Raw genomic sequence first — 61,737 nt, 5'->3', positions numbered from 1 at the left:
GCGGACTGAGGGATGTGAAACGTGGCCAGTGGGAGCTACGATTGGCCGAACCTGCAGACGCAGCAAGTAAACAAACTGGCCTGGCCCGCCAGGGTGCTTACCCTGGCAGGCTGCGTGCCAAAGGTTGCCAATCCCTGCAATAGATCATACTGAGGCCAAGTCCAGACTAGGAATTAAAATCGATTTTAGATACGCAACTTCAGCTACGTGAATAACGTAGCTGAAGTCGAATTTCTAAAATCGAGGTACTCACCCGTCTGGACGGCGCGGCATCGATGTCCGCGGCTCTCCGCGTCGATTCCGGAACTCCGTTCGGATTGATGGAGTTCCGGAATCGATGTAAGCGCGCTCGGGGATTGATACACCGCGTCCAGACTAGACGCGATATATCGATCCCCGAGCAATCGATTTTAACCCGCCGATGCCGCGGGTTAGTCTGGACGAGGGCTGAGAGTCAATTCTTGTCTTCCCAACATTTTGAACTGGTGCCTATATGAATAGTTTGTTGATATCCTGCATGGTGTGGGAAGCGCAGTCACCTTTGCAACAGACAACCACTGTATTGGACACTGCTTCCTTTCTGCGCTGGGCCATCACAAGAGGGAGGTAATACTACAGACTTTCAAAAGGTGTGATAGCTCCCATTCTGGCACCTCCTCCCTCAGCGCTCCCAGCAGCTTCCAATCTGCTTCCATACACTCCACCCTATAACAAGACTGCTGGCTGTAAAAATGAGAAGAGAGCTCTAGATTTAAGTATCAGAAGGGTAGCCGTGTTAGTCTGGATCTGTAAAAGCAGCAAAGAATCCTGTGGCACCTTATAGACTAACAGACGTTTCGGAGCATGAGCTTTCGTGGGTGAATACCCACTTCGTCAGATGCATGTCATGCTCCAAAACGTCTGTTGGTCTATAAGGTGCCACAGGACTCTTTGTTGCTTCTCTAGATTTAAGTTTGTATTGGAAATGACATCCCCACATACATCTGGGAGTTCAGTTCCAATTCATCTCACCTCCAGTAGTGGGAGTTACTCTGTGATCCTTCTTTCAAGCACTGGAATTGAGCCTTGGCACAACTCTGACAAACAATCACAGCAGAATATAGCAAATCTAACAGGGGACATCTGTGAGTGGCTTAACTAGCACCAGCAACGCCAGTTATATGGCAGATTCCTTACATCGTTCTTTCTATTCACTTCACTATTAATTTTTATTCTGTATTCCTTGGTAAGCATTTAAAGGGCTGAGGCCTTTTTGATACGATACAAGTTATCGGCAGCCAATTCTACTCATTCAGGATCTATGGTACGGCAGCCCAAGATTTTCTTAGCATTGTCAAAGTTAGGCAAAGTATATTTAGAAAAGTTATAAATAACTCATTTTGGCAGACTGTAAATTTGCATCCTCAGCATTTCTTGAGCAAAAGTCTGGTTTTAATTTAGCTACAGCCTCAGATGTCTAATTCACATACCCTGAGCAACAACAGGAATGGTAGATATATTTTTATCCAAAGAGGTTGTTTGTGAAGGTGGGTTTTTAAAATCTAGCCACAAACTAAACTATCATATTCAAAAGTTTTAGAAAAATCCATTAATTCTGTGGGTACAAATGCTGATTTTGTTGTTGCTGTTTTAGACTTTTGGACTCTGTCTGGTGTAGTTAGAAAGTGGGAGGGGAATGATGTTGGTATGACAAATCAAAATTTTAATCAAGTGACAGATCCTATCATTTTTTGCGATCATCTTTTTGTACATCATCTAATAACGCAATACAGTATGATTAAATGGCATATCCCACTTTCTTTCTCAAGATTTCAACATTCCCAGTTTCCCAGTCAGGCATTCTCCTTAACCAGGACTGTGTATATAGCACTATAGCCATTCATTTCCCTGTTCCTCATTGATAGATGTTTCCATGGCCTTATATTTTTCTTCCACAGAAAATGATTCCTTCTCCACTACAAGCAGCTCAGTTGTAAATACATCCAATTTTTCCTGTTGATCCAACTGTCATGTTCTAGCAAAGCATTTAAGCATGTGCTTAACTTTAAGCATATGAGGAATCCCAGTGAAGTCAATGAGACTTCTCATGTACTCAAAGCTACATCCATGAGTAAGTGCTTTGCTGGACTGGGGCCTTTTGCTTGCCTGAAATCCTCCATTCCTGTTGTTAGGTGTTGCTCCTGCTAGGAAAGGATTACGATAGTTTTGCTCAACCACTGATGCAGGTGATTTGTTTTTTTCTCCCACCTTGGGGACAAGAGTTGCTCTTTAGAGACTGAAGATCTAGGGTTTGGGCTAAACAGTCCTGGTGTATGAACCTTAGCAGCAGCCATGTGTGGGAGAAGACTGCACTTGGAGGATTGATTAAGGTTTCCCAATTTTACAGGTTATAGCAAATAGCAGGATCTTGTCAAGTTCTGAATGCATCGCTTATAAATCAGAGTAAGAGAAGGAGCTGTCCAGCAGTCTGAACAAAGGTTCATCACTCAAACTATCGCTCCTTTGAGATACCAAAAACAGCTTCACTAATGTTAGGGTGGTTCCAGTTCAAAGCCTAAATGCAGCCTGTTCTGGGGCTTGTCATCGACAATTTCAACTCTCTGAAAGGAAGAGATAAAGCTGGTATCTTGTGTGCCACTTCCATGATGGCTAGAAACTTCAGCAATGCTCTGAAGACACCTCTTTCACTCTCTCAGGTAAAGAATGATACTGGTGAAGCATATGCAATAGACAGGAACTCCTTGGTGGAGACAACCCATTTTTTTGTCTTCGGTCTACCTACCTACTGAGACACAACTCGTTCCTTCTAAATCCTCTTGCCCTTATTCCCTGCTGTCTATGGCCTGACTCCTGTAAAAGTTGGGAAGGGATCCTCTCTGTAAGGCAGGCAAGCCGCAAGAGGAAGCCAGATGGCAGTTGTGAGCTGTTAGAGAGGCCACGGAATGGATGAGAAAGGCCCAGAAAAGAAAATTATTTGGGAGGCAGTGAATACAAGAGCTGATTTATATTTTAATGATTAAAGAGGAGAATAAAGCCAACAGCATCATAATTTTGACTAAGCAGCTGGCAGATTTCTTTGTCTTTTGGTCAATGACGCTGAATTACAAGACTGGGGGAACTTCAAAAGTGTTAAAAGATGTTATAATAATAAGGGAGCTCTGTAATTATAGAGAGATTATTGTATATAACAACTAAAAGGATTGCATTTAAACAGCCTCATCAAACTAATTTGCACTATGACTCATTGATTCCACAGATTAGGACTTCAGGTGAGAGAATGAGTACCAGGAATGGATGAGCACTTAAGAAACAAAGTCCTTGTTTTCATGCTAATATCCTTGTGTAGTAGAGAGGAATGAAAGAGAAATATTAAAATGTTGTAGCGATACCATAGCTGCAGTTGAGAAGGCACTTCCACTGGTGTAGAGCTGAATTGTTTCTCAAGTGAATGTTTAACAAAGTTGTTCATGAGACAGCCACAGCTGTAGAGCTACTGCAATCCCAGCACATTTTATGATAAAAAAAAATAAATTCTTGTCTGCTCTTATCAGCATTACAGACATTCATCTAACATGAGGGAATTTAAGTGTTAATATATTTCATCCTTCTTGCATTAGACAGCAGGAACAAGTTTTACTCTCCTGGGACTGTTCGAAAAGGCTGATCTTTCCCTACCAGGGCATCTAGTGGTGCTCCCAGTAATATTAAAAAAAAGTATCGATTTAAAAAAAAAGTGTACATAATATTAAAACAACACACATTTACTGTGCCTTCCAGGCAATCCCATACTTTCGCTCTGTGCATTCCTCCCCCCTTCTCTGTCATCATCATCAGCTCATCCTTGCTGTAACCAGTTTAGATTGCAAGCACTTCAAGGCAGGGACAGAGTCTTTGTTCAGGGCGTAAAGTGCTGTGCACACCTATGGCACTATGTAGAGACTGTCCTTAGGTTCATGTTTGTACAGTACCTAACACAAAGGGGTCCTGGTTCAGGACTAGGACTCCTTAGTGCTACAATACTACAAATAATGAACAATCATTATTATAGTAATCACATGCCATTCTTTGTACATAAGAACGGCCGTACCGGGTCAGACCAAAGGTCCATCTAGCCCAGTATCTGTCTACCGACAGTGGCAAATGCCAGGTGCCCCACAGGGGGTGAACCTAACAGGTAATGATCAAGTGATCTCTCTCCTGCCATACATCCCCACCCTCTGACAAACTGAGGCTAGGGACGCTATTCCTTACTCATCCTGGCTAATAGCCATTAATGGCGTTAACCACCATGAATTTGTCTAGTTCTCTTTTAAACGCTGTTATAGTGCTAGCCTTCACAACCTCCTCAGGTAAGGAGTTCCACAAGTTGACTGTGCGCTGCGTGAAGAAGAACTTCCTTTTATTTGTTTTAAACCTGCTACTCATTAATTTCATTTGGTGACCCCTAGTTCTTGTATTATGGGAATAAGTAAATAACTTTTCCTTATCCACTTTCTCCACATCACTCATGATTTTATATACCTCTATCATATCCCCCCTTAGTCTCCTCTTTTCCATGTTGTATTGTACTGCAATATATCTGATTGCACTTGGAAGGTTTGACCCAATGCCCATTACAGTCAATAAAAGGAATCTTATTTCTTTCATTCTCCCCACCCCCCATCATTACAGATTCCTGTATTTTTGTACCCTGTTCTGCTGCGCATATTCATTGCTTCAGACAAACACTGAATACTAATTTATTGCTGGTTTTCAGCATTATGTACACATTTTTGTTAGTCTTTTGTTTTTATGGCATACTTGCATATGGACTGGTTACGGGGTAGGCCCTGGGTGGGTGGGTGGGGTTGTAGTGAGATTGTGAAAAAGCTCCTTCCTACTCCACCGCTCACTAAGGCATGTGTATGCTCTTTGGGGACATTGGCTCTCATTTGTTGTGTGTCTCTACAGCACCTCACACAATGAGGCCTAATGTAATTATGGCATTTAGGCTCTACCACGGTAAGGTTATGAAGTAATAATTTGGATTAGGGCTGTCAAGCGATAAAAAAATTAATCGCAATTCATTGCATGGTTAAACAATAGGATACCATTTATTTTAATAGTTTTGGATGTTTTCTACATTTTCAAATATATTGATTTCACTTACAACACAGAATACAAAGTGTATAGCGCTCACTTTATATTTATTTTTATTACAAATATTTGCACTGTAAAAAGAATAGTATTTTTCAATTCACCTAATACAAGTATTGTAGTGTAATATCTTTATCATGAAAGTGAAACTTACAAATGTAGATTTTGTTTGTTACATAACTACACTAAAAAACAAAACAATACAAAGCTTTAGAGCCTACAAGTCCACTCAGTCTTACTTCTTGTGCAGCCAATTGCTAAGACAAACAAGTTTGTTTACATTTAGGGAGATAATGCTGCCCACTTCTTGTTTGAGATTGCATTACAGTACTTTATGAGGTGAATTGAAAAATACTATTTCTTTTGTTTGCCATTGTGACCAGGGTCCTAGTGGGGAGCCAGATATGGTACCTTAATTAGGGTGATCTGCAAAGAATGGGCAGGCAATTTCCAAAAAGCTACTTAGATTTACCAAGCCAGCACAAAACAGCTTCTTTATTCCTTACTGGTTACTCAGAAGTTCAGACAGAGTTCCCTTAAAGTGATCCAGCCTCAAGCCTCCATCCAGGCACTCACATCAAATATGGTGAAAATTTCTGTAAATTTTATTTCATCATATAAAAGAAAAGGTTCTACCAATCCTAAAGGATCAGACACATTGCCTCCCAGGTTAATGAATATTCCAGACCTTACCCAAACATGCACTACAGCCAATTTTTATTAACTAAACTAAATTTTATTAAAAAACAAAAGAAAGTATGGTTAAAAGATCAACATACATACAGACATGAGTTCAATTAATTGAGGTGCAAATTCATAGCAGAGATGGTGAGCTTTGTAGTTGTAAAGAGTTCTTTTAGAAACAGTTCATTGGACTATAACCTATGTCCAAATATCATATTCATGGCATGCCAGCATAACTGGGACCTCAGTCTTGTGACTCAAACTTCCCCTGATGTAGCCTAAGCAGATTTGAGATGAGAGAGGCAGGACCCAGGGATCTTTTATACAATTTCATGTCTTTTGACAAGTTGAAGTAAAAGGTAATTAGCATGACTTTGAAAGAGATTCATCACCGGTACTTAGCTATATGAATTAACATAAGTCCATTTGCTTGTTCCTCCACAATTCACAGTACATTTCAAAGAGAGATGAATACTGAGGTACCCCATGTTTACAATTCATTTAAATGGTAGGATGTTCTTTTGACCTCTGGATTATCAGAATACAGCATGGACAGATATTGTTGATTACATTGTCGACCCTATCCATACATATGTAAATACACAAAAACATAAACATTATCCTTTCACATGTCTTTTGAGGGTTTTTTATTTTTGCTGGAAGTTTAACCCTTTCTGGCCAGGCATCACAGCCATTTTTACAGTGTGAGTATTTATGATAAAAAACAACAATATCAAGTGAGCATTGTTTACTTTGTATATTTTGTTGTAATTGAAATCAATATATTTGAAAATGTAGAAAAAACATCCAAAAATATTTAATACATTTCAACTAGTATTCTATTGTTTAACAGTGCAATTAAAACTGTGATTAATCACAATTAATTTTTAATCACGATTAATTTGAGTTAGTTGTGTGAGTTTACTGCGATTAGTTGACAGCCCTAATTTGGATAGCATGATTTTTTTATGGTAAAAAAAAAACATAACACATTTTTAATTGTAATGGTTTCATATCCAAAGATCCTTGGAAATATAAAATGTCCCTAATCTATCAGCCCACCATGCAAAGAGATGGGATATCAGTCTTCCTATTTTATGTGAGAGGATGGGAACAAATATTCTTGAAAGAGCAAAGCGGTTTGTTACCATCTTTTTTTCTAGTTACTGCAGATAGAATGTGTGACAGGCCTGGAAAGAAAAGTCACTTCAAATAGCAAAAGCCTGACAGTGATGAGCAGGCTTATGATGCGCAGCCTCAGACAATCCTGTTCCTTTCTTGCACCATTCTTCCCAGCCATCTCATCTGGGTCACAATAGCCTGGATAAAGGAAGAATGTCCACTATCAACCAGCTCAGGTTTAGTTTTAGATATTTTATTACTATAGGCTGCTTTTACAGCCTCTCTTTTATTTCATTGCTTCTTCTATTTAAAAGTGTCACTTCAAACTCAGAGGAAAAAAAAATTCCCTTCTGTAAGCTGGAAAAGTACCTCACCCACTGTCTTCTAACAGCCCTGATGAGCACTTTCTGTCATATTGGCCATTCATTTCAGTTTTACAGCAGCAGTTTTCACTTAGGCCCTTATCCTACAAATATGTACTCATGTGCTTAACTTTCTGCACATTAGTAGCTCCATTGAGTTCACATTGGCATTATTCACATTTGCAAAATGAAGCACCTGCTGAAATGTTTGTAGGATCGAGGCCTTTGGGCCAGATTTTTAAGGTATTTAGGTGTCTAAATACCTTCCAAAATCTGGCTCATCCCTTTTTCAGCCACACTCAGATGGATTCAATTCTGTATACACTGTGCAAAATGTAATGTAGCCTTTAATCTCAGGAAAAAGATGTGAGGCTTTAGAAAAGTAAAGCTTCTTGGCTAGCAGGTGCCTTTGTGTGTTAAACAAAAGCAAAGCTTAATTGAGGTATAGAAGGGTAAGATCTGCAATGTCTCATTTGACAGGGTTACTGGCGTATCACCAATCAAAGGCACCAATATCACTGGTTTAATCAGCAGATTTCCAACCTGGAAGAATAACTCATTAAAGAGGAGCACAAAAGAGAAAGCAGTTCAATGGGTTTTTTTTCCAGTAACAGATAAATAAAGCTCCCTTGTCATGGTACTTTCTATGCAGCTGGGAGAAAAGTATAAAAAACAGACATTGATTTAGAAGCCTGATACTTCAGGCTTTATAAAAAGAGGAGAGTGGGGGTGGGAAGCCCTTCAATCACTGACACAAACTCTTCCAGAAGCTGATAAGAGGCTTGTGCTGGTATCGGTGACCCATGAGGTCACCCTAAGTCAGAGTGGAGAAGCCCTCTACCTCGATGGAACATGCCTGAGTGACATAGATAATGAAGAAGGTTTGATGGGAAATTGGAAGGGCCGCTCAACAAGATCTAATCTGCATTGAGAGGCAAAACATTCATTCCCTACTCACTATATCTTTCCTGGCAGCTGCAGTCCAGTCTCTGGCTGGAATTATGGTCTTCTAAAAGATGTTATTTGGAGACCTTATTTGTTGAGAAAAAGCTCTTTACCAACAGTAAATCATTTCATTATAGTATTTACTGAACATTCAGGTAGCTTCCCCTCACTCCAGAGCCCAATAAAACCTTAAAGGCAGAGAGGTTTGGACATATTGCCATTCCAACTGACTTCCTTCCTACCCCTAGCCCCTCCCATTTTAAACAAAACTGACTGACTAGTTAAGGAAACAGGTTTTATTGGTGCTTGGGAGACCCCATGGGGCTCTGGGGTGGGGGGAAGCTTCCTGAATGTTCAGTAAATACTATAATGAAATGATTTACTGCTGGCAAAGAGCTCTTTCTCAGCAAATAAGGTCTGCAAAGAACATTTTTAGAAGACCATTTTACTATTAAGGGTATTTAAAAAAATTATAGAAATTTAATTTGTATCCTTAACCCTAAAGAGGTCTATAGCCACAGAACCACGGACTTGCAGCCATCTCCAAGGTATGGAGAGGTGGCTGGGCATAGAACTAGGTCATTTTGCAAACAATAGTACAAGAAAGGGAAGAAATTTTGTAGTATAAGGTTCCTGGAGCAAATTTACACTTCAAGAAGTGCCATGGAATCTTTAGCATGTGCAGAGCATCTTTTAAAGTCTCATCCAAAACACCGCTGCCCGGCCAAGTGCATTGTATTAGATTGGTCTTCAGTACCTCAGAACAATGATCAAGTCTACTCAGATGTGCCAACAGAGTGCCCTGCTGTCTCAAATGCAGAGGTAAGGCTGCTGCTCCAACTCCTGAGTAGCTCAGATTGAGCACTAGTGCTAAATTAAACAAACCTCTGAACTCAATCATATGGTCACTTGTGTATGTTCACAGCTATATAAGAGCATTTACAGTACAGGGAGAGCCCAGGAGCTGTAGGAAAGGCTGTACAGTAATATTGAAAACATTTCAGTTTATATATCTTTTAAAAGAATTTAATTATTTTAACAGCAACTTTCTGCAGAGCTCAATGTTGTAAAATTCCAGGGCTCTATGCATCATGTAAGGTCCATGCTCAAGGTTTAAATGGGAATTACAGGGTGCACAGAGGCTTGTACATGCTCTTTGCAGAGAGGTAAACTTCACCCTAAAGTCTGAATCCTGCAAACAGGTAGGCGCAAGTTTAACGTTATGCATGGGACTAGCGGTATCAGGTTTAGTACATATATACATGTTTACAGGAACTAAGCCTCAGCTCTGAAAGCTCCGTGGTCTGGTTTTCAATCAAACAGTGATATTTAAATTAATGTCTACGTGAAATGAAGATGGCATTTTCCTATTTTAAAAGATAAAAGAATTGGAGAATTTAGCATTACAAAACATAGAACAACAACAACTGGGCGGAGGGCTAGGATTTGTGCATTGGGATCTATGGTTGGGGCAATTCCACCCTCCCCACCCCCTCTTTTCTTGACTTAGAAGAGGCCTCTACATTTATTTTGGTTTGTGTTATTAGCTTGAATTGTTAATACGTGGCAGAGGTCCTGGATAAATGCTTTTTAAATAGTACATATAAATGTAAATAAGTTACCAAATAATTGATGACTAATGTAAACTCATTACTGAGTTGACATTTACTGGCAGCTGACTTCTCTGTTTTCATTTATTTTTTCAAGTTGGCTCCTTTAAACAAAAAAGAGTAAAGGACAAATAGGAATAAAATTGCTTGCTCTTCTTAAAGACATTTCAGTTGATTATTTTCATTATGTATTATCCTGGATTCATTAAATGTCTGGCCGTATATCAATCTCTGCTGAGGTCTGCCTGAGCCTGATTTGCTCTTTGGCATTACCTAAATTCCCAGGGTTTCTAATAACAAAAGCCAGAACGCTGTATATAAGGAAAAAATGACAGCCTAAAGATTAACCTGCTTGTTGATATTCATGTTCCAGCACATCCCCAGATGAACAGAATACTCAAGGGGTCAGGCTTCACCCTAATCAGAAAAGAGAGAATACAGATTGTTTTGATCAGCACTACATGTGTCTGGAAGGCTAATCCAAAATTAATTAGATTTGGGCTGCTCAGAATTCATTTGGATTTGTAAACATGGGGACAGGGGTAGGAGGATTATGCAGATAGAGAATGGATAAAGGTAACTAATTTGTACATTGATGATGCTTTAATAATGTCACAAATGTGCTCCTTTGTCTTAATAATTGCCAAAACCAGGGAATATTTTACTGTAAATTAGTGTGTGTGTAGACAGTATTTCATGCAAAAATGAAAATATTTTACTAGCAAGAATGAGAAACAGATGGAAAACCATTTAGTAACCATTGTTTAAACAACATTCAAATGAAGATTTCTATTCTGAGAAGCTAAAGTCAATTAAAACAAGTGCAACTCTCCTTTAAAAAAAGACCCACCATTTGGTCTCAGGAACGAAATCTGTGGATCATTTTGAAATAACTATTACTTTGGTAATGTGTAAAAACTACGGGCCAGGTTTTCAGCTATTGTCAATTAGCATTGCTCTAGTGATTTAAATGACACCAAGCCAAGCTACACCAGAGGAGGATCTGGTCCCATATACCAGCACTAAAGAAAACACCACAAGGCTATAGTATTATTTTTGTAGTACACCTCTACCTCGATATAACGCTGTCCTCCGGAGCCAAAAAATCTTACTGTGTTATAGGTGAAACCACATTATATTGAACTAGCTTTGATCCGCCAGAGTGCACAGCCTTGCCCCCCCCTCCCCAGAGCACTGCTTTATCGCGTTATAGCCAAATTCGTGTTATATCAGGTTCCATTATATCGGGATAGAGGTGTACTTAAATCCCACGATTCCTAACAATTTCAGCACTACTGAGTTATTGCCCATATCAAGAAGAGTTGTGTGTCTAACTTCTCATATAATGGAAAATTTGCCCGCTAGAGGGCACCAGAAGATACAAAGGGCAGATATTGCAGTGAAGATCAAGTTCTGCAAGCCAATTGATAAGAGGGGGATGATCAATTCATAGAGGCAGGGAGAGGAATGGGAAAACACGTTAAAAGAAGCTATGAGCATTTACAAATGTTAGCAAAATTGCCTTCGTGTTGAGGGCGATAATCTTTATTAATCTGCTAGATTACATATTCCTTCCATCCTTTATATATGGAAGCCAAGGCAGATAAGAAGATAGCTATCTTAGGAAGTGTAATGTGACTGTCATACAACTGGGCTGTTTCTCATTCTAGTCTCACAAATGAATTAGCACCATGTGATTTTATGTCCTCCTTTCACCTACTGTTGTAAGAGTGAAGATTTACAAAAAATATTAATACTAAGATTTAATCACATTTTGCTCATAATAAAACTCACAGGTTCTGCATATAAAATTATATTAGAGGCTGAAAGGGTAATATGAAGATTTTACATAGCAATGACAGGCAACTAGTATGGAGTATACTGGGTCTGACTAAATGTTAGGCCAATAGTCCAAAAATAAAAAAGGGAGACAAAAAAAATGCTTGATTAATTAGGAAGCTTTATATTAATTAGTAAGCTCTTATGAGAAGGGATTGTCTTTTTGTTCTGTGTTTGTGCAGTGTTTAGCAAAATAGGTTCTAATCCCTGACTAGGGCTTGTAGGTGCTACCACATTAGAAATAGTAAATTACTACTACAACTTTGGAGAAAATGGATTTTTTCTACTCCCTCAGTTTTCTGGTGTAAAAAGTTTTACACTAATAAAATTAGATTTATATCAGATCAAGAGAGAAAAGGGGAGTACTTGAGTATAACCTGAGGGGTTTCCCTCACAAAGAAGAGCATTGAGAAGTATGGTTTAGAAAGCACTTCCTTCCTCTGAACCACAAAAGTGGCTGTTATGTCTGAAGGTTAATGAGGTCCCATAGTCCACCTTTGGAACTTGCTGGTGGTTGGACACCTGGTTCAGGGTTTTCATTCTGATTGTCACAGGAATGAATGAGAAAGGCCTCCAGTGACGGGGCAGCACCACCCCGCACCAGCCCCAGCAGCATCGGGCTGGTAGCACTGATGACAGAAGTCCCTCTCCATCCATACTGGGCATGCTCCAAGTGTTCTGGGAATATAAAAGGAGGGAGGCCAGCTCAGACTGGGCTGGCAGCCGCAGAGGAAGGACCTGCCATTGGCCATGGAGGCACTAGGGACTGAAGCCTCTCCAGGCTGGCTCGAAGCCCTACTACCAGAGGAACCCAGGGAGGCAACTGACCCAGAGGCCCTCAGGGAACCTAGGGACTCATGGGAGACCTCAACTCTCAAGCCAGTAGGAAGCAAGCCGGGAATGGGGGGCGATGGACTGGTACCTTGCCCCCAGCAAGACTCAGCGTGTTTCAGTGGGAACCTCCTTCTGAGTCAGGGGTAAGGTCCTATGCCATGTTAGGGCCTGATGCTGGGACTTGGTGGAGTGGGAGAACATCTGGCTGCTAGGCCATACTGCCCTGCAACCCAGGGCAGCTCTATGGACTCTCACCAATAGGACGTACTGCCCTGCAACCTGGTAACCAGAGGTGCAAGCCCTCACACCTCCCTTCCTGTTCATTAATTCATTTCCTTCAGCTTTTACTACCTTTGTAACTTGTCACAAATCTATAGCAGATCAGCCAACTGTTTTCATTTGGTTCTGGATGGAAAACAGGAAAAAAATCTAGGCAGGCACATTAAAAGAAAAATAACCCCAGAAATAACGAAAACATTTTAAAACCTAAAACAAATGTTGTCAAGGTTCCTTCCCCACTCTGAACTTTAGGATACAGATGTGGGGGACCTGCATGAGAAGCTCTAAGCTTAACTACCAGCTTAGATCTGGTCTTGCTGCCACCATCCAGATTTCTCATGAGAAATTAACCATCCCTCCTCCTTTCTCCCACCAACTCCTGGTGGATCCAGATCCAACCCCCTTGGATCTAAAAACAAGGGAAAAAAATCAATTAGGTATTAAGAAAAAGGCTTTTAATTAAAGAAAAGAAAGGTAAAAGAAAACCCTGTGGGAGAGATTAGCATATCAGCTACTCTCACAGATAACAGATTCCAAACACAGAGGATGTTCCCCTGGCAAAAATCTTAATACATACAAGAATACTCAAATTTGATAATTTCCTTAATGGTACCAAGACAAGTTACAAAGAAAATAAACATAAAACTATTTATTCCTTTCTAAAATGTACTACTCTGATAAGAGGCTGAAACTGAAAACTGACTAAACAAAGGAAAACTTCCCTCCTTCCTTTTGAAACATTTTTTTCCCCCATTGGTTCCTCTGGTCAGGTGTCAGCTAGGCTAGGTGAACTTCTTAACCCTTTACAGGTAAAGGAAGCATTAACTCTTAACTATCTGTTTATGACAAATGTTTTTTAACTGAAGCAAAATCACAACAGTAAGTGTTGCTACTCAGGGCCGTCCTTAGGATTTATGGGGCCCTACGCAGTATTATTAAACTGGTGCCCCTATGCCGGATGGCAGCCCAAGCTCACAGCCTGGTGGGGGAGGGGGAGGAGGGACTTGACAGCAAAGGATAATGAGATGCCCGGCCTGCCTCATGGTGGCGGAGAGTCACAGTTCCCCGCAGAGACTTCCATGCCCTCTCCCTCATGCAGAATGGACATGAAGAAAGTACCTAATTAAAAGCACTAAAATTTGGGAATAAAAAATGTCAGTCACAGGTTTTTTGATATGCCCTGAAGTTTGTCAGAGATTTATTTGCAAAAACTTCATAGTAAGGGTGAGTCAGCTGTCCTGCTGAATACAACATTACATATAATGGAATACATGATGCAGCTCTTCTCTGTTTTACATTTTCTTCATCAGTATTTCTAAACTGAATTTATATTTTAAATGTACTCAAATCTTAAGCCAGCATTCCAGATTACTACATATTTAACTCACTGAAACAAAGACATTCTTTTAAATTAAACAGAGAGGTTTAGTGTGTTCATAACAATGTTCATTGCTTTTAGAAAAAGGGAACAGTAATTTACTTTGTGTGATCTCCATAACAAGAGACATGGTTATGAAATTTCACTAACTTTAAAAAAATATGTTTCCAAAGATTTTAGGTATAACAAGGATTTTGTCTTACTAAGGTATTGATTTTGCTGGAGAGTTCTTTTAAAACTAGTTCGTCGGATAGTCAGAAGTAAAGAAAGGGAAACTCTTTGTCCAGCTATCTGGAAGGGAAGGACTGTTGTCCCTTTAAGGGCTCTCTTCAGTGGGGAGTGAGGGGAGAGGTGGTGAAGGGATGGACAGAAAGGACACAGGAAGACTTGGAAGCACTTTTTTTTTTAACTATAGTAATTAAAATGTGTATTTTAGATAAGGGAGGTCTTTTGAAGGATTTATTTAAAAAACTGTATGTCTGAAGATCCACACATTTAAAGCTAAAGATGATTGTGCATCTAAAACTCTATGCAAGCATTTTTTAGAAATGTGATTTTATAATCTTTACCAGCTCACTAATGAAATATTTTTAAAGCAAATTTTAAACTAAGGTCCTGTAGACTGACATGTTCTGTGTAAATATTACATTAATGCACAACTGTTTTTGTCAGTAAAGTCAGAAACTGACAGTATAAAAATTTATTTGGGCATAAGCTTTCGTGGACATCTGATGAAATGGGTTCTAGTCCACAAAAGCTTATGCCCAAATAATGTGTTAGTCTTTGAGGTGACACAAGGACTCATCCTTGTTTTTACTGATACAGACTAACAGGACTACCACTCTGAAACCTGTCAGTATATACCTTGGGGTTGGCAAATGCCTGTTAAATGGCTTTATTACCCCTTGAATGTCTCTTTAACAGTTTCAATGTTGCGCTAATAGGTCTGGCAGGCTGGAGGTTTTTTCACTTTTAACTACTAGATTCCCTCCCAAGGAAGACTCACCAGGCTAGAGCAGCCATCTGTAGGAGCCTGCAGGAAGGGTCAGAACAGGCATAGGAAAACAAGAGGGTGGACACTAAGACCCAGTGGTGCCCCAAATTTTCAGGTGCCCTACGCAGCTGCCTATGTTGCCTATGCCTAAGGATGGCCCTGTTGCTACTACTCTTTCTGCTGCTGTTGCACAACATCAAAGGAGTATTGTCTTACAGAAACCAGCAGCTACTCAAGGTGTACTGATTGCTACCCAGAAACAATCACATTTAAGAATACCCCCACAGGCTTGATCTCTCTCTCTCTCTTTCATCTCCTCCATTTAACATACTGTAAAAATTAAGACAAACTGGTGAAACAAGACAACACAAGTGTTCACTGCAAGTATTCTGGGTAGTGCCAATGAATATTTTAGTCCTTGTTTACACCTGGGTATTTTACACCAAAGAAGCTAACATAGATGCAAACCCTTAGTTTGGGCATGCTCTACCTGTGTAAAAGATAATTTGCATCAGTACTTCTTATCCTGGTTTGAAACTAAAAAAAAAATTCCAGTGTAAATAAGGCTTTTGTACTAGTGGTGGCTCAATGTCAAAGGTTTGGACAAGATTGTCAAAGCTCACCTGAAATAGCCAAACCTCTGGGGCCAAAATGCATTAGAAATAGTTAAAAAAAAATAAAATGAAAATTATTTTGCCTGAAAGCATAGATTAAAATCACCAACCCAGAGTCAAACAAGACAAAGGTGCATGTCTGGGGGGGTGGGGAGGGGAGGAACGGGGACAGAAAATTATAACTCTTTCTGAATCTGAAATTCTAACCTAGTAGTCAAAAATGGTTAGGTGATGCCGCCATTTTCAAAATACAGTCCTGCATTTGGGTTTTTACAATATCATGCTGCGGTCACTTTTACATAGTTCTGGTTTGAACACTAACTTCTGTGGGAAAATGGCAGGCTTTAGGGGGTTAGTTGTCAGATGGACAGGCAGCTCTATGAGCTTGGAAGGGAGAAGTAGGTGTCACCAAATAGTGTTCAGGCAGATTCAAACCTATTACTGAACCTTTCACCCTATGCTTTTAGTGATGTGACAAAAATCACACGATGCTGACACCATCTTGAAGTGTAACAGATACAGGTTGTCCTTCTAAGAGGTATTCGTGGTATTTTTATACATATTACTGTAAGCATGTGACTCCTACACCCTAATCCAGACAAAACTATATACGCATAGAATCTAAACAAATCATCCCTCCTGGGCTCTGATTTATTAACAAGAAAAATACTTTCAAAGTAATAAAACTGCAGGCTTGACTGCATTTAAGGCCTCCTTCCTTGTTTCAAACCCTACCAGTCTCTCTGCATGATGACTACTCCTATTTCACTTATACCCAAATGGATTAACAAACCAGCCACACCGGTGAGTCAGCAAATGGTCTCTAGTGGAATCACCACCTGCTAAATGGTGTGGTTTTCAAGACAACACTGACAGCCAGTTTTATTAATAGATACACAAGGTTGCCACTTGACCTTATGCACTTGTTTGCAAGCATTTTGTTAGCACACCATGCCCAGTATTCCCTATGTTATGAGTGTGAAACACTGACAATGGTCATTAGGCTGTCATAAACAGATAGCTAAGGGTTAATGTCTCTTACACCTGGAAAGAAGTAATCTGAAACACTGACCAAAGGACCAATCAGGAAACAAGACTTTTTCAGATTTGGGTGGAGGGAAGTTTGTGTGTAAGTCCTTTGTCCTTGGGTCTTCTGCCTGCACTCTTTCGGCTATAAGAAGTGATTTCTGTTTCCTGCTTTCTAATCTTCTATTTCCAAGTTGTAAGTACCTTATAGTAAGGCAGTAAGGTTTCTATTGTTTTCTTTTGTATTTACATGGATATAGTTGCTGAAGTGCTTGTGTTTCCAGGACTGGAAATAAAGAGGGTGGAATCCCTCTGTTTAAATTCACGGAGTTTGCTTCTGTGTCTCTCTCCAGGAACACCTGGAGGGGGGAAGGGAAAAGGTATATTTCCCTTTGTTGTGAGACTCAAGGGATTTGGGTCTTGGGGTCCCCAGGGAAGGTTTTTGGGGGGACCAGAGTGCCCCAAAACACTCTAATTTTTTGGGTGGTGGCAGCTTTACCAGATCCAAGCTGGTAACTAATCTTGGAGGTTTTCATGCTAACCCCCATATTTTGGATGCTAAGGTCCAAATCTGGGACTAGGTTTATGATATAGGCAAAAGGCAAAATTGTAAAGAGTTTAATGGTGAGTGCTATGCACATGTACAGTCATGTATAATTTATATTTAGGGTTTCTGATTTTCGGTTTTAACTGACAAACTGATAAAACACTGGAAATCACAAATCATTGTTTATACAATAAACACTCAAAATGGTTGTGTATCTACAGGTTTGTCTACACAGATCAGTAATGCACACAACAGAGGTGTGATATCTACAGCGTACTGACATGTTGCACATTAATTGGTCTTTGTAGACCCTGCTAGTGTGCACTAAAGGTCCCCCAGTACACTTTAATGTAGTGCTGATCGAAATGCTACTATGTTAAAGCACACTGGGGAACATTAAAGAGATTACTCATTACCGTATATACTACTATAATGAATAGCGTATGTAATATACATTAGTTATTACAGTATATACACAAAGTCCCATAACTGCCCAATTTTTGGACATCTACATGAAATATATAAAAATAACTCCCCCCATATGACATTAATAAACCCCTAAAAACAGAAGCACTAAATGTACATATCTGCTGTCCCTTTGGGGCTACAGAAACACTGTTTTGTGCACATGTACATCAGGTGTAAATAGGGTAACAAATGCACACAAGTTTACAACTGACATTTTTCAGAGCCTCAGCCTTATGAAGTCCCCAGCAGTTCAATGCAGATATGAAACAATCTTATAGAGTATCTCGATTCATTGTCTTGGGGATGTGCAAGGCATCTTTGTATACTATTGCTTTGACTGGGAATGAATGGCTGAAGGCCAACAAACAATTCTGATACCAGAGGCTTCCTCATAGTAAATAACTAGCTAAAATATACATGGGAAGTTCAAACCTGACTTTAAATACTGAGGACCAGACTGGGATTCTACAGGGAGGCAGTGTCAAAGGTTAGTGATGAGGACTCAAGCCTGGGTAGCACACAGTTTTTGTACCCATTTCACTAGTTCAGTTAGGATGTGATTTTATAGTTAAATTGCTACAGCCCCTCCTGTCGATGCAGGTATATTGGCATCACGGTATTTATGCCGGTACAGGGTCTTCCTGTAAATTTACAGGAACAAGCTACACCAGCATAAACATTTTTATACTAGTATAACTGGACCACACTAGGCAGGTCTACTGCTTTCTCTATCTCTGTTTCTAAACCGATATAACAACAGCAGAACAAAAAACTGTGTGTAGACCAGTCGAAGTCAGTCTTCCTGGATTCTGATCCCCCACCTGTCACAGATTTGGGCTACTCACTTTAACCTCTCTTTGTCTCAGCCTCTCTGTCTGTAAAGAAGACTGTCATGGGGCGCATCACTCATTGTTAGTCTGGCACCTCCTCCTGGCCTCTCTGGGGATTATCTTAAGGCAGATGCCCCCTGTTTATGGTCTGCATATTGTTTCTGCATCTGCCTGCAGCCCCCCTTGCAGCCTCAGGAACCATAGTGCCCTCTTTGTGACTAAGCTCTCTGGCTGTGTCACCATCTGTGTTCTCCCCTTTGGGGGGTTAGAGTCTCAGTTCAATAATCATGCCACATCCCCCATGGCAAGTCGGAGGGACCTAGGCCTGCTCACTACTCCGGGTCCCAGATAGCAGCCTCCTGCTATGCCTCTAGTTCTTCTCACTGCTACTATGATCCCTTGGGCCACTTCCCCATGGCCCCAGCACCTTCTTCATCCTTGCCTCAGGGCATTCAGCTGATCAGTCCCTGCAGCCCACCAGAAATGCTCTTTGGCTCCCCTGGTCCCTGCCAGCAACTGCCCTGTCTATGGTGCTGGCTTTCTTTTAGCCTGCTAGGGACACAGTCCTCACCCCTTGGGGTTCCAACAGCAAGTGACCTCAACTCTGCCCTGCAGCTCTTTTTATGTGAGCCTGCTGGACTGTGACTGACGGCTCCTTGCAGTCTCTTTCCTATTGGCTGAGCGTTATGCAGCCTCTCTGGGCCACTCAGAGGGCTTACCTCCGCTGTTCCTGCTGAAGTTAACTCTTTCTACACCTGTGTGGGGCCAGTGCCCCATCATAGAGACCTAATAATACTTTCAGTCCCCAGTATTATAAAACACTTTGAAAATCTCATCAAGTTACTATACAAGTTATGGGCAGCACTGATAGCTTTTTCTATTAAGGTTATCCAACACTTTCCATTACAAAACTCAGTTTGACAAAATTATAAGCAACCAAAATCAAAGTGTTTGGGAGTCAAGTTTCCATGCTGGGTGTTTGCCTCAGGCTAAACCTTTATGAAAAATTTCAGCTGAAATGGTTTCCAAAACGGTCAGAGAAAGACACATTGTTTTGCAATATTAAAAAAACCTTATACATACTACGTTTTTTGAGAAGCCTGAGCACCCATGCTGTACATCAGAGACTTTAAATTTTGCAGGCTGGTGGCCTTTTTGTCAGGGGTGTTCCTTTTTATATTCCTGTGAAAATCTGCCCAAATTTGGCCAAGATATGTCTTTGAAAAATTGTGAGTTGCACAGACTCAGTAGAAATGTCTTAGCAGCTAAAAAGAGCCAGAGATTCTGTCATCATTGGACATGTTCTAGCCTTTCACAGCTCCAAATGCTGACTTAGACTGTGCATGCACCATCCCCATGTAACAACTGATCATGCTCAATCCTAGGGCTCCAGAGGCCAAATTGGACTTTCCCTGTAATTGCAGCTACTGTCTGTTCCAGGCCAGGCACTGGAACTGAGAGCTGGCAGCCTGTCTCCCCTGTGCTCTCAGGGCTCCCCCGTCTGCCACATTGGCAGCACGGAGGATATTGTCTGATTTGAGTGCAGAGGGGACAACAGCCAGACCAAAGTAGATTGGACAAGGAGCCTGGTGAGAATGGGATAGATATCTGTGTGAGTGTGTGCGGGGGTGTATGAGAGAAACCAGGACTAGGAGTTATAAGAGGAACTGGGTGCTGTGGGGAGTCTAAGTCTTCTTGGGCAGGAGATTGGGAGCTGGGGGATGGAGGCAGAGCTGAGGGGGAAATTGGAAGTGGGGACTGGAAACCAGTTGGTGGTGGTGGTGGTGGTGGTAGAGAGAACACAGAGCTCAGATGAGGGGCTGTTGTGGGGGAGCTTCAGACTGGCAATCGGATTGGTGGAGGGGAAATAACTGCAGAGTCATCATGGTGTATTAATTAGACACACCAGCAAAGATGGGTCCCATTGAGTTAAGCACTGGACCAATGCAGTATGAGATTGCTTAATCCTGATGGGTTTATACCAGTCACATGGGAGCTCCACCACTCTGGGAATGGGACCAGGGAAGGAGTAACTTGGTGTGGCAAGTTCCTCTTAGGTCCAGGGAGATTCCCTATTGGAGATCCACTGAAGCTATTGCTAGTCAGACCATTAACACCTCTGCAGCTGTGAACCCAGTCTGAGGATGAGCTCTGGAATAACCTTCTCCACTAGATAAAATGTTTACGATGAAATTCTGCTAGGGCAAAATCAGAGTTTTCCAGCCTCCATGCAAGAGTGTCCATGTACCATTAGCACGTTACCAACATTAGACTCTTTATAATAATTCCATGTTTTTTTGTTTGTTTTTAAATAGTGGACCTCTCCCATAGTGAGACCATATGGGATTTTTAAAAAAATCTAAAATGTATGTTAAAAATCAGATGCATATTAGTGCTTGTGGCCCCAGGTTAGATGTATCAATCATAAGTAGGATGACCAGATGTCCTGATTTCATAGGGACAGTCCTGATTTTTGGGTCTTTTTCTTATATAGGCTCCTATTATCCCCCACCCCCGTCACAATTTTTCACACTTGCTGTCTGGTCACCCTAATCATAAGTATTATGGTTATTGCCAGGACCGGTGCTAGGGGTTTGAGTGCCCTAGGCGCACGGCAACTTCGCCGCCCCGCGCACTGGTGCGGCGGCTCCAGTGGAGCTGCCGCTGTCCTGCCTGTGGACAGTCGGCTGCTCCAGCGGCTCTGGTGGAGCTGCCGCAGTCATGACTGCGGGAGGTCCACTGGAGCCGCGCGAGCAGCCGACTGTCTGCAGGCACCACTGTGGCAGCTCCACCGGAGCCGCCTGCCTTCCCCTCCAGCAAAATGCCGCCCACCAATAATTCTGGTGCCCTAGGTGATTGCCTAGCCCGCCTAAATGCAAGCGCTGGCCCTGGTTATTGCATGCAATCATTATAGACAGAGTGATGGTTGCCTGGGGGCCTTAAACGGCACTTTCTGACCTTAATGTGTCTGAATTTCTTTTAAATTTAATGTTAACTCTGGATTTTCTAAGTTTACAGTGCTTGTTACAGGGATCATTACTACACCTCTGTAATGCCTCCCACACTTTCCCTCAAATTACTAGGGCTTTATCTACTCTTAAAAGTTTTGCCACTTTAAGTATGAGGGCATAGTTAACACAGCAAAAGTCCGTGGGTATAGACCATTATACTGGTATAGAAGCTTTTATGTTATGGGTAGTATAGCTTATTTTGGTTTGGTGAATCTGCTATATTGTCATAAGCACTTTTATACAATAATTGTGCCTACACTAGGATTTTTATTGGTATAGTTGTGGTAACATAAATAAATAAAAAAATCAGACACCCTAACTGCCACAGCTGAGTTGATAAAACTTTTGAGAGTAAGACAAGCTTAACATGTACTGTCACCCTTAACTCCATTTACCTGTTTTTGTCTGGGAATATGTGTCTCATATATTATTTGTAGTTTGTAGAGTGATTTGGGATCTTTTTATTTAAGTATCTGTCGTCATTGTCAGTTATTAGTATGGAGCGCTTTCCTGAGGATAGAGGGCATTCGAATATTCCAAGAGTAGAGTTTCTCTTACGATAATCCATTCATGGTTTTTTCAGATTCTTTGTCCAATACAGGAGATCCCCTAACGTACAGTTCAGCAGGGAAAAATCCAGTCTAAGCTGTTTGAAGGGCATCATGGCAAGCTTTAGAAAACAGATGTGAATCCAGATAGTCTTTTGTATAAGAATCTTAACATCACAGTCAGATTTTTTTTTTAAAGCTTGCGTGTACCTAGGTCCTGCACCCCTGAAGTCAATGGGAGCTTTACCGCTGATCAAGTGGTAAGGAATCTGGCCCAAAATGCACCAAAACCATATCACACGTACAAATATTAGGTGCAAACAGAGATGCATGGTTGTGTAGGTGAAACAAGTACTTGCATTTTGAAGACAGATGTATGTGTACAGCTTTAAAAACACAGCCATTATTCTTTTAGGACTTCATCAACATCCTGTGAAGGACTGAGCTGAACTCACATTTTTAGCTTGTATAAGTAAATCATTGAAGTTGCAGGAACAGCTAATTAAATATTCAGGGAAGTTGTGGGTTTTTTTGGTAAGATATTGGAATTTTCTCAGTGTGTTGACCTCACAAGTCTTGGACTCTGGCACAATTGCAGTAAAATATAGTGTAACTGAGGGTCTGATTTAAGTACATGTGTAAATCTCTTTGCATTACAATGACAGTCTACCCTTTAATATGAACCTCATTCTGCTAATTCTTGTTTGGCCTGATAAATATATGTTCAGACATCAGCAATTTGCTACAGGATGAGATACTTGTTTCAAAAGAAGTTTTTTTTTCTTTATTTGCAATTTTTAGGGCAATAGGAATTCAGAATTCACAGTGGCTATAAAAGGTTTTCTTTTGGTGCAAAATAATGTGAATAGATTTAAATGATTGGAAATTGGTAATATCTTTGATGCAAATGTCTCATGCCTGTTGGGGGAGCTTTTGTTTCTGACAGTATTTTTCTGCTTCAGTTGCTAGATAAATGAAACTATCTTTAATTGAACAAGGGTCAATATTTCAAAAACAGTGGGACATATGAGTACCTACTCCCTTGGCAGGGCTTGAGAAGATAACCAATACAGTCATTGACAGCCCATACCAAGGCAGGTTTTGCATTCTAAGAATTGGTCAGATATTGACATGGGGATGAAGAATGATGGTGTGACAGTGTACCTCATAAGGCTTTATGGGGTGGGGGTGCTCATAAATGTATGTATGATATAACTGGAATAGGGTTTTGCTACATATGCCATGTAACATATCCATGTAAAGGTTATGATCTACTGGTTATGTTCATCCTAGTTGTATGCAGGCACCATTTGTGTGTTCAAAGTTATGAACATTGGCTGTATACTTGCTTGATTTCTAAGTAGCCTTAGGGCTTGGCTACACTGGAGAGTTGCAGCGCTGGTGATGGGGTTACAGCGCTGCAACTCACTGAACGTCCACACTTAAAAAGCACGGCCAGCGCTGCAACTCCCTGATTGCAGCGCTGGCAGTACCCCTGGTCTGCCTGGGGTATAGCGATTCCAGCGCTGGTGATGCAGCGCTGGTCATCAAGTGTGGACAGCAAAAGCGCTTTTATTGGCCTCCAGGGTATTAGGAGGTATCCCAGCATACCTTTTCAGCCACTCTGCTCATCGTTTCACACTCCACTGCCCTGGGCTCAGGTAAATGCCCCGGGAATTTTAAACTGACCATGCCTCCACGCCCCAAACAAGCCCCAGCATGGAACACTTCTGAGCTGCAGGACCTCATCAGTGTTTGGGGTGAGGAAGCTGTGCAGTCACAGCTGTGCTCCAGCCATAGGAATTATGATACCTATGGCCAGATATCACAGTCCTTGCTGCTAAGGGGCCATGAACAGGACGCGTTGTAGTGCAGGGTAAAAATAAAGGAGCTGCGCAGTGCCTATTGCAAAGCCCATGAGGGAAATCGCCCCTCAGGAGCTGCCCGCAGGACCTGCCGTTTTTACAAGGAGCTGGATGCCATACTTGGGTGTGACCCCACTGCCAATCTGAGGAGCACGATGGAGAGTTCAGAGCAGGGAGAAGTGGGGGAGGGTGTAGAGGAAGTTGATAGTGAAGCTGCTGGGGTGGAGGGAGACACCCCGGAGTCCCAGGGGGCATGCAGCCAGGAGCTCTTCTCAAGCCAGGAGGAGGCTAGCCAGTCGCAGCAGCTGGAACTTGTTGGTGAAGAAGAAGCAGAGGAGCAGGTTCCCGGTAAGCAGATTTTATTTTTAGGATGGCAATGTTTTGTGAGAGGAGGGTGGGGGTTATGGCTGCCTGCATGCATGCCTAGATGTGGAATAGCCCATGGATTTGGTCTATCACGTCTCTGTAATCGGCCTCGATAATCTCTTCAAAAGTTGCAGTCAGAGCGTGGGCAATGTGCCTGCGCAAGTTTATAGGGAGAGCCACCATGGTCCTTGTCCCAGTCAGGCTAACTCTTCCATGCCACTGTGCAGCGAGGGGTTGGGGGACCATTGCTGCACACAGGCAAGCTGCATAGGGGCCAGGGCGGAATCCACATTGCTGTAGAAGACCCTCCCTCTCTTCCCAGGTAACACGCAGCAGTGATATATCTAGCAGTAGAAAATCCTGTTGAGAATGTAAGGATATAGTGTTCAGTGCAGGTCCCTGCACTCTGCTTTCACCCCGGGCAGGTCCCAAAGACTCCCTGCATTCTGCTTTCCCCAGTGCAGGTCCCAAAGACTCCCTGCACTCTGCTTTCTCCCCGGTGCAGGTCACAAAGACTCCTTGCACTCTGCTTTCTCCCCGGGCAGGTCCCAAAGACTCCCTGCACTCTGCTTTCTCCCCGGGCAGGTCCCAAAGACCCCCTGCACTCTGCTTTCTCCCCGGGCAGGTCCCAAAGACTCCCTGCACTCTGCTTTCTCCCCGGTGCAGGTCCCAAAGACTCCTTGCACTCTGCTTTCCCCAGTGCAGGTCCCAAAGACTCCCTGCACTCTGCTTTCTCCCCGGTGCAGGTCCCAAAGACTCCTTGCACTCTGCTTTCTCCCCGGGCAGGTCCCAAAGACTCCCTGCACTCTGCTTTCTCCCCGGGCAGGTCCCAAAGACCCCCTGCACTCTGCTTTCTCCCCGGGCAGGTCCCAAAGACTCCCTGCACTCTGCTTTCTCCCCGGGCAGGTCCCAAAGACCCCCTGCACTCTGCTTTCTCCCCAGTGCAGGTCCCAAAGACTCCCTGCACTCTGCTTTCTCCCCGGTGCAGGTCCCAAAGACTCCTTGCACTCTGCTTTCTCCCCGGGCAGGTCCCAAAGACTCCCTGCACTCTGCTTTCTCCCCGGTGCAGGTCCCAAAGACTCCTTGCACTCTGCTTTCTCCCCGGGCAGGTCCCAAAGACCCCTTGCACTCTGCTTTCTCCCCGGGCAGGTCCCAAAGACTCCCTGCACTCTGCTTTCTCCCCGGGCAGCTCCCAAAGACCCCTTGCACTCTGCTTTCTCCCCAGTGCAGGTCCCAAAGACTCCTTGCACTCTGCTTTCTCCCCGGGCAGGTCCCAAAGACCCCTTGCACTCTGCTTTCTCCCCGGGCAGGTCCCAAAGACCCCTTGCACTCTGCTTTCTCCCCAGGCAGGTCCCAAAGACCCCCTGCACTCTGCTTTCTCCCCGGGCAGGTCCCAAAGACCCCCTGCACTCTGCTTTCTCCCCGGGCAGGTCCAAAAGACCCCCTGCACTCTGCTTTCTCCCCAGTGCAGGTCCCAAAGAGTCCCTGCACTCTGCTTTCTCCCCGGGCAGGTCCAAAAGACCCCCTGCACTCTGCTTTCTCCCCAGTGCAGGTCCCAAAGAGTCCCTGCACTCTGCTTTCTCCCCAGTGCAGGTCCCAAAGACTCCCTGCACTCTGCTTTCCCCAGTGCAGGTCCCAAAGACCCCCTGCACTCTGCTTTCTCCCCAGTGCAGGTCCCAAAGACTCCCTGCTCTCTGCTTTCCCCAGTGCACAGAAACCCCGGTAAACCCTCAGGCAGTTCCCCTTCCCAGGTGAAGTCGTGGCAGAAACACTCACCCCATTGCTCGCCATGCCTTCGCTGCCGTGGCCTGTCTGTGCTATGTTTGGTATGTGTAAAAATGATGCTACAAATTGTCTACAAAGTCCTTTGGTGTGATAAAGAACAATGTAGCCTCTGTATTAAATGCTTATATTGCTGTTGCTTTAAGTGACCTTGAATACTGCAGCCATCTCACCGCCTGTGCAAAGACTACAGAATTTGAGGAAAAAACCTAGAAAATCAGAAGAAGATTTGATCAAAGCAGTTATGGACCAGTACGCCAGAGACAGTAAAAAGCTGCAAGAATGGCGAGAGAAAGTGCATGACTGGAGGCAAACAGAAAGCAGGAGAAAGGAATTGGCTACCAAGAGAAGCAGGAAGCAGGCGATAAGCCTCCTGGCTCGCCAAACAGACTGTATGCAGTCTCTCGTAGCCATGCAGGCAGATCATTACTGTGGTAACCCCCACCCCTCCCAAAGCTCTCTCCCTTGTTCCCCAGTGTTTGCACAAAACACCTTTCTCCAGCAGCCTGGTTCTTACCACCACCAGCTGCCCCCAACACCTGTACGTTCACCTACCACCCCTGAGAACTACAACTCTTACCCTATGCACTCAACCCCCATCACTATGCAGCCTATTAATCCTGAAGTGCAGCAGGCATTGAACAGCAATCCAAGCAGGACATATTCAAACCTCTGAATGTACAGTCCACCACCCTAACCCCCTGACTTTTATGTACTGTATTTGGAATAAATGAAATAAATGAAATACAGTACCCCAAGGGAAAAACTGGCAGTGCAAAGGAACCAAACATTACTGTTGGCTTTCAGCCTCAAATTGCTCCCTTAAGGCATCCCTAATCCTTGAAGCCCTTTGCTGGGCCTCTCTAGTAGCCCTGCTCTCTGCCTGTGCAAATTCAGCCTCTAGGCGTCGAACCTCGGAGGTCCATTCCTCACTGAATGTTTCACCCTTTCCTTCACAAATATTATGGAGGGTACAGCACGCGGATATAACAGCGGAGATGCTGCTTTCCCCCAAATCTAGCTTCCCATAGAGACACCTCCAGCGTCCTTTTAAACGGCCAAAAGCACACTCCACAGTCATTCTGCACCGGCTCAGCCTGTAGTTGAACCGGTCCTTGCTCCTGTCAAGCTTCCCTGTATATGGTTTCATGAGCCATGGCATTAAGGGGTAAGCGGGGTCTCCAAGGATCACAATGGGCATTTCGACGTCCCCTACAGTGATCTTGCAGTCTGGGAAAAAAGTCCCGGCCAGCAGCTTCCTGAACAGGGCACTGTTCCGAAAGATGCATGCATCATGCACCTTTCTAGGCCATCCTGAGTAAATGTCGGTGAAACGCCCATGGTGATCCACAAGCGCTTGGAGAACCACAGAGAAATACCCCTTGCAGTTAATGTACTCGGATGCCAGGTGGGGTGGTGCCAGAATAGGAATGTGCGTCCCATCTATTGCCCCTCCACAGTTAGGGAAACCCATTTGTGCAAAGCCATTCACAATGTCCTGCATGTTCCCCAGAGTCACGGTTCTTCTTAGCAGCGTGCGATTAATGGCCGTGCAAACTTGCATCAACACTATTCCAACGGTCGACTTTCCCACTCCAAACTGGTTCGCCACCGATCGGTAGCTGTCTGGAGTTGCCAGCTTCCAGATTGCAATAGCCACCCGCTTCTCCACTGGCAAGGCAGCTCTCAATCTCGTGTCCCTGCGCCGCAAGGTAGGGGCGAGCTCAGCACACAGTGCCATGAAAGTGGCTTTTCTCATCTGAAAGTTCTGCAGCCACTGCTCGTCATCCCAGACTTCCATGACAATGTGATCCCACCACTCAGTGCTCGTTTCCCAAGCCCAAAGGCGGCGTTCCACGGTGCTGAGCACGTCCACTACTGACACAAGCAATTTAGTGTCTCGCGCGTCAGGCGAAACAATATCATCATCGCCTGACTCCTCAGTGTCACTTTGGAGCAGAAGGAATAGCTCCACTGCCATGCGTGATGTGCTGGCAACATTCATCAGCAAGGTCCTCAGCAGCTTGGGCTCCATTTGTAGCAGAAATCACGCTGCAGACTCACAATGGCGCCAAACTGCTTGGAATGTATAGCAAAGCACCACGGGGGGTTGGAAAAGGAAGCAGAAAGACCCGCACCCTTCCGTTCCCTTCCCACAACCCACAGCACCAAAATGGGACGAGGTGCTCTGTGGGATAGCTGCCCACAATGCACCACTCCCAACAGCGCTGCAACTGCTGCAAATGTGGCCACACTGCAGCGCTGGTAGCTGTCAGTGTGGCCACACTCCAGCGTTGGCCCTACACAGCTATACGACCACAGCTGTAACTCCCAGCGCTGCACATCTGTAAGTGTAGCCATGCCCTTAGTTAGAACATTTGGTCACTTCTTGGGAAAGGAATGTGCAAATTAGGTGCTCAGTCAGAAAGCACTTAACAGACAAAAGAGCTTGGAAGGCTCCAATCAACATCAGAAGTTTTCCTGGAGACATACAAGATACCATGTGGACAATGGCTTCTGCCTGTAAAGACTGAGTCATGTATGGAATGTGACTTGCCCAGGTGACTCCAGAACTCTGTCTTGGAGCTGGACTGTGCAAAGGAGTGAGGAAGGGGGTCTCCACCCACTAGAGAAAGTCTATTTAAACCCGTGGGAGACCCCCTCCATTTTGTCTTCAGCTGGCTAAAGAAGGAGCCTCTCCACTCCCCCAGCATACTTAAAGGAAACTGAAACAAAGGACAGTAACTACAGGGGGTGTAAGTGATTGTTGAACCCAGGCTAAAAGAAGATTAGCCTGTAAAAGGGAGCATTCTTGAACCGGTGAGGATCTTATCTGTATTTAGTTTAATTAGATATAGATTTGTGCATTTTATTTTATTTGGTTGGTGACTTGCTTTGTTCTGTTTGTTACTACTTGAAACCACTTAAATCCTACTTTCTGTATTAAATAAAATCACTTTTTACTTATTATTTAACTCAGAATATGTATTAATACCTGAGGGAGCAAACAACTGTGTATCTCTCTCTATCAGTGTTATAGAGGGCGAACAATTTATGAGTTTACCCTGCATAAGCTTTATACAGGGTAAAACGGATTTATTTGGGTTTAGACTCCACTGGGAGTTGGGCATCTGAGTGTGAGAGACAAGCACACTTCTGTGAACTGAGCTGCTTTCAGGTAAACCTGCAGCTTTGGGTCTTTGTTGGAGCAGACGGGAGTATCTGGCTCAGCAAGACAGGGTGCTGGGGCCCCGAGCTGGCAGAGAAAGCAGGAGTAGAAGTAGTCTTGGCACATTGGGTGGCAGCCCCCAGGGGGGTTTCTGTGAGCCAACCCGTCACAGGTGGCACTTTGTTCATCTACTGTAAGTGGTCTATGGATGCAGTCCCTACAGCTCAGCTGTGATTGCTCTGAAGTCAAAGACCCCAGGCTTCACTTTAAAGCAACAAGGAGATAATCCCAGTGTTCTTGCCAGCATTCTCTCTCTCAAGAAGAGGCTGTAATGTCCAACAGTACATTTGTGCATAGTGGCTCCCACATACCATATGAAGCCAAGTTCAGTTCTATTAGTCTGAAATCATCCTGTAAGAGAAGAAAGCTAGCTGCAGGAAAATAACTTGATCCAGGTCATGACTTAAGCCACTGTTAATGTTTTTTACTAACATATATTACTGTTCAATAGCCCAGGGCTCTACCTTCTACCCAGAAGAATCTTTCAGAATGCATATCCACCAACATATGTATACCAATGTAGGTATGGACACCTTAGGGAGACTAAATGCTTTTTGTAGACTGATGGTTGGATATTGGGGGTGTTTACTGCTACTTTGTTTTGTAGTAGTTTTATTAATTCAGGTTTTTTTCCAACTATGGCAAGAGTACTAGAACTTTGGAAAGGAATGCCTGTTTGTTAAACCAAAATAAAATTAATTCTATCGGGGAATACTGCAGAGACAATTATTTTACTTAAGGTCAGGACTGATTGACATTCTAGAAATTATATTTAATTTTTTTTAAAATTGGATAAGAGTAATAAACTGAGCACTGTGACAAAAATGCCTTTGGAGGAGCACCTATGCTACTTCATCATTAAAAATATAGACCAGCATAGGCACCGATCTTAGACTCTGTGGGCCAAATCTTGAGATTCTTGAAATCAAATGGAGTTTTACCTCTCTGAAGTGAAAGACATCTCACAGTGTAGCTGATTGTTGAGGTATTCCATAACATAGGGAGAGTATCACTATCTCACACAGCTGATCCTCATCTGGTGTAAAGTTCTTTGAAATCACTGTAGCTGTGCTGATTTACACCAACTGAGGATCAGGCCACTAGAATCATAAAAGTGCAGAGCTAGAAGGCACAAAATTATTTAGGCTGAGCATCCTTCCCTTTCCCCTGCTTATGAACTCTTTGAAACCTTTTGCATGTATTTTTATTTCCCCCCTAATAAAATTCTTATACTCCTTCCATAAAGATCCACATTCTTACATGTGGTCATTGACTTCATACTACAGGAGGAAATAATCTTTTCTATTTCTAGGTCTTTTAGCATAGGGAATGCATCACTCCTCCATCTGCATAAAATTTGCCTTTTGGCACAAGAGAGCAACTGATAGCTTAGTTTAGTTATTTATTGAATCTTTAACCCTGAATAATCATGTACCAAAAATCCATTTGCCAAACATATAATCCTGTAATATCAATTGATAGTTTATAATTAAAAAAATTATACTCATTTGTATTTGGCAAGCATTAGTTTTATTCTCCTGTTTAGAAATGAGCTGAAATCAACACAGCTGTTTTTATTTAAACAACATATTAGGTGCTGTTGGGGATATAACTCACCATTTTCACTACGTATGGGGTCTGCTAGTCAAGATCTCTCTTTGTATACCAGTGGCACTTAAAACTTCAGGACAGCTCAAGGAATATTATTTTGTTAGTTTGCACCTGAACCAGCAGAAGAAGAATAAAAGTTCTCTTTCCATATGCCCATCTGCTCCTACCGCACCAAAATGTTTTGCTTCACTTATAAATGGCTTGAGTCAAAAGTTTTCCAACAAGATGTTTTTCTATCTGGAATTGCCATTTTGTTGAAATCAAAATGTTTTGCAAGAATGTGTCCATTTCAATGACATTTCATTTTGGAAAAAAATTGATATAAAACCTTTTAGCATTGTCTAAATGTTCTGTTTTGACTTATCAGAAATTCTGATGTTTTTCATCTGAAGAGTTTATATTATAAATATAGAAGTAAAAATGTTTCAACTTTAACAAAATAGAACATTTCAATTATCAAATGATTTTTTTTTTGCAGTTTCCATTTTGCGGAAAATTAAAAACAAAAAATACCCTTCCTATTTGGAATGAGAACAAGATTCAAAATGTCAGAATTTCTCACAGAACAAGATGTTTTGACTAACTCCACTAGTGACTGTGTAGTGGATTTAAGAAACAAAAAGTAGAACTATTTAGAACTAAGTTTAAAATCAACTATCTTAAAAGAATATTAAAGTTGCCAAGTCAAGGACTCAAAAGTTCAGAAATGCCAGAATGAAGGTGGGCAGAGCACATGCTATAATGCAGAAGGTTTGTATTCATGGATCTCAAAACAAATTTAAGGCTTCCCTACCAGATATGGTCACATGAGAGGTCACTTTTTTGTTCAACACTTCTGTATAGAACTGAGTTTGCACTACATTTTATTGATTGTTTGCATTACAGTAGTAGTGGCTAAAGGCCCCAACCAAGATCAGGGCCCCTTTGTGCTAGGCAGTGTACAAATACATATTAAAAAAACCCAGCTACTGCCCCAAAGAACTCTCAAACTAAATAGATAAGACAGACAGATGATGAGAGCAGACACAGAGGCACAAAGAAATGAAGTAACTCACCAAGTAATCAAGATGACACAAGGTAAGCCCAAGTTCAGTAGCAGAGCAAGGTCTAACATCGTCGCTTGCCTTAGCCATGTGATCACCCTGCTTACCATCTTATCTCCTATTATTATTATTTGCATTACTTAATTCTGATTTTTGTTTCTTTCAGTTAGCATGTAGATAGGAAAGAGGGAGACATTTTATTTAATGGTCAGTGCTTTGGAAGGGCCAGCTAGATTGGCAGATGTTTAAAAAAAAAAGGCATGGAAGGTTTTTGTTCAAGCTCCACTGAGAGGGTATCAATTACTGTTTTTAAAAAGAGCATAAGAGCTCCTTACAACTCCCTGCAGCCCAGAGATCAAATGTGAAAGGATAAGACGGTACAACCCAAAGGGACAAGGAGTCCCATAGTTCATGTATTGTGTCTCTCTCAGGCCTATCTTGAAGTTCTGACCCACTTCAATCTGTAATGCTACCTCACACAGTTCAGGGGGCATATAGGGAGGAATTTCCCTGTCCCGAGGTAGTGCAGGATCAGTGTAGAGCAGTGGTTCCCAGACTTGTTCCGCAGCTTGTGCAGGGAAAGCCCCTGGTGGGCCGGGCCGGTTTGTGTACCTGCCACGTCCACAGGGCAGGCCGATTGCAGCTCCCAATGGCCGCGGTTCACTGCTCCTTGGCCAATGGGGGCTGCTGGAAGCAGCAGGGGCCGAGAGATGTGCTGGCTGCTATTTCCCACAGCTCCCATTGGCCCGGAGCAGTGAACCGTGGCCAGTGGGAGCCGCGATTGGCCAAACCTGCACCAGGGGCTTTTCCTGCACAAGCAGCGGAACAAGTTTGGGAACCACTGGTGTAGAGGTTCCATTTCCCCACAGCCCCTGGTGTAGGGGCAGAGGTAGACCAGCTCCAAGGTAGTCATGCAGAGGTTGATGTGAGCTACAGCAGCTCTGGAAGTTACGTGAACTTACTCCAGTGTTCAGTCCTGAGGGGAGGTACAAGAGTAGCTTAAATCCAGTGTTGTCCTGCTCCTGTGCTGTGCAATTTGTGCTGTCCCCCCTGAGATGCACAGCACAGAATCTAACTGAATGGGTCTGTCATCAGGCATCTAATCTCCTGATAGTCCACTGAACTTGGAGCCAGATGTTTGACTATTAAGCCTATCAGAATTCAGTTTGGCTCTGCAGTCTAGAAGTCAGGTAGGTATATTATAGCCAGGAAAATGCAGACCTTTACAAACACAGTAATCTTTTTCCCAAGATCACTGCTGGGTTGGAATGTGTATGTATATAACTCCTCTCCTCTCCAACAGCTTTTGCAATAAGAATTGGTTGAGCAGATTTGTAAGCACTGAAAATGTCAAATTCTATACTTGAGTAAATGTTCCTCCTGCCTCCTCATGGTATGTGGAATTGTTCCTGCCTGAAATTCCTCAGACAGATGCCCAGTCCAATGTGCGGCATTTAAATGCCTTCCAGTGGTGTGCAGATAACCAGATGACTGCTTATGCACTTTCCAATGTGGCCACACATTTTGGATGCCCTGCTTGAGATCTCTCAAAATGAAGGCATCCAAAATGAATGTCATCTTAAATATGACTGTAAGCAAATACTTGAAGGTACTGTAATTTCATCCTGAATGTTCTGACGATGTGAAATCAGCACAGGTTTTCCTAATGAATGATAGCACTGATATACAATTATGAACTTTCTCTTCCTTCCACTGAAAAGATAATAGGAAGACCTGGGCCGTGGAGGATTTATAGGTTTAAATCCCAAAAAATCCCACAAATACAACACATAAAAGAGAGATCACAAAAACCTACTTTGGGGCAACGAGCTTCCCATTCTCTGCAATCACTAATGATAAGTGGATATCAGAAGGTTTAGATTAACACCCAGACACTTACCTCATTAGTTTTTATAACTTGCAAACACGGGCTGGATATCTCAGAAGATATGAGAGAATCTAAGGTATTGTGATTCTGTTTGGGTCAGAAAACACCATAACAAAATCAAAAACTTTTCAGACAGTATTTTAGCACTTCCCTTTCTGCTCCCAGATGGATTCAAGGAGTGAAGAAAGGAGTCTTCAAGGAGTCTGCTTCTGCGCAGACATCCTGGGATTTCACAAAGCGGAGTGGCTGATGCAGCACATAAATTGAGAACGCACATTTACATAAACCAGATAGTAAAAAGAATAATTAAGCAAATCATTCACAACGCATAAAGTATTCAGAGAATTACACCTTTTTATCTGTTTGCAAATTATAGATCAAGTGGGACCTGGTCTGCTTGAAGCTAGTTTATGTGATTGCAATATAGCAAATAACAACAATAGAGGATTGTGAAACATGTACATTTATTCTATATTCCAAACTAGTGAATTTCTTCATCCAATGGTTCTTGATCCATAGGTCACTTGGAAAACGTTTCTTAAGAATGTCCAAAATTCTTCAGTCCCACATGGTTTCCTTCTCCTGTTTTCACCACACACATAAATCTTCATCCCTCATTGCAGGGCTTCTCCTCCATCTCTTCATCCCTGAAGAGCCTCCCAGGCAGGAGCTGCTCTTTCTCAGGTCTCATTGAATCCCTCCATACTCTGAGGGAAGATTGCTCCTTATTTTCCATGGCACTCCTTGCTAGTATGCTTTGCTGTAGCCTTGCTACTATATTTTCCGCTGCATGCATCCGATGAAGTGGGTTTTAGCCCACAAAAGCTTATGCTCAAATAAATTTGTTAGTCTCTAAGATGCCACAAGTACTTCTGTTCTTTTTGCTGATACAGACTAACACGGCTGCCCCTCTGAAACCTAGTACGAGTCTGTCTTCCTGGGCTGGGAGGCTTGCTCCCAGCTGCAGTGTAGACATACCAATGGTGACTGTTTTTTTGGACCACTGTATAAGGTGGTGTGGCCTTCTAAGCACAATGCTAGCTCACTCTTCTTCCAAATGGAATTGCTATCAGAAAGGTCATTCTGATCAATAAGTGATTGAGAGGCTCGTGCAAGAGGCTCCCTATCCAAAATTATCTTGCCTCCATTGATAAGCTTTGGGAATGCACACCTTCCTGCTTGTTGACATAGTACATGTCAGTGGTGATGCCTATAAATACATTAACTATGAGCTGTTTCAGGGATGGCTGATAGGGCAGTGGATTGGGCCGTCAGGGTCTGAGTTTCAGGATATGTCTATGGAGACTGAACCTGTGAAACACGTGGGAGTCATGTACTTGGAGGTCTAGTCAACGTGCACCCCAACTGGGATTGGGGGCGACTGTGACGGTAGGAGAGTGGGAAGCAAAGAGTGGTCCTATAGAACATTGTCTATATAGTGGGAAGTGACAATGAAGTAAAGTGCCCTGGATTACTGAGTGGCTTTTGCCCAGATTTAGAAGGCACCAAACATGGGAATCAGTCTCCAGTAAGATTGATGGGCTCTTGAAGCCTTTATGGGTACGTCTATGCTACAGCTGGGATTCGGAAGCCTACTCAAGCCCCAGGTGGCTAGCCGGAGCCTCTGCCAGAGCTGCAATGTCCACACGGCTATTTTTTGCAGGCTAGCTCAAACCTGCTAGCATGAGTCTGTATCTCCAAGCTATATAGACCCAGCGGTGTGTGTGCATGCATGTGCTTCCAAGATAAGGGCCAGATAGATGTGCTAAATAATTATATCCTACTCTACAAAGAGTTACTGCAAGAAGCTGGATTAAGAGAAGATCTAGATTGAAGAATAGTTCTATTCACTCTCCACATTGGCAGCAGATAAATAAAGCAGGTGGCTGTGGGTGCACTCCTTTATACATAGTCGGGCAATGATGTTACCTTCATGCACCCCAATAGGCATGGCCTTTCAAGGCCGTTCAACAGCTGAAAACCAGAGTGCTATACCCCACTTGTAGCAGATATTGTTTTTATAACCTGATTGGAAAGTGTAAGTAAAGATCCCATACAGCACAAAAGAATACATAATTTGAAGTTTGTTTTGATTAGTTGCCTAAATCACATGGTTAAATCTGCTGCAGATTTAACAACCAATAGACATATCCTCATATTTACCAGAGCTGTCCGGAGGACAATAATTCCATTTCATACCAACCTTCTGCAGTATCAAAGTTTGTTTTAATTTTGCATCAGAATGAAAACAAAACCCTTCTTTGTATAACTCTTCTGCCCCTCTGAGTTGGCAGCAACAAAGGCTAAGTTCAGTATCCAGGGGCTCCATTTCAATAAACATAATGCAAAACCAGCTCGATCACCCACCCAGTGACCTGGGACAATTACATACCCCCCCCGGGTGCCTCTAGGAGGTGATACTTCCCCACTCGCAAGCACGAAGTCTGAGTGTAGCAAAATCCTTTTATTAAAGGAGGGAAACAATGCGGCATCACGTTGGAGAAACACCACAAACAGGATTATAACACAAACCATCAGCGAAAACCCACCTTCAAGTATGATTGGCAATGTCCTTTCCCCCTTAGGGTCTTAAGTCCAATCACCCCAAAATCCAACAACCCGAAAGTCTCTGGTCAGTGCCACCCCGGAGTTCAAAAGTTTATCTGCAGAGTTTTATCCCCCCAGCCAGGTGGAAATGTGGGGGGGGGGCACACACACACACAGGATGTTAAGGGGCACCTTACGTGGGCCAGGGCCAACTGCTCTGCCTCTCCGTGGAGTTCTGCTGTAGCCTTCACTACGACCAGCTCCACTATACCGCTCCTCCAGCCGACCTGTGAGCCACTCCAGCTATCCCCGCAAACCGCTCCACTCTGCTCACTGTTCCATGGGCTGCTCCAACATGCTGCAAACTGCTCCGCTCTGCAGCTGCTTAGTGATAGATCTTCAGGCTCCCCCACTAGTTAGCACAGCACTCAGTGATTTCAGCTCAGTAAGCTTAGCGCTTTTAGTGATTTCAGCTCTTAGTGATTTCAACTTGTAGTAGGGGAACCCTGGTGCTGGTGCACCATTGGCCCAACATGAATTCAGCTCAGCAGCCTTTAGATGGACTCCTAATGGAATCAAAATTAGCTCTACTCTTCAACAGTGGAGACAGGAAGATATGCAATTGGTGTTCCAGGCCCTCAAAAGGGGCCCATACCACCAGGTACACACACTAGTCTCCAACCTTTCTCATTTCAATGGATTTTGGCACCCATGTCCCTTGTCTAGCAAGTGCTATTTAATTGATATTAAGACAACTCTGTCATAAAGCAGTCTCATAGTTCCTCATTCACATAATCAGGGTGACAACACTTTATTCCTCCTGCCCCAATAACAAAGAAATTGGGGATCCCAGAGCTGTCAAAATAACCATCCCAGGCTGCCGTGGGCTATGCTAGATGGGGTGCGTGTTACAATGCAAATACCTAAAATTCCTTTCCACACTCCCCATAATTCACGACCAGATGTCAGGGTAGAGCTCATCCTGACTCTGCTTATATTTGCAATAACAAAACAAAAGTGTGTCAAAATGACTATTATCAAACTGAAAACCTGAGATTTTCAACCTCTCTCTTCCCCCTTTCCCTTTCATCCAAAGTGGCCAGAGAGTCCTTGACCACAAAAACCTTCCTGACAAAAACTTTGCTGAAACTGATGTCTCCATGAAACATTTCAGATTCAACTAACCATATTTTGACAAAATGTCATGCAGTTGAAAATGTTGCAACCAGTTCTAATGTTTCTCAATAACACTGCTGGCATTACAATTGGAGGAAGTAGCTTCAAAGTGACTAGCAGCCTTTTACATGAGAAGAAATCTCTTCATGCAGAGGATGGCCATGCATCCCAGTGGCAAATGGCAATCTTGGCCATCCATTCCATGTACATACTCCAGTTAAAATTATTAACTATATTTGATAAAACATAATCCTATTTGAACATACCCTGCACAAAATGACTGAATTTGTATACTGTATTTGTGTTGGTATTTTGATAAGAAAAAGGAAAGGTAGGGTTCTTTTCTTTTAAAACTTAATCCGTTCTTTACCAGAGCCAACATCATTTTGAAAACAAGTTTCATGCAATACGTTCAGTAGCAGGGTATGGATCAGGGTACTTTCAGTGTTATGGAAGCCCCTCAGTGCAGGGGGTTACAATGTATGGTAAATAAGTTCATTTACTCTACAGAGACTCCTAACAGAACCTAGGTAAAATGGTCAAAGATGATGTTTCACCCTTCATTCTGAGCTCCTTGTTTCTTGTATTATTTCAATACCTAATATGTAGTTATTTTATGACTATAAACAAGACCGGAATAAATACTGACAATGACTTTTAATGGTGTCTTTTCCAGCCATAACAAAACTCAAATGAAGATTGAATCCACTTACTGCATCTGTTAGGCCTATATTTAAATGTGTATGCTGAAAAACAGTGTACTGAAAAGCCTGACAACAAGGTTTCTTTTTTCCCTCCCTATAGGATTAGTTTGATAAAAGAGCCTATTTGAGCATAAGACTCTGACACTTGTGTGCTTCCTTTCCTCTCTTTTAATTGTAATCCTTTCAAAGTCACTTTTTCTCCTTTATGTCTATTACCGCTCTGTATGGCGATAATTCACATCCCTTTACACATGAACCTAATGCTTCAAGCTAAGTGGAATGGGCCTATCCAATTTGGTGTTAATACGTACAGGGTGTTTTGCAGCCTCACCTGAAGTTAGCAAGAGATAAAAAGATTTATTCCCTAGGTATTCAAATGGTAAAAGAACTTATCTTATCTTGTTTAATCATAAAGCTGGGTTTATAGCATGCCTAAAGAACAAGAAAGTAAAAAATGGAGCCAGGATTATAGTCAGCTCAAGGGAGTGTGGCAAATATTATTGGGGGAAAAAGTACATTTCATTCTCTCTTTTGTCCCAGTGAATCAAAGACCTTCTGATTGGTAGTGTCACATACTACCCATCAGAAAAGAATTAAGTGGCCAGGGAGAATGTGCTTTTCTATCAAAGAGCTGGCAAATTGCAAGATGTAAAAGCCCAAAGGTCAGTGTAAATCTCCATATCAGAGAGAGAGTAGAATGGAGTGGAGGGACGGGTGGGGGGAGAGAGGGAAGAGAATCTATTACAGGCAATCCAATTCCTACATCCAGATCTCTGTGAAAAATACACATTCATGATTCTGTGTCTCATTTTTCAATCATACTGTCTGTTTTCTTCATTTACATTTTTTAAAGTGTGTATCAAAGTGATGAGCTATGTTGATGAAAAATGAAAGATTTCATTTTTTCTATTTATTTTTCCTATTCAATGGGATATTTCTGTCTTGTAGGGATAAACACTTCTACCTGATGATGAACTGAACCTAGGGAAAAAGTCACTGTAATATGCTCCCATGCACACTATAGTGAGTTTTAAAACTACATTTTCCCCGGGTGGCTGGAGTTCATCAACAAATCTAGTTTGCTCTGGAGTAAAGGGATGTTGCTAGAATCCATTTTGCTTGGGTGGCAGGGGTTGTTGTGATAACTGGGCCTAGAAATTTACCCTAATTATGAGCTCATCCTTAAAAAGCAAGTGTAAGTTCATAAGATGTCACAACAACAAACTTTGCTGAGAAAAGGTATGAAAGGGAGACAGACTGAATAAGTCCAAAAACAAAGGCCTATTGATGTAACTCAAGGACTGTATTAAAATCATGCTTGATAAATAAGAAAAGTGTAGAACCAGAAATCAGTGAACCAAAACTGGGGTGTCAGAAACTAGGCTTAACTGGTGAACTAAATAATGAGGGGATGGGCTATGCCACCTACCACTCCTTGTGTTTTGAGTTAGTTTGTTTTCCTATGCTTAAGAAAGCGTTTTGGGAGAAAAATTGGCTACTGAAGAAAGCTTCACCATCATGGCCACCACCCCGTCATCTCCTATGACCCAGACTTTTGGCATCCTGAAAGATGCCCTGACCAGGCCAGGCCAGGCAACACCTCTTACTCCAGCTGAATCCCCACCACAACGGCGCTGAAATGGGATTAGACTTTAACAACAACAGCTCCAGCCTCTCTCAAATAACTTTTTCTCTTTCCCCAAAAAGGACAGTTATTACCATCTTCGATACCATTTAAGAGACTGTGAAACAAAGGTTTTTCCTTCTAAAAACTCTCTCCAGTGAACGGGAAAGGGCACAAGAGATTTTGTTAAAATTAAAGTCTTGATTTCAAAGGTTAACTATTTTTCCTTCTTTTTCGATATCTTTAATAAAAAGGTTAAAAAGGATTGTTATTGGTTTCTTTGCCATGGTACTAAATGGGCTGAGGTCTCCGTATACCAAACCTTGTTTAATACTGCTTAACTATAGACAGTGACTGGGTTAAGTTAACACCTTTGACTCTTTGGCCCACATATTTCATCTAAATTAATAGAACAGTATGTCCCTTCCCCAGCTGCAAGCAAATAGGAAAACATCTCTCTGTTATGTGAAGAAAGGAGATTTCTGGGTAAACAAAGTCCACAGAACCATTGCAATGGGAACTTCGTGCTGCTTGCAGCTTGGGGGGCAGAACCAGACCTGTCAATCACTGGCAGCAGGGAATGCCCTGCCCCTGAAGTTCCTTCCAGTTGAAATAACTTCCAAAGTCAGGATAATTCAATTATACTTTCCTAAATTACAGATTACTTTTCCTCAAAATATATTTAACATCAACCATACAACAATTCCTCCAATGCACAGCATGGAAAATTCTTCTTAACAACAAACCCAAAGCTTTGGATGTCAGTGTCCATCTCTGTTCTGGATGATCAAATTGTTTTCATGATGCTGGCTATGTGAACATTACTACTTAAAAAACAAAAGAGGAAGTTTTCAGTTAAGGACAGATACATTTTTTTATTCTTCATTGTGCTATGGTATACAGATCTATTACAATGAGTTTTTTAGAGTAGTGTGCGTTCAGGGTGGTAAACCAGATCATTCTGTAAATATGGACATATAAAATTAGGTATATTCATCTGCTCCTAGGAAACAAGGTGTGGAAAAGACTTCTACCAACAGAAAGGAAATGGCATTGGCTAAGATGGGATGACCAAACGTACAGAAATTTGGTGAATTAATATATTGATGGCCATTTGGCCACCTAGGAGGAGATCTCAGTACAGAAGACATTACTTCTCTGCCTTGAGATTGCTAGTGAGCCTAAAGACAGGTCTTTGATGCTTAACAGAAGAAAGAATTTTTCTTGAATTTATTTTGAGAATGAATGCAATGGCAATTGTGAAGGTAAAGTACAATGAAAAGAACGATATTGGGTCTCATCAGAAAAAGCTCCCAACTTCAAAAACTTATCTGATTGGAGATAGTGGGAGCTCTGCTTTAATGGACTGGAAGTATAATGTCCCTCTTGCAGGGGTCCAATCTCGGTAGTGTTGTTAGAGGCAGAATGAGTCTCCATAGTATTGTTCCATAAAACTTCTAGCCCTACAAGGTTTGTTTGTTGCTTAAAAGTAGATCTTATGCTGAGGTCAGAGATAATTCAGAGGCCAAGGATGGTATCATAATATTTCAGTTACTGCCAGAAATACTGCCCGAGTATCTTTAGATACTGTATGTTGCATCTAGATTATGTGTTAGTAACAAATATTGCCAGCCAATTTAGTTCCTATCTGTACATATGGATCTTTGTGGAATGCAGATGTTGTAGGTTAAATGGCTCATAATTAACAGTTATGTCACTGGAACATGAGTCTTTAACAAAGGCAAGTAAAACACGCCATATGCTTTAAAGCACATTAACGTAAACCTATTACATTAACATTTGCATCCATTTTTTTTCTGTTGGACATTTAATATCTGGAAATCAGTGGGCTGTTTTGGGAGAACTTCTAGCAATTTCTTTCTGCGTATTTACAGCATTTATTTTTGAAACTTCACTATTGACTTGGTCATTGTCCCGCGATCCAATGCTTTCCCATTTAAGTCTTTTAGGGCCTGAATCTGGTCCCAACATTCTTTCCTTTGTACTGTTCCAAGGGGATGGAGGGTTCCCCGACCTAGAGGACAAAAATGGCATGTTGTGGGCAGAGACAGAGAGAGTGACATTCTCTGGCAACTTCAGTTTATGGAGCAGCCCCTAGAGATCCACTTTAACTGGTGCAATTTAGAGAAACAGCAAATTTTAGCGCCACCTTTCTTCCCACATAAGTACTTGGACATCAGACAATATAGTAACTGGCCTTGTTTCTAATGCCATGTTTGAGTTACACCATGGGTGAATTACTTCTACTTACTACAGTAGAACTGTTTTTGATTTACTACATGGAAATGAAACAAGATTTAAATCCATAGGGCAAAATTCTGATCCAGAATATCTTCATTAACTTCAATCAAGTTACATCATTGTAACTGGGATCAGATTCTTATCTATAGCATTCATAATATAAATGGACATTCTGGGTCTTTAAATAGGTCTCCTATGTAGTTAGCATTCCCCCTCCCCTTTAGATATTGATCTATTGGTAAGAAATCCTGCTCCTTCCTGCTTACTTGTCAGCAGAAAAATGTGATACATTTAAAGGTGAGCTTGTAACCGACAATTGGAAGGAGCATCTACTGAGCCAGCAAGTGAATTAGCTGAGGGCTTCATTTAGGCCTGGTCTACATGGGAGGGTGGTGGAAATTGATCTAAGATACGCAACTTCAGGTACGAGAATAATGTAGCTGAAGTCAAGTGTAGATCGACTTAGAATCACTTACTTCGCGTCCTCATGGCGCGGGATTGATGGCCGCCGCTCCCTCGTCAACTCCGCTTTCGCCTCTCGCTGTGGTGGAGTTCCGGAGTCAATGGCAGAGCAATCGGGAATCAATTTATCCGTGTCTACACTAGACGTGATAAATCGATCCCCAATAGATCGATCACTACCCACCGATCCAGGTAGTGATCTGGCAGGTAGTGTAGACATACCCTTAGATTTGAAGTCAATACATAGTGTAAGGTAACACATACCTGCATAACATTAGGTCATCTCTAGAGCCCTGAGCAGATACAAATATTTGGATCCGCATCTGACCCACATCCATGATAATTAACTTGTATCTGGCCCATTATCCGCACTCCACCTCTTATATGTATCTCACTGCTACAGCCCTGTGCGAATACAAAAATTTGGATCTGTATTTGATCTGCAAAGATGGTAAACAATAGAACTCCATCCACAGATGCAGATATTGGTGGATTTGCAGGGCTCTAGTCATCTCCCCAGGCACTGCTCCATTTATATTTATGACCACTTTTACTAGGTTTGACTGATGCAGTGTTTCCATTGACTTTTGGATTTCAACTGTGTTATTATTGAATTAATTATATTAATCTGTCATACGAACATTTAATATCCCCATAAACAAATGGTAGAATTTTACTAATGTGGTGGGTTAATTGCATGTTGATTTACTTGATGGAATTTGAATGGGCAATAGAAAGCAACCATTCAAAGAAACAGGATGATTAAAAAAAAACTAGAACCGTAGAGGGCAAAAAAAGTGCATGCTAGAAAGATCCAATTAATAAAATGCTTTACCTTATATTCAACAGATACCTTCTAATTAAAATCCTCTGTTTTATGAGGGATAATGGGCCAGATTAATGAGAGAGAGAGATATGATTAGATTGTTTCTTCCAGAATGAAAACACAAATGTAACGAACAAATGGAAAGCTAACACTTCATTTATTTGTGCTTGAGGATTAATTTATTTAAAAAAACGCCAAACAGTTCTAGTAAAAATTACTAAATTCCTACCTGTTTATGGTCAAAATCTGATCATGCCAATGATTACCACAGACCTAAACATTTTGGGCCACAGCTGTAAATTACTGAAAGCAATGGCAGGGAACAAAGAGAAACTGAAAACTCTTATGGGCCAATGTCAGTTCTGTTGATTGCAACATGTTTTTGTATCTTCAAGCCAGCCCCTTAGAATTCAAGCTGTGGGGGAAAAATGTTTTTTCAATTAGTTGGCAATTCCCTTAACTGAGGCAAACATCACTACATTGGTTACCCTTGTGTTTGAATTCAGAATAATTTTACTGTAGTCAAAACTTGATTACTACTTTTTACTTATTTTAGCTCTGCCCAGCCAGTGCAGCTATAGAACAGATAGATGGAAGCTGTTCTGACTCTCATTACTGCTACTCCATATGAATATTCACTGTTGGTTGTTTTTGAATGGGTGTAACCAAAGCCCAATTAAAGACCGGTATAACAGCTGAGACATTCTACTGTTTATCATAATTGTTGCAGAGTTTACATAGGCTCCTACCATCCATTTATTGCCCTTTGTATCTCTTGCTGTAAATATATTATCATTAAAAATGAAGTGTGCTAAACCATTTTTTTAGACAGGAATTCAAGTTATCACCTGGCTCTGTATTTTGACATCATTATATTTCTTTCAAGGAGTACCATCTAGACACACAATACTTACTGAAAACCTTAGGGAAATCTTTTAGAAGTTTTTGTTTCGTGTTGAATAATGGTGCTCTAGAAATTCTTCTGTAGAGGATACATTTCCAGAGAATCTGATCTGTCATTTTAAGAAAAACAGTTAACGCTACCAGAGTAATTATTAGATTCCTAGAGTTTTTAGAATGATAAGCAGGGTCTGAAACTGGGCAATCTTTCAGACTCAGCTAGTGACAAGGAAGGCTCCATGAAATGATGAGATGTCCCAGGCCTAAGAACGATGAAACATTTGACAGCCACATAAATGTGCAGTCAGCTTTCTGTTAAAGTAACAGAACTACATTGACTCCATATGAACTGAAATGTCTCCTCAATTTCAGCTACTTAAGTTACATGGAACAGCTAGCCCACAACTATGCTGTTTCTGATATGGCATTCTGGGGTTATAGGCGCTGACTTTCTCTCTATCTGGGGGGTGCTCAACCCCCACTCCACCCCTTCCTCCAAGCCCCCACTCCACCTTTTCCCACCCCTGCTCCACCCCGTCCCTCCCCCGAGCGTAGCCCACTCCTTTCCCTCCCTCCCAGCACCTCCTGCCTGCTGTGGAACAGCTGACTGCAGCAGGCAGGAGGCACTGGGAGGGAGAGGGAGGAGTTGATCAGGACTGCTGATGGGCAGGAGGCACTGGGGGGAAGGAGGGAGCTGGCTTCTGGTGGGTGCTAAGCACCTGCTAATTTTTTTCCATGGATGCTCCAGCCCTGGAATACCCACAGAGTCGGCACCTATGGCTGGACTAATAATATGTAAAAATAAACTGGCTTTTTATTAAAAGACCTATTTACAGAGATATGGCATCTGCAGTTTGCATTCTAGCTATGTGCAAGCAGACTCGCTTCCTGGTGCCTCCCCCATAAACTCTTCCCTTGTGCAACCTGCAGTCCTACAGCCAAGTTGCATGCAGATTGTTTCATTTACAGTACTAGAAATCTCTCCACAATCACTGCTGTAGTAATCTCAAAAACTGTAATAATTCTATACTGTGATGTTCCATTGAGCAGCAGACCCTCCAAGTCACCCAAACCAACTCTTGTCCCTAGGTGGTGGCAGGATTTGCCCACTATTGTATAGAGGGTGAAATGGTTATATATTGGCTTTAATTATAAACAATCTACAATCAGGTAAATATAAGAGTTGCTCAAAGATGTAAAATATCCATCTCCCACAGTTAGTCTGGAGCCCTGGCTGAAAATGTTCTGGTTACTAGAGACTCTTATCTCCTAGTTTTTCCCCTTTATATTGTCCAGCTGAGACCATGGGCCAATGTGTGATGCTGATCAGCTGGGTCAGCTGATTCCCAGCACCTGCCCTGCTGGGCTTCTCTCAAGAGCAGGGTCAGCTGCTCCCTGTTTCCCACCATTCCTTGGGCTATGCTGCTGAAGAGGCAGATCCCCTTTCCTATGGCATGGTGCAGCCTTCTTGTGAAACATCTGTGGCTGCCATATACACATTACCCTCATGGAGGCTGTGATAGCTAAGGACTCATGGGTAGTGATGAACTATCTAGAGAAGGGGTCTGGTTTCAAAGTGAAACCCACCATACCCCATTTTACTTCACTAGCATAATTTACTCCTTTTTCAAAGGCCATTCTGTCCAGACTTTGCTGAATTTATTTCTAGACCGAGCCACAGCAGCATTTCTTGGCACAAACTGCTCATGAACTTCAGGGGCATAATCGGGCAGAAGCTTCATGGCACTGATATACATAAATACCCAGCTGGCATAGTTGGTGTGGTCAAAGGCAAAACAATAGTGATAGTGTCTGTACACTAAATTCAGGTCACAGTTGTTTTCACTTCCTGCTCTAATGAAATGCTATCAAATATTTTCATTAGTAGATTATTCGCCTTGTCAAATTGTATCTGGCTAAAATGAAAACACACTTTTCAACATCACATCTTACAGCTATGAAACATGGACAAACTTTCTTTTTTTAGAAATTCCATTGTGTAAGCAGATCATAAATTACACTTATAGACTGAACATCCTATAGAGAATATATTTAAAGTAAGTTGTTGTAATAAAAATCAGCATAGGATGAAACCAGTGTATAATTATATACATGTTAAAGGAGAGTCATAACTTTGACTTTAAGAAATTTGTAAAGGTCATTTGATATGATTCACAAAAGCATCCATAATTCTCAAAGTTGCCACTGCATAACACCACATCTATCTCTAAAATAATTCTTGAGGGTAAATCCCTTCATAAAAATGTGTTAACATTTTCTGGTCTATTACACCTAAAATGCATGCACTCCTCCTAGTACATTAAGCCATGGTACTGAGACATTTAACCCAGGCTTATGTCCAGAAGGGTAGTACATTTAGTTTCAGCAACTGATTTTTCCTCAATTCTGTACTGCAATCAGTTGATACAGATCCACTCCAGTCAATGCCATCTACAGATGTACAGCTTTTGGGGGAAGGGAGAAAAATTATTACAATTAAAGCATGATTTTGGCAAAGCCACAGATATTAGAGTTAAACTTGTAAAACACCCATGGATCTCTAAATCTTACACAAGCCTCACTTTAGTGAACAGAATAAAAATAATCTTACTTTAGGAGCTCAGGCCATATTTAAAGTACATCGCCAGGAAAACAGAGAAGACTACATTTATGCCTTCAGTAATTATGCTGAAACTTTCTGAGTCTTTCCACAGAACTTAAGATACCTTGAATCTCTCACAAGACAACATTTCATTTCCCCCAAAAGGCTAACAGGCTATGTACTGCTTTTCACTTTTTTTATCTGGAATGATTCATTACAGCTCATAACATGAAGTTGCTCAAAGTTGATAAGAATATGACATATTGAAGCCAAGGTTGATGACTGTATGTAACCATTAACTCATACAACAAAAGATATTGTGCTTTAGGGTTCTATCCTGCAATCTTTGCATATTGCATGACTGCATTGTGGCTAAACAAGAGATGCAGAAGTAAATGGCAGTATCCTGAATTCATTCATTGCCTTGATCAAAAATTCCATTTTAATTGTGTAACTCATCCCAACCCAATTTGAATCTTTGTCCCCCTCTAGTGGATGCATCACATATAAGCCTTTTCTATACTTAAGTGCCATGTAGGATACTTGCAGCTGCAAAACACAACAAAAAAAGCAGGCTGCATTCATGCAGTGGTGCGTCGCTACAGGCAGCAGTGAAAGGCTTCAGCAGGAGGGAGACAGCAAAGAGAGCGTATTCACCCACGAAAGCTCATGCTCCAAAACGTCTGTTAGTCTATAAGGTGCCACAGGATTCTTTGCTGCTTTTACAGATCCAGACTAACACAGCCACTCTCTGATACTTTCTCCATTACGTAAATCACCGCTGTGCTGATTGCCATCACAAGGTACATGCACCACTTAAGTCTCATTTTAAGCCTGCAAAATAGGAAATAAGTGAGATTCAGGCCATATCTACACTACAGCTGCTACAGCAGCACAGCTATCGCACTGGGGATAAATGCTTCCCATGTCAACAGAAGGGTCCTCTCCCCCAATTGCTGTAGTTAATTCACATTTCCTAGGGGTGATAGCTAAGTTCCTCTGTCTACCTACCCACATCTACATCAGTCCTCAGCAAAGTTGCTAGGTCTAATTAATGTGTAAGTGTAGATCAGGCCTTAAACGTGCATGTAGCTTGTGCCTGGGGTGAATTTCACTCTTGCAGCATGCTAAAGTCAATGTTGTAAGTGGTGATTTTTTTCCCAATTCTTAGAATGTATTGAAATATTTCTATTGGGATAGAACAAATATTGTCCTTTCAGTGTTTACCCATACAGGCATCAGTGTGTGAGATCACTTAGTTTATTTAAACCTATGTATAAATGTAACAGACAGCTTTGATGTGGAAACATTTATCAAAACCTGCAATAAATCCCCTGCTATGGTAGTTCTGAATGCTGTTAGAGACAGTACACTGTAATCAGATTGTGTACAAGGAAGAATGACAAAACACCTCTTGAGATATAGCCGCACAAGCTTTACCACTGGTGTTTTCAATAAAAAAAAAATGATTTCAAAGGAATAGTCAAAATACGTTTCTCTCTTGCTCTTTTTTTTTTAAGCTAAACAATTTAATTTCCATCTCTGTCCTGAAAATGAACAGTGAAGGAAAATCCCATACATATAGTTGCTATTGCAGGATAGATTGCTCAGATTTGGCTCAAGTAATTATTAATATTTTCACTGCAATAGCGTGTGGAGGCCCAAGGCAATATCAAGAGCCATGACACTGTAAAACCCCACAACTCTAGGCATGAGTTGTGTTCTGAATGGCATTGTCTTGGCTGCATCTGCATACAGAGCCTCTCTTTGTTGTGTAGGCTTAACTGCTTTCTCCCAGCCTTCTCCCCACTGTTAGGCCTGGCAGTGGCTAGGTGATGGTTGATCCAAAACCCATTCATTCCTGCCAAAGGGGAAACGTTGTATAAGTAGCTGATAAACAGAATTTATTTTGCCAGGGTTATTTGAGCAGCACTGGGCCAAAGGCCACACAGCACAGTAGAAGCTTCACAGAAGAGTCAAGAAAATGCAAAAATCACATATTCGTATTAAAAATTCAGTATTCAAGTGTTGCAATTTTCTGTAGTCCAGAAGGCTGAAAACAGAAACCTGAAAGATTCACCAACCCACTGAATGTAAAAGGATGTAGACCTAAGGAATGGATTTACTTTCCTAGTTAGAAACTTTAAAAATGGATTATATGCTCTATATTTTTATTTTTGAAATCTTCTTTAATAGAACTGGTAACAAAAAAAAAATCTTAATTTTTTTCCTTTTTTCAAACTTTCAGATTTTGAATTTGAGAAGTGTCAACGTGTTTTATTATAAGCCACAAGTAAACTGAATATGTTCATCTCTTAGTGACTCTGGTTAGCATATTAAGGCAGCACCACACAAGTCCATAGTTAAGGTCACATTGAATTCTGCACTCAGAGCAGCAATTCAACTACTTTGCGATGTATGAAAAAATACAGCATCTCACCCCTAAGAATACAGACTAAGCACCGAATATTTTTTTAGAGAATTCACAAAGAAACGCATCAGTTTATAAACTTACATTTATACTGCATCCTTTAATAAATTTGGCACCCAGTGTCAGAACTATTTTATCCCAGATGATCTCAGTAATAGAGTACTCTTCAAACCTCCTAAACTCATTGAAATCTTAGCTGAAGGGAAAAAGCAAAAAGAAAAGAAAAAGTGCACAAACCCAGCATTGGACATCAATCATTCTATTGCAGTCAACAGCAAAAAATGGGGAGAAAGAACAATAAAAACTGAAAAATTGAAGTTTCCAGCTTCAAACAAACAAACAAAAAAGTAAAATTTAAACAAACTGCAGGTTTTTGTGAAAGTTAGATTTAGAAAGAGAGACCATTTCTCAACAAAGAAAGTTTCAAATGAAAAATTTCAACCAGTTCTAGGAGAGCGTAACCCAATATTTAGGAATTTTATAAACCAGCTACATGGTCCACGTGAAGCCAGAAGTCAGTTTTGGGCAAAGTTAAAGTTGCTTGCTAAGGACCATGTGTTTATTGACAGGGATGTAATTATTTGGATAGGACCAATTCACCAGAAACCCATGAAAAGCAGATAAATCAGGGACTAGTCATACATTAAACAAAGCTATAGACATTGCTGGAACACATGAAATAATATTTAAAGAGTCAGCAATGTATAGAATAGAAAAATTGAATCCTGTTTTCAGGCAACCAAACCAATGTGTAGAAACAGAGAGTGCCTGTGGCAAATATGGGACAACATGCAAGCCAGATAAAAATCCAGCAAAAGGATAAATATGGCACAAGTGTAAACAAGGAAATCTGAATGCAAAAATACAAAGAAGAAGAATACAAGAAATGAATGAGCAACCCCAAGATAGCACAGACCATGTATTAGTGGGTACAGTCACTGAAGTACGGGCAGGATTATCTCTGGTTTCAGCTGCAGATGTCCAGCCACACCAAGAGCTCAGAGAGGTACCATTCTGGTAAATGACACTAAAACAAGCTTAAATTGGCTACTGGTGCAGATGTCAATGTAATACACATAAAACCATAACAATTAAAAACCTTAAACTCCCTTGCTCAGAAATGGTTTAGATATGGAGGTGAGCTACTGGGTGTACAAGTTATAGTCACTGCAATGTGTAAAGATAATGATGATGCAAAACACATGCAATTTTACATTGCAAACACTGAAGCAGTACCAGCATTCTTGGGGGTAGCCTGGATCTTAAACTAATCAAGTCAGTAATGACAATGGGTAATATTTCAACTCCAGTTTCATTAACACCTGCTATGTTATTTAACTTAATGATAGGCTACACGGATTTATTTCATGGACCCGGGCAGTTTCCTGAGGAATCGAAAATTAAATTCAATATATACATTATCAAAGCGATAGTGGTAATAGTCACAAAAATTCCAGTTACATTGCAAGATTGATTGGCTTTGACAGTTACCCTCAAACATTCCAGTTTCAGCACATCTTTAGCCATTGACCACAGGGAATGGGAAGAGTCCACAGCAGTAGGAGCAAAATCACTTACTGTCAGTGGCAAATTGCAATGTGCCTATATCCATGACACCTACACAAAACAGTCAAGGAAGATCATTATGAGATGCCTAAATTTGATGAGGTAACAAAAAAGACAGGATGCCCTGACTGCATATTAGTAGATAACATGTGGTAAAGAAAGTTCAGTGATATCCCACAAGGAAGATACAGATTCAGCTGGATACTTTTTGGTATTCATGCAGCCCAAACAGCGTGTAAAAGAAATTGAGGAAAAACCTATGCTTGAGTACTGTGTTAAAAAACATGATGCCATTTTAAGTACTGTATTACTCCAAAGACCTAGAGAAAAGGGCTTGAATTAAATCTGGACAAATATATTATTAGAACAATCATAGTCCAATGTTTGGGTGGCATTCCTGGAGGTGAGGGTATCAACCTAACCTAGCAAAAATAGCAGAAATCACTGACATGATATCCCCAGAAGACTGTAATGAACTAAAAAAGAACCAAGGAAGGTGATTTACCTTGCCAATTTTGTGCTATTTCTTACAAAAAACTTGAAACTACAAGAGAATCTCCTAAAGGAAGGCTCATCATTTCAACAAAATTCTGCCATCATAGACTATCTCCCATTACTTGTGTCTGTAAATGAGACAACAAAGAGGAAAGACGTGGTCCAGGAAGAGGCACTCAAGCAGGGGCTGTTGCTGTAAGATCGGAAGACAATGGTTTATGCATGAATCAGAACTGGAAGGGACCTCGAGATGTCATCTAGTCCAGTCCCCTGCACTTGTGGCAGGATTAATTATCTAGACCATCCCTGACAGGTGTTTGTCTAACTTGCTCTTAAAAATTTCCAATGATAGCGATTCCACAGCCTCCCTAGACAATTTATACCAGTGCTTAACCACCCTGACAGTTAGAAAGTTTTTTCCTAATGTCCAACCTAAGCCTCCTTTGCTGCAATTTAAGCCCATCGCTTCTTGTCCTATCCTCAGAGGTTAAGAAAAACAATTTTTCTTCCTCCTCCTTGTAACAGCCTTTTACATACTTGAAAACTATTACGTCCCCTCTCAGTCTTCTCTTTTCCAGACTAAATAAATGCACTTTTTTCAATCTTCCCTTATAGGTCAGGTTTTCTAGACATTTAATTACATTTGTTGCTCTTCTCTGGAGTCTCTCCCATTTGTCCACATTCTTTCTGAAATGTGGTGCCCAGAACTGGACACAATACTGCATATGAGGCCTAAACAGAGCAGAGTAGAGTGAAAGAATTACTTTTTGTGTCTTGCTCACATCCTCACGTACATGGAAATAATCTATACAGAGATTGAAAAAAAAAATGCATACAACAGTGTCCAGCTGTGAGTGCTTCCATCATTGTATGTGTGGGAGAAAAGTTAACATGGAGTGTGACCACAAAGCATTTGGAGGCATGGCAATCAGAAAAGAAAAATCCCTAGCAACATCACCACTGAGACTGCAAAGAATGATGTTGCACCTGCAGAAATAGGATATTGTGGTAAAACACAGAACAGAACAGGATATACTAAGCATGGATCTCTCACGGTCATTGCTTCTGGCAGGGTAACACAATATGGAGGAGTCATATGAGGCAGCAGTTCTCAATTTTTCCAGACTACATACACCTTTCAAGAGTCTGATTTGTCTTATGTACCTCCAAGTTTCACCTCACTTAAAAACTACTTGCTTACAAAAATCAGACAAAAATACAAAAGTGTCACAACACACTATTACTGAAAAACTGATTACTGTCTCATTTTTGCCATATAATTATAAAAAAAAATCTATTGGAATATAAATATTGTACTTACATTTCAGCATATAGTATATAGAGCAGAATAAACAAGTCGATGTCTGTATGAAATTTTAAGTTGTACTGACTTTGCTAGTGCTTTTTATGTAACCTGTTGTAAAACTAGGCAAATATCTAGATGAGCTGATGTTCAGCTAGGGGTATGTGTACCCCTGGCTGAGAACCACTGATCTGAGGTACTGATCTGAGGATCATTTAGTCATGTCCTGTTTACTTGTGCCAGGCAACGAATTGTCAGAACTAAGTGTTGCAACACAGCATGATGCCCAGTAATCTCTGTTGCTAATAGATAAAAGACAAATGTGTTAGTCTGCCACAGTGTGACGGGGCTGAGTGGCCCCGCACTGGTACTGCAGGGGTTAACCCTTCCTTCTTAGCAGAGGAAGCCATGCACTGGAAGCTCTGCTGGGCATGCTCCAAATGGAGAAGAGGTATAAAAGCCTGCAGAGCTGTTTAGACATGGCTGACCAGGGAGGGAAAGGAAGTACACCGCCAACTCCTGAGGAAGGACAGACGGCGCACTAGGATCCAGAGGCCAGCCAAGCCAGGATGCACCCTGATGTCCAGACGGAGTATGTCGCAGGAGGGGAATAGACTGCAGGACCCCCCTGAATGGAGAACCTGGCCTTTATGGTAGGAAGTGACCCAGAGGAACTTTAGAAGCAGACGGCGTTAGAGCCACACGTACACTTGGCGTGTTGCAGGAGGATTCCTGCTGAGCTGGTGGCGAGGGGAATTTGCCACTATTCGGTCCCTGGGTCAGGACCTGGTCTAGAGGGCAGGCCTGGGTCCCCCTACCACCTCTCCTCTCCGCGCACGCACCTCGGGTATCCTATGGGCTCAGGCCAATAGGCCACACTACCCTGCTTGAAAGGGAGATTAGATGGACGCTGGCCATTGGGCCACACTACCCTGATACTTGGGGTGAGTTGCAAGGACTCCGGCCGCTAGGCTGCATGACCCAACTTGAGAGGGGGATTGCACAGACTCTGGCCATTAGGCCACATTGCTCCAATGTGATGAGTGATTTATATGGACCCTGGCCATTGGGCCACACCGCCCTGACACTCAGGGTGGGTTACTGGGACTCTGGTCACTAGGCTGCACTGCCCTGCCTGTGAGGAGGGGGAGGTTTATGGACTCTGACCATTGGCCTGTACTGCTCCAGTGCTGGGAGCGATTTACAAGGACTCTAACTGTTAGGACCCACTACTTTGGCCAAGGGGTGATTGCAGAGAGACAAGCCGTTAGGCCGCATCAGGCTGCCCACAGAGGTGAGCGCGAGAACTTGTGAGTGACGAGGTTCCGACATCCCATTCCATCCCTGCCACAAAGGGGCGGGGCGGTGCCAGGCCTGCCACACACAGGCGTAGGTGACAGAGCACTAGATAGTCTGGCCTTGATCCTCAGGTCCTTCCAACTCCCCCTTAGCACAGGACCTAAGTGAGTGGCTGTGTCACAGTTACACTCCCCTTATACATGGGCCAGGTGCCCATTTCTCTTCCAGAACTCTAAGTAGCTTTCCCAGACCTGAAGAAAAGCTCTGTGTAAGCCTGAAAGCTTGTCTCTCTCACCCACAGAAGTTTGTCCAATAAAAGATATTACCTCACCCACTTTAAGATCCTGGGACCAATCTGGCTACAACTACACTGATAAGCACAATTTAGAGCAGACTCAAAACTACTCTCTCTTTTGTTGGTCATAGAGGAGGGTGAATAACTGATTTTTCAGTTCACTAGCAATAGCAAAAATTGGAAAACTTCATTTTGGGTCAAAGAAAGTTTTGTTTAACCTGAATTTTTTTTTTAATTTAAGACTTTTTTAAAACTAAAGTAAGAGTGAAGCAAGATTTGAAACCAAAAGCTATTTCAAATTAAAAAAAAATATCAAATTGTTTTATTTTGAAAAAGTCTAAATATTAATAAAACTAAGTTTCTTTTCTGACCAAAACAATTTGGCAAAAATCAACACAAATTTGCTAAGTGTTTAAATTGACCTGAATCTTCATTTCTCTGAAAAATGTTGCCCTACTCAAAAGTGCCTGGGAGCTGTTATGCCAGCAGCAAAGTGTATTCAAGTCACTCCCTCCCATCATCCCAACACATCGCTGGCAAACCCTTAACACATCTTTTATGCTGAGGCGCATGAGATGGGCATAAGACGAGGTGATGTAACTGGTTCAGTTGCTCCTCAACTGCCTGTAGAAGGAAGATTTACCAGACTAGATCAAAGAGGCCATACTAGGTTTTGAGGATCTGGCCTTCTGTAAGAAGGAACTAACATTTATGGATGATCCAGTCTTTAAAGTGAAAGGTATGTGGCTTCCAGAGATCAGAAATTGCAAAAAGTTTTTTCAAACACATGGAGACATAGGAAATATAAGCACGGAATCAGAGATTTATGGGTTTGACCAGACACAATAGGACCTTCATTTTCAAAAGTGTTGTGAAATCTCATCTCCAGTTGAAGTCACTGGAAGCTAGAGGTGTTTAATCTAATTTAGCATTATTCCTGTAAAGCATAACTCACACTGGATTACACAGGGCCAGATTCTGGTACTCTTACCAATAGTGTCATCTGAAAGAAAAAGGACAGAGAACGTCTAAAAATCCAACAAGCTAAAAGTTGTCACAGTTCTAACACAGAAGCACCTGCCTTCCTTAGAACTGTCTACAGGCAGCTCCTCCTCACAAACAGAACACTAAGTCCCATCCCCCCAGCCTCCCTCTGAAACCATACGCACCTGCAACCCAGTCAGTGAAGGACAGGGAAGCCTATTACATCAACTGAAATCAATGGCACTACTTCCAGACTAAGGTGTTCTTCAATATGAATAAGGGGTCAGAATATGGCCCAGAGGTTAGCAGGCTGTCAGATGATACAAATGGGATGGCCCAATCTAACTATGATCACGCAATATAATATTGCATAAAATCAAAGACAAAAAAATAAAAATTTTGCTAGGAAGTAAGGGGTTTTTTGGCTGGTGGGCGGTGGGGTCTTAGCTTTAGAGCCACTGAAAGTGAGTAATTTCATTTGCATTATACATTTCGAGAGTGTGAATCCTTAGATAGTTCATGTTCTGCAAATTTCCACCACCTTTCACACTGCAGCTGTTTTTAGTTTCCACTGCAGAGTTTTAAATAATTCAGCGAGTTCTTGAGAATCAGGGAATGTTATACATAATTGTGAAGGTTTATTATTATTTGCTCCAAATGCTGTTAATATCGACAGGACTAGCTCTATGGGAGTTATAAAGATGCCCTGTGAATAGAAATTCAAAACAAATTCATAAAGATAAATGGGAAGGGAAGGAAGAGAAGAGAAAAGCATCACAATGTCAAAATATATTTTGAAGCTAAAGTACAAAGGTTCTGAAAGTGATGATCAAGATGTAGAAGATTAGTTATTGTTTTACATGTGTTGCCTTTGAATACTTGAAAGGATAATGTTCCCCTTTAATCATCCTACAAGCAACATAATCAGTTTCCAGCTTGAGTTCTCAACCATTTTAATTCTTGGGTATTAATTCCTTAATTCAACCCTGCCACTCTTTCCGCCTATTGAAACCAAAGGAAATCACTAAAATTACACACTTATTTACACCCCCCCACTCTGAGTGCCAACATAAAAATACCATATTTAGAAAACACTGCTCTATCAGTGTTACTAAAAGATTAAACTGAAAGAAAGGATGGGAGAGTAGCTTCCAAATTGGAGATCAGACAGAGCGAGGCATATGCAAATTAAGCAATTGCTTAGGGCCCCAAGCAGTTTAAAGGGATCCTTATCTGCTTTTTTAGTATGTGTTGTGTGTGTGCACGCTGCCCCAAAATATTCCTGCTTAGGGCCCCCCAATGGGTTAGCACTGCCTCTGCTGGAGATTATGTTTTAGGCCTGATCCTGAGGACTTTTGTCAAAATATCTTTTAAAACAAGAGGGTTATAACTCCTAAAAATGCTTATTTTCATTAGCCAAGGATAGATTTATTGAAATGTTAAGGATGCGAACCCCAACACAGGATGTTTTTTAATCCATGGCCTTCAGACATTGCAGAAGTCAACTACCACCATCTTCACAAGTATCAGTTAAACCATTGATTCCTACAGAGTTAGTACGAGAATCATCTCAACAAATCCTTGCAGAGACTGATGCTTTGCAGGCCTCAATGACCTCTTTAGAAGGTAAATTTGAGGCACTGACTCTTCAGATCAATAGTTTAGATAGGAGAATGAACAGTACTGAACACATGATTTACTGCCTCATTTCCATGAACAAACACTGCAATAAAGTGGCCTTTGATGTGATTAGTTTCAAATCCAGTACAAACCTCCTCCCTAGGCTGTGGTTCGGGGGGGAAAGGGGGAAAGGGGGGATGTCTCAGAAGACAGCTCAGGTGAAGGCCCTAGACATTCTCTCTCTCTCTCTTAAAAGTCATTCCTGTGAGGTCAACAGATAAAGGACCTAATAAGAGAAGTCATTCCTCCTTCTCCTCTATTTAGTAGTGAGTGCAACATCTGCTTTGAGGAAGCATGCCTGCACCAGAAGAACCAGCAACAACAGCCAGGGGAGAAGATGGTAGGGCACACATGCTGGATCACAATTTAAATTGGGGGGGACATGACCACCCCATGCATCGCCTTTGGATCTAGAGCAGAGGTTTTCAAACTACGGGGTGCAACCCACAGGAGATCATGGAGGAACATTTTTTTGGGGGGGAGGGGGAGCAGCAATGCCAGGAAGCTCAGGGAGGGAGCACCACCTCCAAGACCTGACTCACCTCAGCAGGCCACCCAGCTTTCTGGGTTGGGGGGGCGGGGGCACAACCAAAAATTGTAATTCAAACGTGAGTTGGGGATGGATGTGGCGCTCCCACTCTGAGCCCTGTTGTGTAGAGCTAGCCCAAGCCCCATCTCTGAGGTGAGTCAGACGATGGATGTGGTAGGGCCGGCCTGAGCCCTGCTGAACATTCCTCAGGAAGCTCGCCCCACCAGTCTGGAAACCTTTGGATAGAAGTGTTGCTAAACGGAAGGCAGAAATCTTGGGGAGAGAAGTGACCCCATATGTTCCTTTCCCCCCCAAGCCACATCACTTCTGCCTGCTTGAAGTATCCAAGTTTTAAAGCAACTGGGTCTAACAACTATTCTGCTTCACTGAAGACTTCTAGGACTTCACCACCACTCAAAGCAGACAGTGGGTCAATTCAGGTAGACTGTAGGGTCCAGATGATTGGGGTCCTTGGCAGGAAAGAACTCACTGCCATGGAGATTTTTCTTCATTTTGGGTAAGTGTTGACAGTCACGCTCTCCCAGAAGGTGCCTTCTCCTCTGACAGTGAAAGCCTGGTCATCATAATCATTGTGTGATGTACATACAGAACCTACAGTCCTGAGTACAAAACCCACAATCCCTAACAACTGGTCCTTTAGATCCTCATCTCTGATGAGTCTCTGGGGTCCAGAGAGCAGGGAGAATAGTTCACCATACATATCTCTAAGCTCTCTCCCCTGAGGGGAGTTTTAAAAAGAAATTCCAGGAGGTAGGTGGTTGTTAAAGGCATGCCCTTCAGCTGTTTTCCTCCTCCTTTGGAGGGTATGCCATTAACCTAAGGCAAGAAACTGTTCTTTATTATATAAAGTTGTGTGATATAGCATGTTTGTTTACTTTTTTCAGATTCAGCCACTTGTATCTCTTAATGAGCGAAAAAGGACGACAATCTCAGTTGAAAAGTTATGTGGTTGCCTCCATTCTTTCTGTTACCAGAAATGCTGCAAGCTGCACTTTGATATAATAAAGATCAATATGACTGTATTACAACATTTGAATCTGGGGAATAAACAGCATTAGGTTAAATGATAATCTTATTACCTCTGTAGAAAGCATCAATAAATGGGAGCCTTTCTTGCTCAGAAAGGCAAACAAAACAAAAAACAAACAAACAAAACAGATTGCCACTTAAAAACACTGCATCTTTAACACAAATGAAAGATCAATATTCTTTTCAAATGCACAACAGGCAACTGCCATCAGCAGACTTAGGCCTGGTCTACACTATGCTTTTATACCAAATTTAGCAGAGTTAAACTGATTTAACCCTGCACCCATCCACACAACTAAGCCCTTTATATCGATATAAAGGGCTCTTAAAACCGATTTCTGTACTCCTCCCCGATGAAGGGAGTAGCGCTGAAATCGGTATTGCCATGTCGGATTAGGGTTAGCGTGGCTGCAATTCGATGGTATTGGCCTCCGGGTGGTATCCCACAGTGCACCATTGTGACCACTCTGGAAAGCCATGTGAACTCGGACGCACTGGCCAGGTAGACAGGAAAAGCCCTTGAACTTCTGAATTTCATTTCCCGTTTGGCCAGCTTGGAGAGCCCACCAGCACAGGTGACCACGCGGAGCTCATCAGCACAGGTAACAGTGCAGTCTCCTGAGAGTCGAAAAAGAGCTCCAGCATGGACCGCATGGGAGGTATTGGATCTGATCGCTATATGGGGAGAGGATTCCATGCTAACAGAACTCCGTTCCAAAAGACTAAATGAAAAAACATTTGAAAAAATTTCCAAGGCCATGATGCAGAGAGGCCACACCAGGGACTCACTACAGTGCAGTGTGACAGTTAAGGAGCTCAGACAAGCCTACCAGAAAACCAAAGAAGCAAACGGAAGGTCCGGGGCAGGGCTGAAAACATGCCGCTTCTACGCTGAGCTGCATGCAATTCTAGGGGGGTCTGTCACCAGCACCCCACCCCTGTCCGTGGATTCCAAGGTGGGGGTGGTAATCTCAGCCATGGCTGAGGATTCTGAGGATGGGGAAGATGAGGAGGAGGAAAAGGAGGATGAGCTTGCAGTGAGCACACAACACTCCGTTCTCCCCAACAGCCAGGAGCTTTTTCTCACCCTGACGGAATTACCGTCCCAGCCCTCCCAAGCAACTATCCCACACAATGAAGCCACGGAAGGGACCTCTGGTGAGTGTACCTTTGTAAATATAAAACATGGTTTAAAAGCAAGCATTTTTTAATGATTAATTTGCCCTGAGGACTTGGGATGCATTCGCGGCCAGTACAGTTACTGGAAAAGTCTGTTAACATGTCTGGGGATGGAGCGGAAATTCTCCAGGGACATCTCCATGAAGCTCTCCTGGAGGTAGTCCAAAAGCCTTTGCAGAAAGTTTCTGGGCAGGGCAGCCTTATTCCGTCCTCCATGGTAGGACACTTGACCACGCCATGCAAGTAGCAAATAATTGGGTATCATTGCATGACAAAGCCTTGTTGCATATGGTCTCAGCGTTCGCTGGAATTCAAGCAACATCCGTTCTTTATCTCACTCTGTTATCCTCAGCAGAGTGATATCGTTCATGGTAACCTGGTTGAAATCCAGGAATTTAATTAAGGGGACAGAGATGGCCATTCCTACTGGGCTGTTTGCCTGTTGCTTAAAAGAAATCCTTCCTTGCAGGTAGCCAAGCAGGGGGAAGCGGGGACGAGTGATTGGAGCTGAGCTTTTTTCACGTTTGGCTAGCAGGGATTTTCCCTGCTACCAGCCATACGGTGTGGGGGGTGTTTAGCAGTGATCTTCCATGATACCAGCCACGCGGTGGAGGGAGGGGTAAAGCGATCATCCCAGAGAATTGGATGGGGGGGTGGTTTCTGCTGCTGCATGTTAACAGGAATGAAGCAGCACTGAACGGGCTTTGCTTGCTATTTGGTAAAGGAGGACGCTGGATATTTGAAGGTTGCAGAAGCCCAAAGACAATGGCTTACCATGGCCGCATGCAAGCCGAATTCCGCTGCCCGGACCTGTGTCTGTGAGATCTCTAACACCAGAGCCGTAGGCACTCAAGATTAAGATGCAAAATGCGACCTTGTAGTGAAATCTCATGTGCTATGTAAGGTGAATAATGTTGTTAACCATGAAAAAGTATAAGCATTGTTCTGTAAAATGTATCTTTTTAAATATTTCTCTCCCTTTTTTCCCTCCCTCATGCAGCTGCAAATTTTTCAAGCCTCCTTACTCCATCCCAAAGTCTGTCTCAGGTAAGGCAGCGGAAAAAAAAGATGCGAGATGAAATGTTCTTGGAAATCATGGAAGTGACCCGCAATGAAAGAGTTCATCTGAATGAGTGGAAGGACGTGGTATCAAATTACAGGAAAGATACCAGTGAATGTGAGGACAGGAGGGATGCTCGAGATGAGAAGTGGCGGCAGGAAGATCAGAGGTGTAGGCAGGAAGATCAGCGGTAGCAGGATGCAACTCTGGGGCTGCTGCGTGATCAAACTGATATCCTCTGACGTCTGGTGGAGCTTCAGGAACAGCAGCAAGGTCACAGAGTGCCGCTGCAGCCCCTGTGTAACCACCCTCACCCACACCATGTTCCACATCCTCCTCACCCAGACGTGTAAGAATGCGTGGAGGGAGGCTCCGTGCAACCGTCCACTCCATCCCGGTGGACAGCCCAACCAAAAGGCTGTCATTATTTTGAAATTTTTTTAGTGGTCTTTTCCTTCCCTCCTATCCTCCTCCCAAACCACACATGGGATACCTTGTCAGTTCTCTCCCTCTTTTTATAATGAATTAATAAAGAATACATGATTTTTAAACAATAGTGACTTTATTTCCTTAAGCAAGCTGTAATCGAAGGGGAAGGGTGGGTTGCTTACAGGGAATGAGTCAATCAAGGGGGGGGAGTCATCAAGGGGAAACAAACACAGCTGTCACACCTTACCCTGGCCCATGATGAAACTCATTTTCAAAGTTTCTTTGATGCGCACCACTTCCTGGTGTGCTCTTCTAATCGCCCT

General features: G+C 42.3%; 1 long non-coding RNA gene across 1 annotated transcript; it reads left to right on the top strand.

Moving 5' to 3' along the window:
- The first annotated feature begins 25,181 nt into the window (after positions 1–25,181).
- On the top strand, positions 25,182–26,322 carry LOC127055751 (uncharacterized). The gene is made up of 4 exons (XR_007775605.1): positions 25,182–25,324; positions 25,365–25,405; positions 25,809–25,888; positions 26,132–26,322. It is a non-coding gene; the product is annotated as an uncharacterized LOC127055751 (long non-coding RNA).
- The last annotated feature ends 35,415 nt before the right edge of the window (positions 26,323–61,737 follow it).

Source organism: Gopherus flavomarginatus, chromosome 1 (assembly GCF_025201925.1).
Source record: "Gopherus flavomarginatus isolate rGopFla2 chromosome 1, rGopFla2.mat.asm, whole genome shotgun sequence".
NCBI lineage: Eukaryota > Metazoa > Chordata > Testudines > Testudinidae > Gopherus > Gopherus flavomarginatus.
Note: the sequence above shows the minus strand (reverse complement) of the source record. Positions and strands in the feature narration are given on the sequence as shown.